Raw genomic sequence first — 71,514 nt, forward strand, 5'->3', positions numbered from 1 at the left:
AATACAGTGAAAACTAAGCAGTGTTTTATTTTTACATTTGATTATTCAGTTTCGGTAGTTAAATAAACCTAATGTAGGCCTTCCTGAATCCCTAAACCCCACTGATGTTAAAATAACACTTCTTGTGCTACAGTAAAACACAGCTGTTCACTTTCAGAAGGATGTTTTTTTAGTCACAAAAAGAATGTGAACAGGTAATGTTGGTTATATACTTTTAATTATACTTTAAAGATAATTTGAGTTTATTTTACACACTTTATGCATTATCGTATCGAATATCGAGTTATCGCATATCGCATTTTTCTTCAATATCGTGCAACCCTAATTTTCATAAATATTAGGGATGTGCACAACGGCTAATTTCAATACTGTTTAAGCGGACATTTTGCCACCGACTAGTTGACTGTTTTTCCTTTAAAGGCCCACTGAAGTACCTTGCAGGCTTGTATGGTGCGTTGACGTAATTTCCACTGAAACAGGAAGCTAAGGCGGGACATATTGAATGGCTCCTCCCCCTTTTCAAATAGCCAATAGCGTTTACCTCACAGACTGCAATTCGTACTTGACAGCACCATGGAAGCGAATCCGAGCACTAATGATACGTTGGATTCAATAGTAGAGATGTGAATACATTTTAGCCATGTCTTTCTTAACCAACGTACAGTTGGAAAATGGAATAAAACTTGAGCGTTAGGCAACCGGACACACATCTCCAACCCATAATGCTCTGTGACGTGTCAACGGTCGCTTTGGCCTGGTGGTATTTGAAGAACAGGGGGCGGGACGCTTTACATTCTAGAGAGCATTTGATTGGACGAGAAGCTGAAGAATTCTGAAATCCGTGATCCATTTTAGTGGAAGCGAGGGACTAAGTTTTGAATGTTTATATCTCCTAAATGCGAGTTTTGTCTTTTTTTTTTTTTTTTTTTTAGAGCGCACCAGCTTATTCATAATCTTAGGGCTAACATATTCATACTAAAAGCTAAAAACGTAAATTTTGATTTCAGGGGGCCTTTAATCTTATTAAAAATGTTATACCATATTGTCCCTCATAACCTGTAGTATAGAGAATGAGGAGTTACGTCACAATCTTTTCACTCCGCGTTGCAGATATACACTTTTCAAAATAATAAATAATAATAATATATTAATTTCAAGATGTAACAACATGATGCTAAGTTAAATGGAAATACTAGTTATTTCCAATTCTTTTTGCACATTTAATGTTATGCTTCATATTTCAAAGTTGACTAGCAGCAGCAGTATCTTTAATCGAATAATGTCGCACATCCCTAATAAATGTATATGTTAGCAGTTTGTTGGAACTAAAACTGTAAAAAGAAAAAGGTTGAGGGTCAGCTAGTTGGGATTATTCTATTATAGAAAGAAAATTGTATTATATGGTCTTTTGTCAGCATCATTATAAATATGATTGATATTCTATAAAAAAAGGAGCTAGTTCTGAATGAGAAGCGTTTCATTGGGGACATCGATTACGAGTGTCTAAGATCTCGGCTGCATGCACAAAGAACCAGGAGGCGAGTGCGAGCCGCCCCACCATCTTGCAGCCGTTTCACCGGATAGCAGCTTGACTAAGACAGCGTTTCTTGATCCCCCTCCCTCCTTCTGTTTTGCCCTCTCTTCCCCTCTCCGTTTCCTCCCACTAGAGCCGATCCATTGACTAGAGCAGTGTCTGACTGAGCGCTCTCTGATCACTATGACTCAGAACCCTGCCTGCTTTGATCTCCAACACAAACATGCGCCACCTGCTGGCTCATTCCACAGCTGCACATTCTGCCAGCTGCCATTTTTTTCCCTCCGTGGTCGACTCGTGTCGTGTGGTGATTTGAAAATGTGTGTGTGAAGTTTTGCAAATACAGATGCAGGAATATTGTGTTTGATTGCAAATTAACTTTTGGTTCAATATTGCAATAAAATATCTTGGGTTTATCACAGTTTTTAAAATGATTATTAGGGATGGATGGTATGACAAATAAATATAGTCACATGTGGTAATGCCTTTTAATGGATGCTTTCCCGAGGCAAGGTGCTTGTTCGGCAATGAATAAACACTTCTTCCTTGTCTTGACTTGTTTTGGAATAAATCCAGCACTCTGTTTACTCATTACTCTTAATACCAAATAACATATCAGTCATATCCTATTGATTATGAGGAAGTGTTGAATAAATATTAGACGGTTGTTAATGTTATATCTTTTTTCTTTTTAGTTTCCTGGACAGGATTGACACTGTGAAACAGAGCGACTATACTCCCACTGATCAGGTGCGTAAAGATCCTGTAAAAATCCACATGCCGGGATTCAAACATGCTTGATATTGAAGCTTGGCCTTTCTTGTTCTCATCTTATAAGACATTGTTCTTTTATTGCGTATGATTTTAAAGATGTTTTTTGTTGTAAATGTACTTTTTTTTTTTCCAACTCTTTGTTGCCTCCCTCTTTTAGGACTTGCTTCGATGCAGAGTTCTGACTTCTGGGATTTTTGAGACAAGATTTCAAGTGGACAAAGTTAATTTTCAGTAAGTTTGACCAGGAGCCCTTCATACATATATACATGTATATTATAAAAAAAAAAAAAAAAAATGATATACTATATATTTAGACAAAAATACATGCAAACATAAACACAGTCAACATCATAATCGGTGGGGAAAGGGGACACCGTTACACTACATAAATAAGTGCTTGTTGTAAACGGGTCCATGCCATCATGTCTGTGGGCTTTGGACTGATGCATTTTCTCTTTTTCTGCAGTATGTTTGATGTTGGAGGACAGAGAGACGAACGCAGGAAATGGATCCAGTGTTTTAATGGTAACTTGTGCTTTTATTGCTTTATAATTGAGAAGGGTTTTTGAATGGCCAATGCTGATATTAAAGGGAAGATGTACTTTTATTACAGTGTAAAATGTAAATTAATGATCATATTTATTCAAAATTCACACAAAACAATTATCTATTCACAGAGCTGACATAAAGCTTATTAGCCTGGCCAATATATTGGTTTATTCATTAGTATTAATTTGTTGTAATCAGGGCCTAAAACAAACTTTTTGCCACACCTATCAATGGTGGCCGGTATTATAAATATTTTTTACTTGCCATCAAGCTATTTTTGTGAAAACACAGTTATGACACCAAAATTTTAGATACTGGTTAAAATTCACTTTTCAGATACAGAAATGTAATAAAGAAATCAAATGTAAAAGAACCGTGTAGTCTTCACTGTATAAATTAAACAGAGATAAATTCTTATTAAAGTTACAAAAGTTCTTCTGTCAAGAGCAGTGAGTGATTTCCTCTTTGTCCTTTGTTTCTTGATTAACATTAAAACAGACGGCAGCAGGACTATTAGGATGCTGACACTTTAAGAGCTAATGCACAGATCTAATGTGATGATACACGTTTACTGTTTTCTTTCCCTTAAGACATAACCGACTATGCTTACCAGAAACGGGTTGACATAATTTTATGTGAATTTGCTTTGGATGTTTGCACACAGAAAACTTCCCACACAGTGCTCGAGTAACGCGCTTGAATATTTAAATTGGCAAGGCTCAATCTTTTGTGACAATGCTGCACTGGCCAGTTAACTGTTGCGAACGTCGTTCACATTTGTTTATTTTCTCACAACATTGCATTGTTAGAATTCATTAAAATATTACCGGCCAACTGGCGATTAACCCCCTGTCATATACTCACCAGTGCCAATTTTTGTAAATTTCAGGCCCTGGTTGTAATTAAGGCAAGTTTATGATGGATTGTTTGCATTTCTGGTTCAAAGGATATGCTAAAATCCTTTTCTTTTCTGTTACAGACGTGACGGCCATCATTTTCGTGGTAGCCAGCAGCAGTTATAACATGGTGCTCAGAGAGGACAATCAGACCAACAGACTCCAGGAGGCACTTAACCTGTTCAAGAACATCTGGAATAACAGGTACTTTTTGGATGCCTAAAACATGCTTGCACGTGTAGAGAAGAAGAGGGCTTAATGAGTGTACTTCTTCATTTTCTTTAAAAAATATAAAAGTGTAGTTGTATGATTACCTTTTTTCCCAAATCTCTTCATTGTTTTCTCTCTTGCCTTTTCAGGTGGCTTCGAACTATTTCTGTCATTCTGTTCCTAAACAAGCAGGACTTGCTGGCTGAGAAGGTTTTGGCGGGAAAATCAAAAATCGAGGATTATTTCCCAGAGTTTGCACGCTACACTACACCAGATGATGGTTAGTAAAGTCGAATAGTTTTTCATCCATGTAATTGAATTGAATACAAATTCTTGTATGAACCCAGAATTGAACCACACAGTGGTAACTTTGGATATCACAGCATCGGTGTTATTAATTAGATCTATCTGCTTTCTATCTAACAGCAACACCAGAGCAAGGGGAAGATCCACGAGTTACGAGAGCAAAATATTTCATCCGAGACGAGTTCTTGGTGAGTCTGATTCTTGTATGGGACCAAAATCATCATAGCAACACATCACTCTGTGTCCTGAAGTTCTGAACTATGGTAGTTGAGGAAAATTTACCATATACTGTACCGTGTGTGTGTACTGGCCAAGAAACTGTATTTTTCATTTTTAGGGGGGTTAGTCCTATTTATTTAATTAAGAAATCGAAACTTATTCAGCAAGGATGCGTTAAATTGATCAAAAGTGACAGTAAAGACATTTATAATGTATGGAAGCTTGTTTCCGCCACTGAATAATAAAGAAATAATAATAATTGCGACTTTTTATCTCACAATTCTGACTTTTTTTTCTCAGAATTGCGAGATATGAAGTCAGAATTGTGAGAAATAAAGTCGCAATTCTGAGAAATAAAGTCGCAATTGCGAGATATAAAGTCGCAATTCTGAGAAATAAAGTCGCAATTGCGAGATATAAAGTCAGAACTTATAAACTATTCTGAGGTAAAAAAATAAATAAAAAAAAGTCCGTCTTTTTTTCCCTTGTAAGATGTAAGAATTGCGAGATATAAAGTCGCAATTGTGTGATATAAAGTCGCAATTGCGAGAAAAAAAGTCAGAATTCTGACTTTATAACACGCAATTGCTACTTTATTTCACGCAATTCTGACTTTATATCTCCCAATTCTGAGAAATAAAGTCAGAATTGTGAGATGTAAACTCGCAATTGTGAGATAAAAAGTCGCAATTATCTTTTAAAATGTTTTATTCTGTGGCGGAAACAAGCTTCCATAATAATGTTACAAAATATACCCATTAAAAAAATCTATTCATCAAAGAATCCTGGAAAAAAAAAAAATTAATCATGGTTTCCACAAAAATATTAAGCAGCACAACTGTTTTCAACATTGATAATAAGACATTTTTTTAGAATGATTTCTGAAGGATCATGTGACACTGAAGACGAGTATAGGCCTGTTAACGTTGTTTATTCTAGGTGCGCACTGCATTTTTGTCGTCTGCCACTTTAAACGCTCAAGATATTTAAAGCAGGATGGATCCTATGCTTTCATCATTCATTGGCTGGAATATATATATATTTTTTGCAATAGTTATCTTTATAGTTGTGGTGTGGACTCTGCTGAAAATGCAGCTTTGCCATCACAGGAATATATTTAATTTTAAAATGGATTGACATAGAACACAGCCATTTTAATTTTACTGTATTTGTTTCTATCAAAAAAAAATGCAGCCTTGATGAGCATAAGAGACTTCAAAAATCTTACGACCCTAAATGTTAGTTTATACATATATAAACTCATATAGGATGTTTACTTCAGTGAATTGCAAGGGTCGGACTTCCTTGCATTGTGATTTAAACCATGTCATGTTGATGGTCCTAATAAAACTACTACGGTTTTTCTTGTTTTGTCTATTTAGAGGATCAGTACAGCGAGTGGAGACGGCCGGCACTACTGCTATCCCCACTTCACCTGCGCCGTGGACACGGAAAACATCCGCCGAGTGTTCAACGACTGCAGAGACATCATCCAGCGCATGCACCTACGACAGTACGAACTCTTGTGATCGCAGCAGGAATGACGGGACGCAAACTCACCACCTGAACTTTCTTTAGGCCCCCCTGCCCTACATCACGCCCCAATATCAAACCACAAACCTTCAAACTGATGAGTCCCCACCACATACACACACATGCATATTATATATTTTATATATATATATATGTATATGTGTGTATATAATATATATATATATATATATATATATATATATATATATATATATATATATATATATATATATATATATATATATATATATATATATATATATATATATATATATATATTATACATACACACACACACACATACACACATCTGTGTATGTATATATATTCATATATGTATACATACAGACACACACACATCATGGCCTTTCTCCATCCTGAGTGACTAGGGGCTGGGGCAAGGGGATGCACTGTGTTACTGATGAAAGCGTGGCTGTGATATTTGGCAAAAAGACTTGTTAACACAGCCAAGGACTACCAATGTTAATAAAAGAGAGAGAGGAAAACAAAACATGTGAGAGGGAGAGGGAGGGGGGGAGAAAAGAGGGAAGAAAAAAAAAAACTGTCCAGGACTGCTCAGGACAAGGAAGCCATTTCGTACACATACAGACATGCGTCCAGCTAAACTCCTGACCCGCAGTCCTATGTATGTTACACGTCAAACTTGTCTTTTTTCCGATCATATGCCTAAACACACGTTACGTATATTGATGCACACGCACAAGACATACACACGCTATTCTTATCCTCCACCGTTTTGGTCCTGTTGAACGTTTAGTGCCTGTGCAAGCCTGGCGTGTCCCTCTCAACTTTTCCCCATTTTCCCTTTCCCAACACCCCATCCCACCCCAAAGGTGGACAGATCCCCCTGGTTGAGAGCAAAACGACGGACCGTACGTTTAAAAAAAACAAACAAACAAAAAACAGAATGTAGAGCAAAATGTCTTCTTTTTTTTTCTCCAACAAAAATGGAGGGTTTGGAGCATTTACTGCCCCAGGTTGCTTTGCGTGTGGAGCGGAGAATGACTTGAACACAAGACCCATCACATGGCTTGCTTCTCTAGATACATCGCAGGAGAGGCGAGCGCATGCAATGCCAGATTCATGCAGAACAGTGAACTAAACGCAGTGCAAAAAAATCCAAACTCATATATATATAATTATATATATATATATATATATAATTTATATGTATGTAATAATACAACCTTTTTTCTGTTTGTTGGTTTACCCAGTTTGTGTGTGCTAATATGCACCATTTTAAACCTCCAGTTTTCTCGGTTGCTCTCTCCTGTTTTCAGAGTATCATTCCTCTCTCTCTTTCTCTCTCTCTCTCTCTTTTCCCTCCTCCCCTTATCTTTCTCTCTGTCTGTCTCCTCCCTGCTGCAAAAAATCTTGTACACTGACACGTGGGGACTTCATCAGACCGAGGGTAAGACAGAGTTATGACGCGAGACTCAAGAAGGATGTCTAACGGATGGACTAGTCTCTCTCTCTCTCTCTCTCTCTCTCTCTCTCTCTCTCTCTCTCTCTCTCTCTCTCTCTCTCTCTCTCTCTCTCTCTCTCTCTCTCTCTCTCTCTCTCTCTCTCTCTCTCTCTCTCTCTCTCTCTCTCTCTCTCTCTCTCTCTCTCTCTCTCTCCTCCAACTTCCTCTCCTCCCCTTTAGCCTGGCTTTTGGTCTGTCTTTTGATTTCTCTGCTGGATCATTATTCTTGTACAGACTGTAAAATGTATTATTTTGTACAACTTTATTGAAGAAAAAAAGTAACTTGTAGAAGCTCCCTGTGCCTTGATCACGACTGTACGTGTAAAATGAGCTAAGATGTAAGTAAGATATGTTTCATTGCGCTGTTTGGCTCTGCCCTGCCTCTGTCGATTCCCTTCAACTCTGCCCCCCCCTCAACCCCCCCTCCCCGATTGCCTGTTTGCTCATCAGACTCTGGGTGGATGTTGCCTCCCCGCCCCTCCTTGTGCCGATCTAGAACCGGCCTCCCCGTACAACTCTAGAACGAAAAAAAAAAAATGCAACGCCGGAGTCAGATCGACGACCGAGCGCAACTTTTACTAGCTCTGCTTATCAGTGGAGTTTGGGGCGAGCTGCTGTCTGTCACGTCCCCCTTCCCCCTCTGTTTTTTATATTCATTCGTTTAACCTGCCTCTGGTTTATATTTTAGGAATCAAGACGAAATGCCTGATGCTGTGTAGTATAAAGCAAGAAACATTATATACAGTATATATAAATATATATATTTATGTGTAAATATATTATTTATATATATTTGTTTGCTTTTTACAGGTTTTCTTTGCCTTTTCTTTGGGCGACAACAATAGTCAACATTTTAGAGGCAGGGTGTGGGGCTTTTTTCTTCTTCTTTTTTTTTTTTTTTAGCTTTAACTCTGAAGGAGAAAATAATCCAAATGCAAAAACATTGCTTGTCTCTTCGTCAAAAACCAAATTCCTTTGCTAAAAAGAGTGAAAAAGACAGCAAATCTGTCAATGTATTAAGTGTACAAATTGTTTTGATAGCTGCACAGTCAGATATTGGGTTCATATCCCCCTCCCATGGTATTCATGTTTATTTCTTTATAAAAAAAAAAAAAAAGAAAAGAAAAAAAGCTGCTCTACGAACTGACATACTAACAAAAAAAAAGAGGCCGCCCATCACCAGACAATGACCAATCGTAACCCTCTCTGTACCACACTTCCTGTCCTGCTATCCAATCACATGAAAGCAGGGGCCACCTTTTGGTGCTCTAATGGTCCACTTTGTTACACAAAGTATTTATTTTTGTTTTATTTATTTGTCATTTTATACTTTTTTCCCAAAACGCCATAATTTGAATCAAAAACTCTAATGTCGAACCGGTCTGATCCGGTTGTTTTTTCTGCAAAATGTGGTACAGGTGTTATCTATCTCATATAATGTTACGGGCGTGGGATGGGGTGGGGGGGGGGAGATATTAAGCTATGACATTTTAGTATGTTTACTTTTTTGTTTTTGTATTTTATTTTCTAATTCAGACTCGCTGCAGCAATAAGTGAGTGAGATTTGAGTACCAAACGCCCCCTTGCCTGACTCTATAAGAAGTGTTTTCAGTGTATATGTTGCTTTTTTCCATGTCTCACACTTACTGTACATTTTGTACAAAGATTCAAATTACAGCAGTAAAAGAAGAGTGTAACACTGTCTGAGTGACACACACATGCACACACTCTTTTCACAAGGCTAACTCTGTTTTTTGGCCCAAATCAAACTATAAAGGATAATGTAGTTGCTCTTACAGTGATGGTGGTTCTTAAAGGTCTAATATACCATTTGCTACATGTTTCTAAAGAGGCAAAATGAACTTATCATTTGCAAACTGATGGTTTCAGTGGCACTATGCATTGCATTTATGATTTTGGAAATCATCTAGTTCCTAACCTGCACTCACCATATGTCTCGCAGGCAGTCACATGGTTAATCATGACAGAAACTTCTACATATATATATTTTTTTTTAATACATTCACCAAGCAATTTTTTTCCATCACCTTCAGAGGAAATTAAGAAGCCTATGTTATTGTCTGTTCCTATAGTCTATAAAAGTGGTTCACTTCGAAAAACATCAGTAGACTGGAAGAACGTTAATTTCACTGTTTAAAATGGACAAAATAAGTTGTTTTAAAGTTCCCACCTTGCAGATGGTTTGTAGTAATGCATCATCAACCGCTGAGTTCACAGATTCTGCTTACTTTATATGTTATTAGACTCTTTATGAATTATATGTTATTAGATCTTTAAACCAGAGCAACAGAAGCTATTTTTAATGTATCAACTGATGTCAGCGACAAGCCACAGACATCAGAGAAGTGTTACACACCACACAATAGGCATATGCAACTCATGAATGTTATTTAGATTTTAAGCTCATCTCATTAAAATCCATGCAGAATTTAACTGATCATTTTACAAACATTATTACAAATCTGAACAATTATTCTTGACAGAAGATCTGGGGTTCTACAAGTCTTAGCCATTGTCATTATTGTTTTAAAATAATAATATTAGGTTTATCATTTAAAGTAATAAGGGCCTAATACATATCTTGAGTTCATGACACTAGACATTTCAATGCTGGTTATTTTAGATCTAAATCTGACATTTAATTTTTATTGAGGTTTGATTACTACAGTGTAGGTTATTTAGAGCCCATACCTTTTTTGTAGGGACTGGGAAGCTTTTATTCAGGATTTGCTGCTCTCAACTCGACATGGACTGCATGGACACCTTCTGGACTGAATGTGTTTCTCGACACTCAGATTCATTCGGAGCCATCTGCCGGAGAGAGATCGACTACATCTGATATGACTGAAGAACAGTACATATATGAGTAATATAATATAACGCAGTGGAACATCCTTCAAGTTATTCAACTTAGCCTCTTCTTCAAAAAAGTCAAAATAATTCGCATTAAGAAATTATTATATAAACCCATAAAAATCCCATTTAATTAATATTTTTGGTTGAGCAGACCACACTGTAAAACTTGGATGTTAATGGCCCGGTTTCACAGACAGGGCTTAGACTAAGCCAGGATTAGACCATAGATCAATTAGGACATTTAAGTAATTTTTATAAACATGCTTAGAAAAAAACATTAACGTTACCGATGTGCATCTTAAAACTAAAAAGGCACTGATATATTTTTAAGATCAGTCAGTGCAAGTTTATTTCAGTGGAAACAGCTCAGACTTACATTTTAGTCTAGGACTAGTCTTAAGCCCTGTCTGTGAAACCAGGGGAAAGTCTTTTCAACTTAAATTACATTAAACTGGCTTAAAAATTAGTTGTATATATTGTTTGAGTATTTTTAATAATTATCATTTAGAATACAGTTTATCCGAAGTAATCCCGCCGCAAGTTTCTCTATACCATAAACACAGAGTGTGTATAACATTTGGCTCTAAACTTGACTTTTGACTAAAGTTTCCATTGGTTTGTGTGAGCAGAATGATTACAAACAGCGCTCAAAATGGCTCTTCTGACAGTTTAGGAGTTTACAACTCCCCCACTGGGCGACACACGTTACAAGAAAATAACTTTTGACGCTTGGGTTGCATTCAAAACCTAAGGTGACATATAAACATGGATAAGTATTCTTATAAATAAAAGTTTAAATCTATCAGTTGCATAAATTCTAATCACCCTAAATCTGCCTCAGAAAACTCAAAAAGCGCTGAAAAAAGTAACAAATACCACGTGACAAGGCCGGTCTTGTGCCCCTTCAACAGCGGATCTGGCAATAATTACACCTTAATAATGACTGTTATTGTATTTCAAAAAACATATTTAGGAATAAAAGAATATTATTTATAAATATTTAGTACCTCCCATTTTAGATTGTTAATGGCTTGGCCATTCTAGTCGCCTATTCTATGAACTGTCCTTATCGCAGTTTGTAGTTTCCGCCAGCCCTGCAGGCGGCGCTCTACTCCGCTATCAAATTACGTATTATACACGCGCCGGTCGGTGTTCTCGTATGTATTTTGTAAACAGTCGCTTTTCTGTATAAAATAATTCCATTTATTTCTCTCCATGGACGAAGAATACTACGGCAACGTTGGAGAATGGGAGGGTCACGACGGCAACATGGTAGTTTAGACACACCAAGATATTAGAATTATAATCTGATATCCTAACTACTAACTTACTTTAAAATCAAGACTTGCTTTTCATACGCTTACTAAATACTGTGGTTGTACCATGTTTACCATTTTCTTAGGTCATTATTTATATCGAACTCTTAGTTCAAATAACGTGGTACGTTAAAATCCACGATTCTACCATGATGCCAAATAAAACAAAGTAACTTAACTTACATGGACAAAACGAGGTATTACTATGGTACCGCCCAACAACAACAAAAATGCTAGAGCTGTCGTAGATGTCCGTAAACACAATAGTAATCCAGATGATTAACTTAAATGTAGCCTAATATTTCAGTAACAATAGTTAATATGTTGGATTGTAATATGCACGTGTGATCTATGATAATTTGAACCATTAAAATCTCGTTAAATAGCTTAAATTAGTTTTTAGCCACTAAAATATGCTTAACAGTTTTCTATCGCTTCAGGAGGATGGATACGCGGATGCTGAGACTGATGGAAAAGTTCAAGAGGAGTGTCTGCAAAAATTCTCCAGCAGAGATTATATAATGGAGCCCACCGTGTTTAACACCCTGAAAACGTAAGTCAACTATGGCAAGCCGTTTAGCTTAAATTGTATCCAGCGTTACTCGTCGTACTTGCATTTTTACCAATAAGAATTAAATTTGAGAGCTCTACAATTCAATTCTTACTAGTAGCAATTACAATTAAAGAGCTCTCTAATTCAATTATTACTAGTAAGAATGCAATTGCAGAGCTCTTTAATTCAGTTACAGAGCTCTGCAATTATACCTATCTTTAATTCGTTTTTTTACTAGTAAAAATTCAATTAAAGAGCTCCATAATTAAAAATGAATGGAAGTCAATGGAGACATATGACTAGTAAAAATTCATTTGTAGAGCTCTCTAGTTGGAATTGTTACTAGTAAGAATTGAATTAGAGAGCTCTGTAAATGTAATTCTTACTAGTAATAATTGAATTACGACGAGTAACGCTGGGTACAATTTAAGCTAAAACGGCTTGCCGTAGTCAACCAAATGGAGAGAGGGGTGATTTCTATGGATAAAAGCTATGTCAGGCGTCCCGTCGGTGAGTGCAGCTGTGTTTGTGTCCCTGTCTGCGCAGGTATTTCCAGGCAGGAGGTTCACCTGAGCATGTGATCCAGCTGCTCTCAGAGAACTACTCTGCTGTTGCACAGACGGTCAATCTACTGGCGGAGTGGCTCATCCAGATGGGTCAGTCAATATGTTGCCCAATTATTCAATATAAATACGTTTATACTTGAATTTCTGCACACCTCTGTCGTCAGTCGGTCAATTAACGGATGAACTCGTGCCTTGATTGGACGCGTGACACTGTCACCCTGGTGATGTTCAACGCTAAGGCGGGATAAGAAAAGTAGCTGATTAAATTGAAACAAAAAGTTGGAGGACAAAAAGTTGTCAGCATCTCTAAACACTGTCTCCTTTGCAGGTGTGGAGCCCGCGCAGGTGCAGGAGCGTGTAGAGAATCATTTAAAGAGTCTATTGATCAAACACTTTGACCCTCAGAAAGCTGATTCTATCTTCACTGTAGAAGGAGAGGTGAGCGTTTTTTAATATTAGCAGAGCCCGTCTACGGAGAGCCTGCCCACTCCCTATTAAGCCCTATTGTACCGAATTTTGGTTGTAGTACCACCAGAGTTCCACTGGGGGGCGATCGCCATGAGTGCAAAATGAATGGGAGTCAATAGGGCTAGACGGCTAAATTTGTCTCTTTCACCCGATTGCCGTTGAGAAATCTCAGATCTGATTGTAGATTTTGCAAGTTCAACATGGGTTTTAGGTCGAAAGTTGAATGAACGAGTACTTATGTCGTTTTGATTTCTTACAGGTTGAGTTGTTGTTGCCCATAACACGCTAGCATTCTGCTAATGACGTCAGCATTCTGACGTCATTGACATTTTAAAAGACTTTTTAAAGCAAATAAGTGACTCTAAAAAATCTAACACCCAGCAATGTGTAATTTCTTTGCATCTCCTTTCGAATACAACATTCAAATTACTAGACAAACAATTATATCCTGAGAAAAGTGGATTTTGAGGGGTATACCGCCATTGACCTCCATTCATTCTGCACTCGTCCTGTGAGTGCCCTCATATGGAATCAGAGTGGAACTGCAACCAGTTCAGAAGCCGGAAGTGTAGTGAGAGTGAAACTTCTCGCCATATTAGACATTCTCTGATATTAGTTACTGTATTTCCAAAAACACTAGCCAGACATGATTTGTGTTCACGTTAAAGGTGACAGGAAATACAAATTCACCATATCTATTTTGTAAATGCATGTTATAGATCTTATTGTGAATGATTCAGTAACGGCCACATCTCAAAATCCAACCAACGACCAATGCATGAGTCCAAGTCCCTGCCCTACTTTTTTTATTATCCATTATTATACGCACTGAAGAAACGATTTGTGGCTATTTCCGTTTCATCGTTACGTTTAATTGAGTTGTTCAGGCTAATGAATGCAGTGTTCGTCTCTGTTAAGACACCAGCATGGCTGGAGCAGATGATAGCACACACAACATGGAGAGATCTATTCTACAAACTGGCTGAGGCTCATCCAGACTGTCTGATGCTCAACTTTACTGTCAAGGTAAAAGAGAAATGAGCTGAACTGAGTCAAAGATGTTCAGATTGCTGGAATCAGTTTATGTAGTGGTATTACATTTCTTGTTTGTGTATGTTGTGCGCAGTTGATTTCAGATGCAGGATACCAAGGAGAGATCACAAGCGTGTCCACAGCCTGCCAACAGTTGGAGGTTTTCTCCAGAGTCCTACGAACATCTCTCGCCACACTACTGGATGGAGGAGAACAGAACCTGGAGAAAAATCTGCCTGAATTCGCTGTGCGCATTGCAAACTCTTTTTATTTTATTTTAAGGCCACTGTATGTGTTTATGATTGCATTTTTATAATCAGATCTCATTTTGTGTGTGTGTTTTGAGCAGAAGATGGTGTGTCATGGTGAGCACACATACTTGTTTGCTCAGGCCATGATGTCCATCCTCTCTCAGGAGGAGCAGGGCGGCTCTGCAATGCGACGAATTGGACAGGAAGTACAGAAATTTGCCCATGAGAGGTGCATTTGTGTAGAAAAAGTTGTTTGATCTGCCTTATTGATCTTCTAGTTAGCAAACAAATCAATAACATTGTTATTATTATGTCTAGGGGGCATGATGCCAGTCAGATCACATTAGCGCTGGGCACAGCTGCTGCATACCCTCGTGCATGCCAGGCTCTTGGTGCCATGCTGTCCAAAGGGGCTCTGAACCCGGCCGACATCACAGTCCTATTCAAGATGTTCAGTAGCATGGATCCACCTCCTGTAGAGCTGGTCAGAATCTACGTTTACATTTATGCATTTAGCAGATGCTTTTATCCAAAGTGACTTACAACAGAGGAACATAAGCCAACAATATTTATAGTATACTATACAATGCCAGGTTTATCAGAAAGCTAGATTAGGAAACGAGCAAGAGCAAAGGAGAAATGCAGAGAAGAATAAAAGCCCTTTCACACCAAAAACGATAACTATAAAGATAACTATAGTGGTGTCCACACAAGCGGACGTTATCGTTCTGTTTATTCTAAGCTTGTGCTTGTCTGCCACTTTAAATGCTTGAGCTTGTTACAGCAGGATATATTCTGATTGTCTGACAATGTTTTTACCGTTCATCTGCTGGATAAAATCTGTCTAACTGATTCCAACGCTATAGTATAGTTTCTCTGTGCCGTTATCATCATAGCTGGGGTGTGAACTCTGCTATTCTTTAATATTGAGAACGATTTTTAGAACTATATCTTTATAGTTATCGTTCCTGGTGTGAACGTGGCCTTAATCCTTAATACTTCTTATTCTTACCCATTGTATGTTTAAAAGGATAGTTCACCCAAAAATGAAAACTCTGTCATTAATTACTCACCCTCATGTCGTTCTTCAAGACTTCTTTGAAATACAAATTAAACTTTTTGATGATTTCTGTCCCTCCATTTAAAGTCTATTCAAATGAACCCAAACCTCTGACGGTTCAAAGTGTTCATAAAGAGATCGTAAAAGCAGTTTAGTCAAAGTCTTCTGAAGAGACACGATCACTTTACATGATGAACAGACTTAATTTATTCTTATATTCACATATAAACATTGATCAGCGAACGTACATAGAGCACTCAAATACGGTAAACTGAAGCTCAACCGTCATGCAAGCATGCTTGAGCTTTCGCTTACCAAATGTGTTTATATGTGAATAAAAGCCTAAATTAAGTCTGTTTATCATATAAAGCAATTGTGTCTCTTCAGAAGACTTGGATTAAACCGCTCACTTTCAATGGAGGGACAGAAATAACTCGGATTCCATTGAAAACATCTTCATTTGTCTTCCAAACGTGGCATGAGGGTGAGTAAATGATGACAGAATTAAAATTTTTGGGTGAACTAACCCATGCACACAAATCTGATATATTTCTAACACTTTGTTCCTAGCTTAACAAAAACCTACAGAAAAGTGTATTGACTAAATCACTGTGAACTAAACTGCTCTTCTCAACATGTAGATCAGAGTTCCTGCCTTCTTGGATCTGTTCATGCTATCGCTATTTAAACCCGGAGCTAAAATCAACCAAGACCACAAGCACAAATACATCCACATCTTAGCGTACGCCGCTAGTGTTGTGGAAACATGGAAAAAGGTGTGTAATAAATACACACTTTTCACATATATTTAAAAACTTAATTGTCAGTCATTTTGTTTTCCAGAAATGTTGTGGTTAATTGCATAAACTGACTCTTATTTCTAGAACAAGCGTGTGAATATAAATAAGGATGAGTTGAAGTCCACCTCAAAGGCCATTGAGACGGTTCATAATCTTTGCTGCAATGAAAACAAGGGAGCTACTGAGCTAGTAGCAGAACTCAGCACATTATACCAGTGCATAAGGTATGTACAAACACATTTATCCTTTAAAGGGATAGTTCACCCAAAAATGAAAAGTCTGTCATCACTTATTCACCCTCACGTTGTTCCAAACCAGTATGAATTTCATTCTTCTGCTGAACACAAACTAAGATATTTTGAAGACCAACAGTTGATAGACCCCATTTACTTCCATAGTATGAAAAAAAAAATGCTATGGAAGTAATTGAGATCCATCAACTGTTTGGTTTCCAACCTTCTTCAAAATATCTTCTTCTGTGTTCAGCAGAAGAAAGAATGTGAGGGTGAGTAACAGAATTTTCATTTTTGGGAGAACTATCCCTTTAATGCTTGTGCACGTGAAACCCAAAGCAAGCTGTATAATCTCCCCAGATGCAGAATTTTTGCTCAGTGTAATTGCACCTATGATCTTCAGTGCTGTTAATTGTGAGCGCACTTGATATCGTCTGCATATGGGAAGTGTACATGTTCTATGGTGTGATATACTGTTTAAAAGTTTGGGGTCAATAATATTTTTGATATGTTTTTGAAAGTCTCTTTATATTGTAACAATATATGTGTCTTTACTGTCACTTTTGATTAAGTTAATGTGTCTTTGCTTTAAAAAAATCTTACTGGTCCCAAACTTTTGAATGGTAGTGTACTTATAACACATACCTCCGGTTTCACAGACAAGGCTTATGCCTAGTCCCAGACTAAAATGCATGATTGAGCTGGTTTAACTGAAAGCAACTTAAATGTCCTAATTGAACTAAGGGCTAATCCTGACTTAATCTAAGCCCTGTCTGTGAAACCAGGCCTAAACAGTTGATATTTCTGTATTTGTGTGTAGGTTTTCAGTGGTAGCTATGGGAGTGCTGAAGTGGGTCGACTGGACGGTGTCTGAGCCTCGTTACTTTCAGTTACAGACAGACCACACTCCTGTCCATCTAGCACTGCTGGATGAGGTAACCCTAACCTCAATGTCAAACTATTATATTTGGGGTCCAAACATACCAACAAGATAGCAACTGGTCACTACCCAAACCATTATTATGAAGATACTGATTCGCCATATTTTAAGAATAAATTTGTCTTTATTTCTCAGATCAGCACATGCCATCCGCTCCTCCATCCTCAGGTGTTGCAGTTGCTCATCAAACTGTTTGAGACAGAGCACTCGCAGCTTGATGTCATGGAGCAGGTTTGAACAAAATCAAAAGCATTTTTATTTCCACCTCCAGTGCTTAAATTCATAGCTAAATTCTGACTGTTATTTCAGATGGAGCTCAAGAAGACCTTACTGGACCGTATGGTTCACCTATTGAGTCGAGGTTATGTTCTTCCAGTGGTCAGCTACATCCGCAAATGTCTGGAGAAGCTCAACACAGATATTTCACTCATTAGATACTTTGTTACAGAGGTGAAGCTCAGGTCATTTCTTAATAGTATACATATTGTGTGCTTTGTTCTCTTAAGTCTTCCTGTCCCGCTTTCAATTTGGACAGGTTCTAGATGTGATAACACCTCCATACACCTCAGACTTTGTCCAGCTGTTTTTGCCCATCCTAGAAAACGACAGCATAGCGGGAACAATCCGCACGGAGGGAGAACATGACCCTGTAGCGGAGTTCATTGGTGAGTTGTCCAGTTTTATTTAAAAAACAAAACTATAATTCATGAGATTTGAATGAACCATGAATGTTGTTTTTTTGTTGTTGAGGAAGTACCTTTTAAAAAAGTTGCTAGCCAGTGCCAGCATTTTTGATTGTTTTCACAAAAATGTCATGGCCCCAGATTTTTTTTTTAATGAATATCTGAACATGCAATATATCAGAAGAAAGAACAGAGCCGCTGCTTTTAAACAAACAAAAAAAACCCCCGTTTTATTCTATCTTCATGCATTCTTTTTTTTATCAACACTTGAATGTGGGTAAGTTTAATTAAAAAAGCAACATTTTGAACAAAAAGAAAAAATCACGTTTTTGTCAAAGACTTTGTCCGGATTAGATTCAGAACGGTTGATGGAGTATGGAGTAAATCGCTTCCATCAACACCCCCAAAGCTTCAGTCCTGTATCTCTTTGTGGATTCAGTAACATTATTGATTTATATGCTGGTGAATGTTTGATTTACTTGTGCATAAGTCTATCGTTTGTTTCTGTTTCTCCGCCTGTGTTTTGATCTGGAGATTAATAGCGACCCCTACCATATGAACATGGAAAACATGGATTGCCGGTTGTGTAATAAATGACGGAAAATTCCGTCAATGGCAGGGAAAGGGTTAAGGGGGCATAAATTCATCAAGAGCACATGTGTCAAACTCTGCTCCTGTCCTGCAGAGTGTAGCTCCAACCAGATCCAAAACTGGAGTTTCTAGTAACCCTGAAGACCTTGATTAGCTGGTTCAGGTGTGTTTAACTAGGGTTGGAGCTCAACTCTGCTGGACTGTGGCCCTCCAGGAACTGATCGAGATGAACCATGACTTGCATGCAATTCACAATTATGCAGATTTACACCTACAGTACTTCCTTATTAATCTATAATTTTGTGTTGTAGCTCACTGCAAATCCAACTTTATCATGATGAACTAAAACCACATTAGAAATTGGTGGGACGTTTGAAAAAGGAAAGGATCCACTCAGACCGGAGCACTCTTCATGGACGGACAGCCGATTTCAGTGTACATAACTTTTGTCTTGACCAAAATATTTTGTTCTCAAAATATTGACATGAATGCTGAACTTTGAATGTGTGTATTGAGGTCATAACTCTTAGAGCCTCTTGTGATGTTGGTTTTCCTTTTTGTATATTGAATTTTTTTATTTTTATTAAAGTCACCATGAAATCAAAATTGACCTTTTTTTTTGGAACATTCTAGTATTTATTATAAATTATTTATCTGTGCACATAATTATTATTTTTTAATTCATGTGCCTTCATAATCTTTTATCAAAATAAGTTTTCCATGGACAAAATCAAGTTCCGTCCTACATTTGTTCTTGTTCAAGAAGCCGTTTCACTCGGATGTCAACATATAAGACTATGTAACTTCTGTTTCATGCCACCTTAATACAATCATGTTTAAAGTCTATAAGTGTCATCATTTCAAATGCAAACAGCTCCTCAAGCTTCTCTTGCACTTTACTTCACTATGTACAGTGGCTTGTATATACAGTTCACATATTCCTATAGTAAAGGTAGATACTATATTTATTTTATGTAAATGACTGTTACTTTTACTGTTGTGTTTCTTCAAAACATTCCCAAACTAACTCGATTTAACAGAATAAAGGGCTATTGCAATTTAAAGTTCTCATCAGATTCAGATTCTAATCTTGAATCAAAGGTCCAAAGCATTTGTTAAAACTAAAGGTGTGGCCCTTGAGTGCTGTACTAACTGGCAATGAAAACACAGTTTAGATGTTGGTTAGTTGACCTGAGGCCTGTTTCATAAAAGACGCTAAGAAAGGCGGGGATTAATCTCCAACATCTGACGTGAATGAACCCAAAAAATAAGGTGGGGTTTATTTTTTGATCCAGGTTTATCTGCTGTTTAAATGTGTTTGCAAGAATCCCCAGTTTTAAATGATTGGTTAGATTTAGTTTCTAAAGTACACTATGGAAAGGATAACATGAAATAAATAGCAAATGTACACATTTGGAGTAAAACCTGATAAGACTTTTATTGAGTGTGATTGAAAGCAAAATTCTCATCAAAAAAAGAAGCAAACCCCAAAACTTAGGCACGTATCGGCACACAACAAGTCATTAAATGATCATTTGGCCATTAAAAACATCCTAAAATGCAAAATGTCCCAATATAAAAAAACAACAATGGATTGCTTTTCCCTTTGTGTTCATTAAGTGGTGTAGAAAACCATTTTTAAAAAAAGGAGGCCAACAAATGCAGAATTACAAGAACAAATCTGTACAATTTCTGATAAATCATTCCTGAGATCTCCATTAAAAACTATTAAAACCTCTGCAACTGATCTTGGGCAGCATCAGAAAATCATTCTTGCCCTGGATACAAATGCCCTTTAAAATGTGGCAAGTTTGGACTGATAGAAGACTGCACTGTCTCTATGAAAAACACGTCACGGGCATCTACAGGTAGTTCTTGGGTAGGATGGGGTCTCCGTACATGCAGTCCTCTTCGATGGCGAGATTGTACTGGCTCCCACTGCCGCCCTTGTATGCACTGGTGACAATTCTGAGCCAGCCTTTCTCTCCCTAAATAACAAAAGAACAGGACATACATTCAACATCTAAACTTGTGTGAGGGATTCACCAGCATAACTTCTCAGGTTTTGCTTACCCATGGCTCTCCCCAAGAATTACGGACGACCCAATACTCCACTCCACTCTCATCAACGCCCCAACCAGCAACAGATACGATGTGGTTTATACCGGGATCCTGTACGTACTCAGAATACAAGCCTCCAGTGTACGCATCAAGCTTTTCTGTAGCCATGATCCCACAACTACAAAGGCAAAGTGTCAACGTGAAAAAAAATCCCCTAATGTTGGTTCAAATATAAAACCTAATCGTACAGATCCAGTCTGTATACCTGATGGGTCCTCCAGAATAGATCTCAGCTTTCATCTTATCCAGCCCACTGACTGAGCCATAGTCTCCAACCTTCCAGAGAGTGAAGTTCTTTACAACATTGCACACGCCAAAGGTTGTGCAGGTTCCACACTGATTAAAGACGTTACAATCTGAAAAAACAGAAATGCACATTAAAATTATAACTGCAAGCACTGACTGCATATCCAATTAAGCAAGATGCTCAACCAGACAACTTTTTTACCCTGATCCTTGGCCTGGTAGTTGTTGCAGGTTTCATCAGGAATGCCTTTAGTGTTTGCATATTCCCAGACGCCAGAATGATCTCCACCATGGCAGGAGCCCGCGTCGCCACAGTCAATCACGTTCTGGACAGAGAGATAGGCAGATGGCCATGCCGCTTTCCGCTTGATGTTGATACGGTCTAAAATAAAAATAAAAATAAAGTCACATAAGCTGACAAAAAAAAACAGAAAAAAAACAACTGTATTTTCACCTTTAGAAAATATGTATACATGTTTTTAAATATATGACTATTTTATTAATTGCATTTTTTTTTTCCATTTACAGCCAATTTACCATAGGAAATATATGGTTTTAAAGCTTTTTAACAGTTATAGCGCCACCTTTGGTCCGATCTCCAGAATATTTTCCATGCTTCTTTAGCATGTTATGACACATATGCTCATCAATTTTGTGAAGTTCTGAGTTTTCCTTTAGGATTGAAGGATTACAAATTTAAGAAATCTATTTCAGATATGCTTCCTTACATAAACATCACGGTGAAGAATACTGATTTTAGCATGTGAGGCATAGATGATGATATTTCAAAGAAGATTAAATCAAGCAACCCAAGTGTCGGACATTAACCTTTGTATCCGGAACAGTGTCATGGTCCCAAGTTAAGCTATGATCATGTGAAGGTATGGGTGATACTGTCAGGCTGATTGGATCATTTGAATGATAGTGTTATGCTGATTCTTGATTGAATCAAATCATCCCTCTGGTTTGTTTTGAGTTGTCTCCACCTCCAAACGTCCCTCCTCCTTGTAAATGTATAAAAACTATACTGTATAGAACTCAGTTAGATTTGTTGGACTGCAGCCACGCTCAATAAAGAAGAACTTCTGTTTGAACGTGATCCCAACATCTCATGGTCTTCGATTCTCAGTTTCCAACAGGATTTATAGGCTTTTGAGTGTATTTTGTCACGCACCTTTTCTAAACGACCCTGTTACAGCCACCCAAATGCAAAAGTTCAACTTTTTTTAGATAATTATTGATCTAGAGAGTCCAGAGAATTGTCCTAGACTGGTTTGGTTCCGATCGGGCGAAAAACCAGGGACTAGTTTGCAAAAGTAGTTTTTGGACAAAATTCGACATAGCAGAGAATTTTCCCAGCCTAAATCGAAATTGGAGATGGTCATTATGCCCGCCTCGAGCCAGGGATCACAGTGGTGTAAGACACTTGAGCGATTTTGTACTTTTGGTTGCTGTAGCACCACCTATGGGCCAATCGGGGTCATACTCTCTGATAGGTTCTCCCCAAATTGAGGCCTACCATCTGGCCAGGTTTCAAGTCTTTACGGTTTGGCCTGCACGATCAGTTTTACAAATCCTTACAATTACAATAGGGTTTCAGCATTTCATGCTTGAACCCCTAAATATTGTGGCCACGGATTAAGAATTCATTCACTCGTTTTAGTATTTCATGGCCATGATTTACTAATTTGTTCCCTCAATTTAGTCAAATCGTAGCCACAAATAAAAAATTCATTCCCACAACTTATTAATTCCCTCATTTTAGTAAATCATGGCCACGTTGTTCTAATTCATTATTTTATTTTGATTATTATTTACAAATTAACAAATTATTATATGGCCAGGATTTAGTAAGACGAGGAAACAAATTGTTAATTTGTGGCCACAGTTTAATAAAACAAGGGATCGAATTAATAAAACAAGGGAATGAATTCTTAATTCGATATATTTTTTCCCAGCTTGACGTGTGCAGAGCTCCGTACAAAATAGATGATGCCATCCTACCTAATATTGATGGTTGGTTAATATGTAATAGTTCATCTAACATGTACTTCACACTACTTGTGGAAAGTGTCAGTAAAGCTTTAAAGTAATGATTAAGAGGATGTATCATGTTCACAATATGCTGAATTGGTTCATCTCAAACATGCAGAAACTTGTAGGTCAGGAAAACACCTTTATGTCATAACGGCAGATCACATGAGAGTCAGGTGCTAGACAGAAAAAATAAAATGCCATAAATGCCATAACTGCACATGACATATCCAGGCCATTGCACTTTTAATGATTAAACAACCTCTTAATTTCTTTACTATCACCCTATGTCATTCTGTGCTTTTCCTGAATGTGGCTAAAATAGGGTTGTTTGAATTATGAGGCTATAATAGGGCTGGTGATGTTCTGTGGATTTTCATTTTTCGTGGGGAAAAAAACAGCCAAGACATATTGCTAAATATTTCCATTTGTGATTCACAGGAACTTTTTTTGTTAAAAACAGGTAAAACAGGTTAAAGACAGGTAACGGCCATTCTCAAGGCCTGAATGTCTGATGACGTCAAAATGTAAACCTTTTTTAAAGGGGTAGGGTAGGCAATTTTCGGAGAAGCTAGCAATAGCAAACTAGCTTTGAAAACATAAGATCCCACCCTTCCATCAGAGGGTCTCCAAAGCCACACCTACTTCAAAAATCAAGCGTAGCGTCAGTTCTGGCAGGTCACGTTAGTCAAGCTCGCATCAGCTGACACTCAGCTGATCCACATACACATGACGCCTATCACTGTATTCATATATAAGCTCCTTCAGTATTATCAGCAGCTATCGTGTTTCTCAGGAGTTATTTACCCTCCTCCCTCCCCAGCTCCTCCTCTCGTCAGTCAGGATTTGGCATTCTGATTCCCCTCTGAATCTGACTAAATTCTCAAAATTTGTTGTACATTAAAATATTAAATTAATGATATCTGCAATGTTGGTTCTGTTCTGTTTACCTTAAGGGGGGTTATCGCTGCTCTCCCGGCTGTTATCCATGCTAGGCTGGATAGATGCGCAGGGAGTTCTTGCCTAGAACAGACCATACCACCAAACCAAACTATATGCTAATTGTATTTAGCGATAGTGGTCCTGACAGAACACATGAACACGCACAACAGGGAGCAAACAAAAGCGTCACGAGAGATGGTGTTAAACTACCTCATGTCTCAAAGCACATAACATTACAATAATAATGAACATAACTTAAAGAGCTCTGACCTGTACCACCTGACTGCTGCAGGTTCATTTCGCCGTTGATAGTGTTGCCATTGAAAGGCATAAACGTCACGAGTATAACGTCACGTGTTTCCATCTCTTCCAAATTATGGCGTGAACGCAGCATAAGCTAATTGTTTTGGTTCAGGAGGAACTATGGCTGCTGTTTCGGTTGCGGTGCTCAGTGACTGACGGCTGTCTAACTCTGCATAGCATGAAACGCGCTGATGACTCGTGATGTCTGCGCGAGCTGGTGTGCAGAGGTATGGAAATGCATACGTTGACAGGCAGGTAGGGCCGAATGCAATGATTGGACGTTTTATGGTCCTACACCTTCCACAGACGATATATAAGCATAGAAATACATTAAGACCACTTATCTTAGTGATAGCAATCAGGATTGAAGAGACTTTCAACCTGAATAACAAAAACTGGAACAAATCACCTACCCTGCCTTTAACTAATAAAGTTCTAGTTTATTCCTCTAGTGAGTGCTGCACCTTTTCTCCAATCAATTTTTAGTTTTACCTCCTTTTTAGTTGGTTGAGCACCCCTTCTTGAACATCTTTTGACACACACACACACACACAAACCTGGTTGAACTGCCTCTTAACAACATTTCCCCTCACCTGCAAAAGCACTAGTACTTCCGTGTGCCCAGCACGAGCCGCAGTACTGGGGTATGTGTTGGTTGCGTGTGGTGCTGACGAAGTTGACTCCGTTTATGTTTCTCCAGTCCCATGCTTTGGGGATGTCTTTTAAATTCATATATTCATAAGGGCGTGGTCCAGTCCTGGAGAATACAAGAAAAACCATTGTTCAACCATCTACGTATACGGTGTATTCTTCACTGACCACAAAAACACTGAAAGGGCATTCACAGCAAGCAGCAACGGGCCATGTAGGAAAATCCAGCAAAAAACCCTCATGCAACAGGCCATCTGTTCTTCAGTTAACAACCAAAAATGGGAAATGAACCTTGAGGTCATGATTATAATTATAATAGAAACAGGTGTCAAACGGTCTCATGATGGCTACCTTTTCACCACTCTGCTGTGTTTTTCTCTTAATAATTTCATGTGCCGAATTGCCATGACGTGAGCCGCCTGTAGTACACTGGGCGAAAATTGAGCCAAAAAATTAAAATGAGATGACCAAACAATGGAAAAAACTGATTCATGGCATGCATTACGCTGGAAATCCAAAGTCAATTTGAGTGCATTGCATTGTGGGATAAAGTACTCTGTTGTCAATAACTGAACAGTTTAACAAATCAGTTCAAAGCAGAGAATTCACAATTTTATATTTGACAAAAATAGTAAAAGTGGCAGTTATTCCGAACATAACCCATATGAGCCAGGATCAAAATATATATATATAACATCAACTGTAAGTCAAGCACAACAGGAAATACATTAGCATAAAGACAGTTACAGGAAATAACTTCAATTATTTAGCATATTTATCAACATGAGATAACGTAGAACATGTATTTTACCTCTTTTATAACAGGTTTCAAAAGAAGGTACAACATTTATTTTACCTCTTTTATAACAGGTTTCAAAAGAAGTAACTTAACCTATTAAAACCTACACGTATGGATTGTTCAAAGTATATTTAGCATAGGCTACAGTGTGGATTACTCGCAAGTCGCCTGACTGAACAAGGCAGCTCACTAGATTTTGAGACACAGCCCTAGTGTCGGATTTCTTGCACTACTCAGGAGTATATAAATCATATCCAACGTAAGTTTGATAAATTTTAGAAAAATACTGGTCTGTCATACTTCACTCCTTGTAGGTTTCTCCTCGGCTGGGGTCTGTAGCAGGGCTCGTTCTCATTAAAATATCGTCCGGCGAAAACACCCGACAGAGTAACCAGATAAAAGAGCAGCACGCGAGCCATGTTGAATCTCAGGCGGTCATATGATCCTCACATGAGTCTGCACTGCGGTTTTATTCTTCGTGTCTGCCAGGAGGCGTGGAGAAAGTATCGAAACTAGCTCTCTTATTGGGCATCTCCTAACGAAAAAGAAGTTTATGTTTGTCAGACGCTTTCTTGCTTCTAAATACCATATTCTCTCTCTCTCTCTCTCTCTCCCTCATTTTTTGTCAAACAAACTGGGATAATGAGGCAAACAACATGATTTTTTTTAAATGTATTGTGTAAACGGTGTTAGTATTATTTATTTACTAATATATTATTTATTAATATTTTGTTTTAACAGTTATTTTTCGATTTATCTATTTAGATTCAATTTATTTATTTTATTTCACTTTTAGTAATTTTAATACTTAAACTTATTTTATTTCGGTTAATTGTTAATTTTTCATCTTTATTTGAATTTTATTTTAGCTTTATTTCAATGAATGAAAACAATTTTCTAACAGTTTTAGTTTTAGTTAACAATAACAACAATCATCCAAAAATATTAAAAAAAATACAATAAATAATCATTATTTGGGCGGTGTACTAATACTTCTAATAGCCTATCATTATATAAAGCATGTTTGCATTTCATCAGATGAGCAAAGTCCAAACTTCATTTTTACAAAGTAAGAGACAAGTGAGAACAGGTAAGCATATTCTTCATTATTCTTTTACATAAATATCTTAGTCAGTAGTAGCCTATAGTGTATTAAGATCTCTTTCACCAGTTGTTTTCAGTTAAACAAATGCATTGATCTGAGAAGTGGTTTACCATCCGAGTATGTTTGCTGTGATCTGAATGATCATGGGCTGCATATGCAGCACAACACAAACAAAAGATATAACATATTATATATGAATATGGTAATTATCAGTATGTTTTTTATTATTATTGATTTTTCTATCCTTCTAAAGAAGAGGTGTTTTTGAGTCAGTTGTTATCAGTGTGTTTGCATGCGTGTCTGTGGTTCCGGTTACAGTGATAACGAGTCTGATGTAAACATTTAAAGGGAACAATTTATAATCGTTGGTAAGGACTAGAAACTTGGAAAGAAAAATAATAATAAAAACGAAAAGAAATGTAGTTTCCAGTAGTTTTTGCTGTTTGCAGGGCCATAGCTAGAGGATTCGGGGGCCCCCCTGAAAAAATATTGATGTGGGCCCCCACCAGCGGGCACCTTGATATCAATTTGACGTCAAAAGTTAAATCAAGACTTGATCAAGATACTGCATATCATTTTAAAGTCAGTTTGAAAGGCAATGTCTTCCAGTGGTAATTAGATGAAAAGAGAAAGTTAATACCCACACTGAAATTGGTTTATGTATATGCAGGTTATGTTTGACATTCAGTTTACATCAATGTCATGGATTGGTTTTGACGTCAATTTGATTTGCATATTTGACCATTTTTTTTATGTTGAGTTTGACATCAATTTGATGTCTTTTCAACATCAATTGCCCAATATCAAATACTGTAAAATAAATAGATGAGCATGGCTGCCCACATATAACAGAAGATGGTGATGTTGTTGTAAAACCTTTACAACAATGTTAAATGTTTATATAAAAATTACAATAAAAACGAATAAAAAGCAAGAAATTGTTAAATAATAAAACCAATTTTAAAAAACGTAACAGCAAAATAATGTTGTTTTTTCCCCCCGTCAGTCTGTTATAATTCATAAATCAAAAAGTAAACATTTAGAAATTGACAAGAATGCAGTCGAATTTAAAAAATAAAATAATTTATTGTCTTATTTTTTAATAAAGATAATATGGAACTGGTAATAGGCTATTATTAAATAAATCTAATAAATGTGTGTGTTGTATTCGTGTTTTCTTGATGTCAGGTGACCTAGCTGACCTGCCGGCTGACTCTGAGGATGTATAGCCTACATCAAGAAAACACGAAGGTGCATAATGCAATGCGTCGTGACTCGTGTCAATTTTTTAACTCTATTTACTGTAAAAAGACAGGAATTTTGACCTGCATGTAATCACTCGGGCGACTGTGGTGCGCACCGATAATGAAGAAGAGTGACAGTAGGCCTACCCGGCAGGCTTGTAGACGCTTTTCTTATTCCCAGCGAAATAACAATGCAACCTGTCTTTAAGAACGCCTTGATCGACTAGGATACAACAACTCTCCAGGCCTCCCTCTCCTTCTTTTCATGGCATTTCTGGTACCCTGATTTATGTTTTTTTTCCCCCGACATTTTGTCAGTCAGTCACTCTCCAGCTCTTCCACCAAGTTCATCGTAAACTTCAGGCACTGCCGCCTCAACTCTGATTTGTTCTGGTCACGAGACGAGCTGGGGTGGGACTTACAATTTTATTGGGTCCATCTGATGTTTGTCACTGACTGAATAATTAATAACTTACATACTTTAGATCGGACTAAACCATTTTAGGGAGGTAAGAGAAGCAGATATTTGGAAAAATATTTAACCAAATTGCATGTTTTTGTGGTTTTCATTTAAATCTCAGGCATACAACTAATATAAATATTAGAATTATTCATACAACAGGGGCCTATAGTATATCTGCTGGATTTTGTGGGGCCCCCTTGGTAGCGGGGGCCCCTATAATTGTCCCCACCATTCATCCCACTACCGACGATCCTTGATGTTTGTTATGTCAACTGTTCGATTTAACTTTGAAAAGTGACTACTATAACAGCTGTTATCCATGTGATCAGACATGGCAGATCAAAGTTCATCCAAAAAATTAAGGAATCAGGTCAAGGGTTTCCTTTGTGACGTGAGCCCTATAAAAGACAGCAAGAAGCCATATTTTGATGCTATTCTTCAACATGAAGGTGAATATAGCAAAGTTGTGGCCTTCAGACCAGAAGATCACATCCACTTCCACAATGCTGAAACCACCCGGTAAGTGTTCGCTCACAAAAATAAAGGCATCTAAAATGGCAAATCACCATGCACTGAGGTGTTTTGTTAAGCAACATTTTAAACTACATATACATTTGACCTCTGTAGTCAGATTGATTGTAAATGTCTGTCTAAAACATCAAAACCTTTGTACAGGAGTCTCGTTACTCTAGATGATGTCGTAGTGCAGCCATCTGTGGAGTCGACGAGAAAAAAACGAGAAAAAACGAGCGTGTTTTACACACACAGCTCCAAAATATCCTGCGTTTGGGAACGAGGGAAAACATCTAACAGCTTGTCTGCTAGACCACAATGTGTACAACTGTCTGAACTCCTAAACCTGGATACAAAATCAAAGAAGGTAGGTAGTTTATGATTATTAATATTTTACAATTTAAACATATTCTTGGATATGTATTATATCCATTCACAGGGCTCCTCTCTCTTGATATAATTTCTTGTTTTATCACAGCAAAATAGCTTCCTGCAAGTCTGTTAAGATTATAAAAGAAGTATAAAAGATTGTTTCCTGTATTTTTTATCATCGTCTCTTGGGACAGTTACTCCATGCACCTAGATTTACATTTTCATACCTAGATTATTAATTATATATAAAACAAAAATTCACCCATGAAAAAAGAGGTGTGTTTAAGTATTTATTTTTATAAATGGACATTTTAATGTATTTTTTTAATAACTCCAGACCATGAAAAAAAGTGTCATGTCACTTTCCCATATGCATCTGCATATTGCACAGGTCAACATCAATGCAAAGATTATCCAGGAGGTGCGCAAGGGAAACAGTGTTGTACGGGATGGACGGTATCTTCCAAGAACTGAGTATACTGTTGCAGATACCACAGGCTACATTAGTCTAACGGTCTGGTGTGAGCACAACATTACTGTGGGAGAATGGTACAACATCACAAACGTCTCTGTGGTAAAGTTCATGGGCAAAACAACCCTTTCAACTACCAAAAAAACACAGATTGTCAACATCCCATCTCAAGGTACAGCAGTTGCTGTTCAAGTCGTGCCAACAGAAACTATTAAATGTGACATCATTGGGGTAAACATTAAGAATATCTTCATTTGTCCTTGTTCACATACACTCAAGGACGTGACATCGTCAAGCCCCACTGTATATTGTTTCTCATGCAAAACGCATTATAACCCCCCTGCCATCATAATGAGGATCAGCGGTCACCTGGTTCTTAAACCAGAAACGGGAGATGTTGTGGAGGCAAGCATTGAAGACGAGGTCATCAGATCAGTGCTCGCAGTGAAGCCCGGTGCATCACGAGAAGACATCATTCAGAGCTTCCTTGCTCTGTCACCCATGCAAATCACAATTCGCGAGAACATCGTTGTAAAGATGGAAGATGTTCCTCAGAAGGCTGAAATCAAAACTGAAGCAGAGCTGCCCGTTAAAGTGGAACCTGAGGAAGAATCTATTGACTTTTATTCTCCCCCAGACCATGGCATTCTGTTCAGTTCACAAGGCAGAAAAAGAAAATCTGACTGAGCCTGATCATAGAAGAAACGTAAAATTCCTGATTATTCTCATTACTGCTCTATACAATCAGCATAAAGACAGTCTGATAATGACTATCAGGAGTGGTCCTGTGTAGTTTAAAGTATAAATTATTTAACACTTAAAAATCACTTTTTTTTTCAAAACATTCTTTAAAATGTCAATACATAAATCATGTATCAATTTGAAATATAAAAGCTTAAGTAACTTTACATTTAGTTTGTTTTGAAGAGATTAAACCTTATTTATCAGAAAAAAAATACATCAAATATATCAGTAACAAATTTCTAATTAATGATTCTAAATCAATGTTTCAGTGTGTAATAGAATTTAATTGGTGGTTATAAATTGATTGTGATGTTATTCCCCTTTGCACAACCTGTAGATCTAATGTTACCTTTGAATAATTGCATTAACAAACATGAACAAACTTTTTTTTAACCATTTACTGTAAAAAGATTTTATCATTCACATTCCATATTCTTCATTTGCCACACTTACAAGATTGTAATCAAAAGCGTATATGGCCGTCAGCACACATTTGGTGTAAAAAGCAAAAGCATCACTTACACTGACATTGTGTCATCATTTATGTTTGAAATTAAAATCGAATCATTGCATTTTAAACGGTTTCTGACTGAAAAGAAGACGACATTGAAGACCTTGGTACAGTGTTTGCAGTATCAGCTGCTCCTTGCAACATTCCCTATGGCAACTAAAGAGATTCACATGTACTACATTACGAAACATTGAGACAACGTTGCACTTTTATTTAAATTCATAACTATGTAGTCAATTTACTGAGGGAGGTTATCTGTGGTGGTCAGTACAGGATGGTATAGGGCAAGGAGTGTGTGTGTGTGTGTGTGTGTGTGTGTGTGTGTGTGTGTGTGTGTGTGTGTGTGTGTGTGTGTGTGTGTCTAATAGATGTAATATTTGTGAAATAACATGTACAAGGCATAACTGATGTTTTGTTTTGAAGATTAAGAACCGTTGAATTCATCTTAGATGAGTCTCCTCCTCTTGCAATCCCTCCCCATCTGGTCTTCAGAGGCAGATTTGACTGTGCCGGCCCCCAACGGGGACACAGAGTTGAGCAAGGGGTCCTCAGACGCTTGGCCGAACAGAGACAAGAGCATGGCCACACCGAAACCAGTGGCTCGCTCCCCCTGTTGACAATCCACATTGATGACTTATTAATAATTCTTGAAGAAATTTGCTTAATTTCAAATTATGCTCAGTATATACTCACAGCATGAACAGGTGAAGCGATGTCCACATGTACCCAAATGCCAGGCCAATCAAAACCCAGATGAGAGCCAATGAAGAGGCCAGCACAGGAGCTCTGCGCATTCTCACGGTCCTGTGGACACAGAATACTTAAATTACTACTTAATTTTATTTTGTCCAAGGTTGTGGAAAACTGACTATTACAGTTCAGACAGCAATAAGATACAAACATAAAATTAAATAAATAAAAAAAATACAAAAAACTAAAATAACAGATAAATAGTCAAATAAGGTAAATCAAAAATAAAATATTTAAAAATTTAATTTTGTCCTAGGTTGTGGAGAACTGACAATTAATAGTTCAGACAGCAATACAATAATATAAATATAGAAAAATAAATAAAAGTACACAAAATAAAACAAAACACTAAATTTTTCACTCCACACCCATCTCATCCTTTTTTCCTCACCGCCACAGAGTTCTTCATGTCGGCCACAGCTGAGGTGAACTCACTGAAGTGAAGCTCGGGACAGTAGACCAGAGGATGTGCCAGGTCTCCGCTGCTGCGGCCCGCTCTCACACAAGCCGCCTCCCACTGCTCACTGTTGGTCATCACAGCAGCGTGATACTTCCCTGTGGAGATTCCCTACAGGAGGAAAAGGCAAACAATAAAGGCAACGTAAAACAGGATGTTTGAGTAGAGTGGGACTGGACTTTTTTTTTGACTGGGAATTAAACAGATAAAGAAAAGTGGCAATTCCATATAAGAATGAAATTGCATGTTGATATAAAATGCAATATACGCACTACAGATCAAAGCTTTGGGTCTGCAAGATTTTTTTTTTTAAAGAATCTCTTAAGCTCACCAAGGCTGCATTTAATTGTTCAAACATAGTAGAGATAATGTAAAATATTTTTACAATTTAAAATGTTTTCTATTTTCATATAATGTTTTAAAATGTAATTTATTTCTGTAATGCAAAGCTGAGTTTTCAGCATCATTACCCCAGTGTACAGTGTCACATGATCCTTCAGAAATCATTCTAATATGCTGATTTGCTGCTCAAAAAACATTTCTTAATATTGTCAATGTTGAAAAGAGTTGTGCTGCTTCATATTTTAGTGGACACTGACATTTTTTTCAGGATTCTTTGATGAATAGAAAGTTCTAAAGAATAGCATGTTTGAAATATAAATATTTTCTAACATTATACATGCCTTTACTGTCCCTTTTGATCAATTTAATGCATCATTTCTGAATAGAAGTACATCAGCAACACTGATCATCATCATAATATTCAAAGGGATTTTTGTCAGCACCAGTGAGGATCTCAGTGACTAAACCGCATGACAAAGTGATTCAGAGTGAACTCTTTAAAAAAACCAACAGAAGACAAAATTTTCCATCACATGATTATGAACACACAAGACTAAGTTAAGATATAACCAGTTTCTGCTGAGATCCAAAGTGCACCAGCCATAAGCAGTTTAAAACAGCAATGCGTTATCTGATATTCTTGTCTCAAACACTTTATATCAATATACAAGATCTTGTTCTTAGTCAAAACCTGTACTCACACATCTCGTTGAAATTTAATATGGAGTTAATATCTTTTCAGGCTTAAGAAAGAAGATCTTCACAGACTAATATGTCAGCACGAACACACCTGAGCGCCGGTCAGCGTTGCCATGTCCAGTATGATATCGGCAGAGAGATCTTTGCTTGCATATACAACACCATCTGAGAGCACCAGCCTCCCTTCAGCATCGGTGTTGTTTATCTCCACTGTCCTGAGAAGCAATGGAAACACACATTAGTCAAAGGGATAGGACACAACCAGTTATACATCAGTAGTTGACATGCCAACACTTACTTTCCAGAGTACAGAGTGTGTATATCATCTGGTCGAGTGGCTGTAGGTCCCACTGAGTTCTCAGCCAGGCAGAAGACCGCATGAAGGTTGTCCTTAAAACCCTGAGACAAAACAGAAGTCAACATCAGTTTAAAACATGGGCTAAGGTTACACCTGGTATTAACATCCGCTTTGTGGGATGCGATTTCAATGATGTAAATGGGTTACAAAATGTTTTGTGCTCAATCAAACCACATTCAGATGTGGTCAGGGATGAATATGGTGCATTTGTAATGTAAACACTAATGAAACTAGTATTCACTATGCCAAATCAACTAAATCTTTTTGCAGTACCTGTTTAACAGTAGCTTTAAAAGCTCCTAAAATGGCCGCGGCTCCTCCACAGTCTCTCTTCATTCCTGGCATTGTGGTCTAGGGAAAAAATAAAAAAAAGTAAAAACCAATCATCTTAAATGGTGTAATTGCAGATATAGCGTGGAGTTTAAAGGTGAAGTGTCATTTCTGTGCCTCTAGCGACACAAAACAGCATTGCAAAATATCTGTCGTCTCTGGTCTGACGTACTCTCACTTTGATGCCATTTTTTTGTGAAATTTGTTTACTTCACATTACACTGGAATGGGTTTAATATGAATACCTCCCCAAAAAATGTCACACTACGTCACCTTTACTAGGCTGACGGTGAGGTGTGGTATTTACTTTGCCCTTGATGCTGAGACCCCCGGTGTCGTAGACAATGCCCTTGCCCACCCAGGCAATGGTCTGTGTGGCACCTGAGGGGGTGTGGCTGAGAACAGCCAATGCAGGAGGATGCTGGGCAGCTTTACCAACTCCATAGATGCCTAAAGAGAAAGGGATTTCGCACACATGAACATATGCACAGCGTAATGCTCGCTTGCATTTTCAAGCTTAAAATGACATGCACAATTTTCCTTTAAGTGCCAGAAAAACCTCATCTGGAGGAATAAGCCCGAAGTCAGCAGTTGTAAAGTAACATATCCTTTGACTCATCTTGTGCAAGCTCATCTTTTTCATCATAGGTCCGAAAAATCAGCTGACTTTTTAAAGAACAATCTCGTGATTACCTCCAAAGCCCTTTTGTTTCAGTTCTTCTCCTCTAATTATAGTTGGAGTGATGCCTAAGCCGTTCCCCACTGCCTTGATTTCCTGCAGAAGATTGCGTAAACTATCATGAGTGGAAAAGTCCATTTCAACAATTTCAGTGTTGTTACTGTTAACGACAAATGAGAAAATTAAATAAAAATAAACTAAAACTACAACTAACTAAAAATAAAAAACGTAACGCTTTACAATAAGGTAACCGACATTAGTTCACTCCACCAAAGAAAAAGTCATCAAAGAAGCGAGATAAAATCAATGCTTTACTATAGAAAAGGCAAACGTTCCGGTCACATGTGACCTTTATCAATGCCAAGCAAGATTGTAAGCTTGGCATTGATTAAGGTCACATGTGACAAACATTGATTTTATCTCGCTTCTTTGATGACTTTTTCTTTGGTGGAGTGAGCAGACTCTCTTGAGTTCCTAACTATTCTTCACAACATTAGTTAACATGAACTATCAATAAAAATATATTTCCAAACCATTTATTAATCTTAGTTAATTTCAGCATTTACTAATACATCAATAAGATCAAAAGCTGTATCTGTTCATATTATTTAATGGACTGAGCTAACATGAACAATGAACAGTTGTATTTTTTATTAACTAACATTAAAAAGATTAATAATTATTGTAACAAATGTATTGTTAAAGTCGACATGAAATCAAAATTGACCCTATTTACTTTGTTAGCGCATATTTCTGATCTTGTGGTGAACAATTAATCCGTGCAAGTTAATACACAGAAAAAAAATTGTTTGCCGTCGTAATCTTTAATCAAAATCTGAAAAGTTACTTCCGGTCTGGAATGGCGTTCCTTCTCTGATGACGTCAGTTTGACAGCTTGGGTTGGGAAACGCTTAACCACTCCCCTCAAACCGTCAGTCTGATATGAGTGAGAGATGGAGAGGAGGAGCACTAGAGTAAAACCCTGCCCTCTGTTCAATATTCCTTTTCACTGGGAAATACGTCACAACACTGAAGAAAAGTCGTTTGCAACTTCCGGTTCACGGGGACTTTAATGTTAGTAAATGCATTAACTAATGGAAGCTTATTGTAAAGCGTTACCAAAAAAACGAATTAAAAATGACGAAGTCCTTCTACAACAAACTAAAATTAAAATGAAACCTGAAAATATAAAAATAAACACCAATTCAAAATATTAATAAAATCCCTAACAGTATTTAAATAATACTAAAAGCAGTGTTTCACAGAGATATCCAGACATGGAGGAGAAACGCTTGCCTCCAGGAAGTCATCAGTATTCATCTCGCTGCACGGAGTGTCCACGATTCGAGCAGCCAGACGAACTCCATCCGCTGCATTGGCAAGGCACTGGAAACAAACACTTGCACATTCATACAGATGTAATGCATAAACATAGATGAACTAGTAACAGTGGCTTGAGCTGATTGTAAGTTAGCCAACTTGAGGAACACTTTACCTCCAGAGTGGAGACCTCCAGGGGGCCGTTGTCCTGACCCACAGACACGAACTCCACAGCGACGTGCTTCTTCTCTGTCCTGCGGGAAGACGCTGAGCGGCGGGTGAACAGCGGGAAAGCTCTGGAAATGGCACACGCTGATGCGAACACTTCAGAGCGCTCGCACACCATCTGAGAAGCCAATAATAAACGTACCATTTTAACTAACGTGAAATTTGAAGAAATGTTTCAAGCCGCATCAACAGTATTTGTGGCATAATACTGATTGCAAAAGAAAGTAACAACAAATTGCATCTTGACTCTAACATTTAACGTGCTGTGACTATACTTTTGAAACGCTATGATTTTAATGTTTACCATTTATTATTTTTTTACTTTTTAAAATGTAATTTCATATGAGTTACTGTTACAGATCTGTCTAAACAGAGATTGTTCACATCACATGGAAATCATGAGCAAAAGAAAAGGGAAATGAAGACTAAGCATTAAGCAACAAGCTATTAAAACCAATGCAGTCTGAAACAGTTGAAATATTTCCCTAGTTTTTTTGAACAATAAGAGTTGTAAGCATACGAATAATGTTGTGACATGAGACTGACCACAATGCAGCGGTTGTTGCCAGCAGGCAGACAGGTTCGGACCAGACGGGTGAGGAAATGGGCAGATGATGGGCTGTTGTGACGGCTGACTCGTGAAGGAAGGGCTGCCACAGCTGCGTGACTCAAATACAGCGGGCAACTATCCGTAGGGTTGGGGTTCAGAGAAGACAAAGCTGCCTGCCATATCTGAATGCAAATACAGATACAGCACACATAAGCAAAAATGTGTGGCGACAAAATGGTAGTACAATGCAATATTATTTGCTTGTGAACCTAAAACCTAATCTACAGTGTGAAGAACAATAACATTATAATATAGATCACATGCACAGGCAGCAATAGCAGCAAACTGAAACAATCCAGAGTGTCAGGTCTATCAGGAAATCTTAATGATGATAAATGTGCACTTTACAGATTTGACCAAACATTACAAAACAACATGATGTGCTTAAAATTGTAAGAAAGTACTGGCTGTATGACAATAATAATATCAGATGTGCTGATTCTTGTGAGGATTATCTAGTGATCCATGATATAACGGCCATTTTACGTTCATTTTTATGTTATCATTATCGGCCCGATATATTAAAGCCGATAATTAATGGATTATTTCCTTCAGCTGATACACTTCAGATGCTCACTGTTCGCCATGATGGTTTTGAATTGCTTGAAATATGATTTGAATCACTTCAAAAAAAGGAAAATACAGTTAAGAGCAACATATGCAGTGGATGTCTGTGATATTAGGCTACAAAAAATTATAATGAGAACATTATAACTGTGTGCTTCGGACATGGCTTTTTATGGTGAGACTTTTGGTTTTGTAATTAAGCCCTCAATTACTAAATAAAAATCTGTATTTTCATTTACTGGCCAATATATCGGTTATCGGCTTTCAAATATAAAGAACTATCGGTTATTGGTATAAGCGCATCCTTATGATTATCATTTTCTTAATCATTGGTACATGTGTTCCAAAGTATGTTAATGATTATCACAGCTGGACATGCACAGTAAAGTAAAAAGATATTGCCATGGTACCATGTCAAAAATACCACAGTATTACTATTACCATGGTGTAAGTGGTATTAAATAGTACTGGAAGTACTTGAATACCATAGTACGCCCAAAATACCATGATATTGCAGTGGTCTTTATATTTTAAAGAATACCATGTCATATTGTATATCTCCAGAAAACCATGTCTTGTCATGTGCAACATCAATAGACAGGGTAATACCATGGTACCTTTTGTTAGTGGAAAGAAATCAGAACTGTAAAATAAGCGTCATTATTTCATTAAATTAAGAGCCAGTCAAGAATAGTAATTTAATTTGTTAAAATTATCTGAATAATCTTTTTTATATTTATTATCTATAACCGATGTTTTCATTACTAAATGCAGATTAGCGGTCTGTTACACAACACTAGTCAGTCCAGGCAGAACTTTAGCCTGTTAGCTAACGACATTCTATTTACAAGCGGAGTTACTTTTTATTAAACATTACGTACCTCCTTTGTGACCACTGGCTGCAGTTTCCCTTTCACCTGGGTCCAGTTAATCTGTTGCAGATTGGCGAGCTGGCCGACGATGAGGACCGGGCGGTTCTGCGGCTCTGAGTCCCCGGCAGAAGCCTTGAACTCGAGCAGAACGTTCGCCATCTTCCAGCCGAATGACAATCTCTCTTCAGAAGGAAGATGCACTTTAACCTCTCGCTCGTCTCGCGAGCCCTTGTGCTAAGAGCGCTATCTATCTAACTTATCTATTTATTTATTTATTTATTTAAATCAACATATTTATTCAGTGGTTTTCGAATAATTAAAAAAGCGCTAATAAAATGCAAAACGTAATACTGTAGTAACATTAGTTTTGCTTAGTATTGCTGGTCTATCACCTCCACCTCGGACTGTCCGACGATGTCGCACAAATTCTGCGTTGTAAACTCGTCTCACTGGCACCGTTGGATCCTGCCTCACTTGAGCCACACCACGTTGTCGGAAATGAGCTCTGCTGACCATGGTTTCATCCTGGGGGTGGGTATGGTCCTCTTCATTGAACCCAATGACTCTGATACCTTGATCGTCATCCTCTTCATTCAGTAGGTTTGTGTACACTTTTGCTCTGCAGTTCTGGCGCCAGCAACGCCAGTGAATCTTTTCACCTCTTCTTTCATGTCGGTGGAAACGGAAGTTCTGCACAACTAACACCTTTCCTCCACGGTTTCCAGGGATCAAGCTTCCAATACAATCAGCCATTTGAGCAAATACCGTGGACCAGGGGGGTCGGTCCTGTCTGCTATAGCTCCCCACCCACCAAGGGTCAGCCCTATGTTCCCACAGCCCTATGTTCTCACGGCCCTATGTTCCCACATTTCTAAGAATGTTTTTTTTACTGAAAATTTTGAAAATTAGGCCCTACGTTCCCACAACCATATGTTCCCACAGCCCTATGTTCCCACAGTCCTATGTTCTCTCATTTAACCCCCCTGTCCCCGAACTTAGTTAAGCAGGAAGCGCCAAGTCACCAAAAGGTTAGGGTTAGGGATAGTGTAAGTGACTACCAAATTGGGAGAAATGGGGATAAAATCTGACGCAAATTGATGATAAAGGAAATGTGGGAACGGCCTAATTTTGGAAAGAAAAAAAAAACCCTTGGAAATGATGAAACATAGGGCTGTGGGAACATAAGGCTGTGGGAATATAGGGCTGTGGGAACATAGGCACGCTCCCCTTCACCAAATATTGTGGGGACAAATTACACTATAAAGTGCTTCCAAGAGATACAAGATACAAGATGGGGTTTGTCACATACAAGATGAGCACAATGTGCTATCCACAGTGAAATGCAAGTCTGTACAACTCCCCAACTGCGCCACAGTAAGAAACGAAAGGAGAAAATAATAATAATAATACATTTTATTTGTTACATGGCGCCTTTCAGGGCACCCAAGGTCACCTTACAAAAAAAACAAAAACTAAAATATAAATAAATATATAAGACTAGCTGTAGTAGTGTAGACTAGCTGCTGAAATTATAGGGAAATGTATGAACACAATTCTCAATTTTGAAAATGTCCTAGAAATGTGGGATCATAGAGTTCCTGATAGATTTCTCCCGACCTTTTGGTGACTTGGCACTTCCTGCCTAACTAAGTTCGGGGGACGGGGGGGTTGAATGCGGTATAAAAATGACTTGCCTTAGAGTTTCATTTTGAGAAAAATCTTTGAAATTAGAAAAATCTTGAGAGAACATAGAACTGTGGAAACATAGGGCTGTGGGAACATATGGTTGTGGGAACATAGGGTTGTGGGAACATAGGGCTGTGGGAACATAGGGACTAAATTTTTCAAAATTTTCAGTAAAAAATTAAATTCTTAGAAGTGTGGGAACATAGGGATGACCCCAGTTGGGGACAGTATCTCATGGTGTACAAATATGTTAATCATTCAATACCTGTATCAAAGAACCACGTCATGTTTTATCATTTGGTAACACTACAATAACCCTTGTTAACATTATTAATGTATTGGCTAAAATGAACTAACAGTGTGCTATGTAACGTTAAGCTTATTCCTTACAACATTCATTAACCTTTGTTAGAGTTAGTTAATAAAAACAGTTGTTATTCACAATGCATTAATGCCTAATGGTAACATACAACTTCTGATTTTAAAAATGTATTAATAAATGTTGAAATGAACATCAAATAAGATTAGTAAATGCAAGTAGGCCTACAGTTCATGTTAACTATGTAGTTAGGCTAACTATAACTAAAGTGCAACAATGAAACCTTATTTTAAAGTGTTACTTATAATTTAAAGACAAAGCAAGAGGCTTAAATATTTTAAACTACGACCAACTAAAGCAAAAAAAAATTACATTTGGTGCAGTTGCTGGTATTTACAGCTAACGCGTAAGATAAAATTCAGCATGTAAAACTGAGATATTTATAACAGAACAGCAACTTCTTACAGAAACTGCATATAAACTGATAAAGATATCAGTTGTACTGTGAGATGTAGAGTGACAACTGATAATCAATATGTCTGAGGTGATAAAAAAAAAATCTTATGTATTGTGCATTTATAAAATAACAGACATTTGTCTTTTTATATATATTTGTTTTAATTTCATTGAAAACATGTTTACATAAGGTTCAAATAGCATACAGTAGTACCGTAATGGCAGAAAAATATTATAATATTCACACTGGGTTTCACACCAAAACCATGGAGAAAACCACATGAAATGGATTTAAGCCTTGAATGTGCAGTTATATTTTCTCTTTACCTTCTAAAATAACATAAGAATAACCTGTCTCTGGATCTTGGTCAACGTAATCATTTCACCCCATCATACAGTAGTGGTGCAACTACCCTTTACAAAAGCCAACAAGAATTGATTTTTGAAAGGACAGAAAAAAGTAAATCATCATTACAATATAACAAAAACAGCCCAGGTTCCAGACATTGCTACCAACAGACAACAATAGAACTCCATAAACTCTGTACACGTATTTGCATCTAAAATAAATAATTTCATCTTGTACAGGGGACAGTAGTTGTAGTCAGTCAGCAGACCCGACCGAGCTTCAGTCTGGGACTGAAGGTCAAAGTTCAGTTTAAGATCAAAGGTCAGACTGAAAGATACGGTTGTGACAACACCAATGAAACGTGGACAAGCAAAGCTTTTAAAAAACATCCAAGTGTAGCGCGCACACACACAGATGTCCACACTTTAAGGCAAGGAACAGAGAGTGAAGCAAAAATTGATGAATCACTCCCGCTTTCACTGAATAAATCACTGAAATGATACTGATATCATGACAACAACACTGCCATTAAAACAGACAAACACATGATGGTACATTATACACCTCCGCCGACATTAGCAGAGAAAATAACGCTTTGTCATAAAGCTCACAAAGGACAATGTAACATTCAGTTCATTCATTACCGGTCATAATCCCAATGCATTTTACCAAATAGAAAGAAAAAAAAAAGCATAATTAAAAGTTTTGTAGAAAGAACATGCTTCGACTATGTGTTTCTTCAACTTCCTCCATGGCTGATTGAGTGTCAGTGCATCTCCTCTCACACACGCACAAACATACACAAAAGTAGACATTCCAAAAGATTGAGTTACGGAAAAACACAGACTTTGTGGCGTCACATTAAACACACACATCCTAACCTACAAGCAAGATCTGATTCAAAGGCATCTTTCACTGTAAGATGGTTTCTGAGGTTTCACTGTAGATGCTCACTACCGAAACCAAGAAAGTGTCACTCGGGTGAAATTTAACCCCCTAAAAAATATACATTACGAGTTTGTATTGAGAATTTATTTTGATGTCCATTAAGGCCATTCCTGCTTATTCCACTTTCCTTTACATTTTTGTTAATGGTGATTCCGATTAGATTTTTATAATAGTTATACAGTAAAAATACTGTAATACTGCAACTTTACTTTTTAATTTTTGCTTTAAAATTAAATGATGCATTACAGTAATGATAACTGAGAGGGGAAATGTGATTCACAATGCAAAAATAATAAAAAAAATAATAATGGGAAAATATGAAGAATTCACACAAATTTTAGGAAATGCTGTATATGATTTCATATTTCTTTCTAGTGTGGTGAATTATGACCTGGACATTCTTTTGAAGAGATTCACCCAAGCACATATGATCATGTTCATATCTTTTCCCATCGTCTTCCTGTTTACTCTTCAAATTAGATGACAAGGGCGGTTGAGACAAACATGCTGCCATCTTGCATCCATGCTCATAAGTGCTGTGCTTTTGCGAGACAAATGAAGAAAACCGGCCCTCTGATGGTTCCAACTGAAAGGATCCTGGGTACGAACACTGCCTCTTCACTGGAGAATTAAACCCATGAACTGTCTCCAGACACTGCACTCGGTGGCCAGCAGTGGGCGTCCTTATCTGCTTCATTTTGTTGTGTAGTACTTTAAAACTTAAGCTCCATCCGTTCAACAATTAATCCACCCTCAAACAACAGTCTTGAAAGTCAGCATGCATACCTTCTCACTCACACTCACACACACACTCACAGAAATACGTGTTTTTTCTCATACATACAGGTAGATCCCTCCTAGAGGCCATGGAATGATTCAACTAAACTTTGTCCCGAACAGAACAAGTATTAGAATAACAATTATGACAAAGAGAATTAAAATGACCAACATCTTGCGGTTTTTCTTCTGGTACTGTTCAGCCTAACAAAGAAAAGAGAAACATTTAGTGTGCTTTTTATCTCTACTATGCGATATTACTTTTAAACTGTCATGTGGATATTGCAAAGTCCATTAATATTACTCAACAAGTCACTGAAAAAGTAAATGTAAGCAATTAACCCATGACACATCATCAAGCTTGATAAGGGCCTCACCTTTTGCAATTGCTGCAACCCCTCGTCTGTTTTGACACAAGCTTGCTCGACATTGAAGTCGATTCTGTCGAGGACTGTGCCCTGAATTGAATATATACATTGACATTAATGCAGAGGTCTTCAACCCTGCTCTCCTGGGGACCCAGGGTGCGTCTCAATCAGCTCCATGTGTGTGTGTGTGTGTGTGTGTGTGTATATATATAAAGAATCTAAAAATGCACAAGTTAAGGATGGAACCTGCTCTGTTTAATATTTTATTCCATCAAGAAGAGCACTGACCTGTTCAACAACCATCCCAGCAAGATCTCTAAATATCTCATTAAGGTCAGAGATGGACTGAACGATCTGTCGAATTTCTCTCTCCCGCTCTTCTACTATCACTGTGTTCTGCTGAACCAGAACTAGCTGGTCATCTGTAAATCCCTAAGAGAGTGAGAAAGACACTTAGTCACACACAGACAGATGTCAACAGTGTACTGACAATAATGATATATATATCATTTTTATTTTCATATTATGGACAATATCAAATATAAATCTATACAGCATTTACTCAAATAGTCTGGAATTTAGAATTTACAAGTTAAGGACATTAGGCATCCAAACTTTATAATATATGTGTTTAATAGTTTTCCATATTAAAATGGATATTATCTGCTTCCAACAATAGTGCAAAAAAATAAAAACACTTATTGGCTTATTATCAATATGGTCCCCAATAAGTAAACATGCATGTAGCATAAATACTTAAACATTTGGAATTAGAGATGAAAGAATTAATATGTAGAGTATTAGTACAACATTCTCACTCTGTCATATAACGCAATATCTTCATCTTCATCCACAAGAGGACCAGAGTCAAAAAAGTGCTTGGATCTTTCTTCACGGTTTTTCATGCCTGAAAATAAAAGCAAATCAAAGAACTGAGCATACAGTGAAAATGACAGCATTTTGTATTTCAAAGAGCCTCCATTGAAGGATGAATGGAAGCTAAGGAACACAAGGGTGAGGGTACACAACAAAGATTATCCTTTGCTTTTTTTTCGCGTACAGATGACAATCCCCGTTCACACGGATCCATGAAAATGACTAAGAACATTGTATCATGCTGCCAGGCCAGTAGTTGGCAATGTCAATTTGTAAAGAAACACTATGCCATGATGTCACTATTTTCACAAATTCGCGTTTTTGTAGTTTACATGGAGACGATAACAATATCGCTTTCAAAAACCCGTTTTCAAATGTTTGCCTTTTCAGACTCCCAAAACGGCGTTGTCGGGTAAATGACCGGCCAAAACGCATAAAAAAACGTTCCATTTTTAGGTGAAAATGATGTAGTGTAAACGGCCCTTTATTTAAAACTTTGCAATTTCATAATCGCACTAAGCCAAATGGCGATTTTGGTTTCATTTCAGTTAATTGTGCAGCCCTAGATCAACCTCACACACAAACAAGCACACAACAAACTCTCAATTCACACAAAAAAGCTGCTCCGTCTCACACACATGCAAAACTGTATGCTTCCAAAAAAAAAAAAAAGTGTGCTTCGAGGTACATTTTTTCAGTCGCACTGACTGATTTTTTCGTCGCACTGTACAGCCCTGTCAACATATATTTCGTGTTTCTGTGTGCATACACCTACGTTTTAGGTAGCTTGACTGAGTGTGTCTGAAGTTGATTGACAGTTCTTGAAGGCTCTGGGCCAGTGAAGACACCACATTGGTCAACAGCCTGTTTTCTTGCTCTGTACAGTGATGACTCTGAGTCTGCAGCCCCGTCACGGCCCGCTGGCACCTGTGAAACATCTACACACACATATGCAGATGCTGAAAATGGTTTCGTTTTATGATGTGTGCAGTGATCAATTGCTGTAGTTTTCCTGTGTCCACTTGAACCTCTTTAGTTATTAACAGATGTCACAGTAATAATAAAACATGAGTTGTGTGTGTGCTATTATACCTGTGTAACTTCCTGTGTAGTGATCTCGATGGCATGCTCCTCCTCACTGCTGTCATCCAGCGTGGGACGGTTCATGTGTTTGTCGTGCAGACTAGCCAGTTCCTTCATCTTCTGACGAATACGTGTGATTTCATACTGAATCTGTGGGAACAAGGAATTCACTGTTCACTGTCTGTCTCTAAACAGAGGACATCAATATTCCGGCTGAACTATGACTATGTATGTGAAAGTCAGATATTCATCCTGTAGGTTCAGGATAAATACAGGAATGATTTTAACTGATATCTCCATTTGTAAATACAAGCAAAAACTGTGTTTACAGTAATATATACAATGCATCATCCACCTAGAACAGTAGACCTACCAGTAAATTAGTTCATTATTTATTTATAAAAAATAAAATAAAATCCGTTTGGGGTCGGTGAGATTTTTTTAAGTTTTTAAAAGAAATCTCTTATCAAGGCTGCATTGACAGGATCAAAAAACATGAAATATTATTACAACTTAAAATAACTTCTCTATTTAAATATATATTTAAAATGTCACGTCACATGATCCTTCAGAAATCATTCTAATATGATGATTTGCTGCTCAAGATATTATCAATTTTTAAACCAGTTGTGCTGCTTCATATTTTTTAATCTTAAGATATTTTTGATCGTTTGTACAAACTAAGGGATGAGTCTAAATGATTTCTTCTAGTATTGTATAGCAGTCCACAGATGCTGTCGGTAGAGCTTAACTTGTTTTGAAACTGGAACATTCCTTTAATGTCAATGATCAACAGTGCATTCCATTCTTTCTTTTTAAGAACGCTTAAAACAATCATCTGATTACCTCATCCACTCCCTCCACCCATTTAGGCGGGAGTCTCTTCGTGACACCGATAGCAGCCTCTGGATCCAAACTGATGCCTGACACCAGGGCCATCCGATCATCAGCCAACTAACAGACAGAAGGAGACACATGAAAGCAAACATTACATTTCTTTGTTGAGAATACCTGTGCAGTACATTTAAATATGGTAAACCTGTAAAATGTAGCTGCATTATTTATTACTTAGGGCTGGGGCAAATATTTAGTTTGATTAATAGTTTTTTAAAATGTGGTTGAATCGATGTCAATTCTCATTAGCCACAAAGCGATCTTTTTTCCGTATTTATTTTTCGCAAAACTTTGAACATAATATCTGCTTGATGTTAGTCTTTTCCGCTAGATTTACCTTGTGTGACAGTGGGGACCCTGTCGTTCATTCAGTGCCTAACATGCCGGATTCATGTCCACCTTCAAGTGTAAGAAGACCCGAAAGAGAACTAGCGTTCCCTGTGAAAACTACTGTTAGATCTACCTGAAAAACCTGAAAAGCACTGCTTATTTCATTCATATCTTTGTTATATTGTATTTATTTATTGGTGATATTGCTTGTTTGATTATTTGTTCTTTTTTTTATTTATTAATGACTGTTTACTTGTCTTTAATAATATTTGAAATTGATGTTAGATTTGAATTGAGAATCGGAATCGAATCGGGACATCTGTATCGATACCCAGCCCAAGTATTATTAGTAGTAGCTGAAAGCATCATCAAATTAGGCAAAATATTTAATAAACAGAAAATTCCAGTTCAATTTCTGCACAAAAACTGACCCTTTACTAAGCCCCGCCTTAAAAATGGAACTGAACAATTCTGCTTTATCCTACTATTGTTCCATTATTATCAAGCTCTTGCTCTTTTTTAATGCAAGTCTATGTAAGTTGTGTGTGTTTGGATAGTTTTGAATGCATTCTCTCATTCCTAAATGAGCATGTAAATCGACATTTTTATCGTGATAAATTAACATTAAATAATTCTTTCCAACAGGAAGTTCTGTAAAGCTAGTCTAAACTAGCATCCGTAACCAAGGGGGCGGAGATTAGCAATGGGACGTCGATTCAGATCTACCCATAACCTTAGGTTAAAACATCAAGGTTACCTCATCAAACTCCTAATGTGATTGGAAGAGCCCGGCGAAGTCCCATCCAATAAGAGGAGAGATAGAAGAGAAGGGGAGGGACAAGAGGAGTGAGAGCAGAGGAGCCCAAGACAAAAAGCAGTGATCAGCATAAAAAAGACTGACAGCAGGACTTGGACAGAACTGGACAAATCAAGAACAAAAAAAAAAAAAAACAGTAAATGCAAATTGTTACTTATATGTTAATATAGAAGATGAAAATACATATGTAGCCTATGTGCATTATGTATATCAAATGCATAACGTTGCTATAAAGTTCAAGGCATGAAAGATTTGTCCATTCCAGCCCAATAACTTCAACATCTCAATCCTCAATCCTAAACACACTAGATAAGATGTTAGGTTTGGAAAAATCAACCCATTTTCTGATGTTACTGAATTTGTAAAATAATCAAGCTGGAAGATAAATCCTTTTTTTAACCCAAAACAACAAAGTGACACGATTACTGTAGATCTGAACATTGAGTGCACAGCAGAAGATTCAGTAAGGATTTTTGCAAGATAGTGCAAGAAGTGCTCAGTTAGATCACAAGAAGTGCAAACAGGGAAAAATCCACATGCAAGCAGATGGTAAGGAATGGAGCCACTACACCAGACAAAACACAAGCAGGCATGCTATATGATTGAAATGACGTCCGTGCTAGTAACTTTGTCACTCTTCACAGGTACAAATATCGCACTGACAGATCTGTCTGTCAAGACCCAATCGATACCCTATAACAGGGATTGTCAAATCCGGTCCTGGAGGGCCACTGCTTAAATCCTGATCAAACTCCCCTACCTGTGATTTTCTAGCGATCCTGAAGACCTGGATTAGCTTGCTCAGGTGCGTTTGATCAGGGTTGGAGCTAAACTCACTCCAGGGCAAGATTTGAGGAACCCTGCCCTATAAAGATACAGGACTATCTAAAATCATGCTGGATACCAGTCCGCCCACCAGCATCAAAGAGAAGGAAAAATGTGATGCATAGCTAATCTGTAGGAAATATCTATAGAAGATTGGAAGACAAAACATACTGCCTTCCTCTGTCTGGAGTCTCATTTTTAGAACGGTAAAAACATAATTAGACAAAAGTATATCCTGTAGACAAAGTTGTCTCACAAAAAACTTTTATAAATGTAGCAATAAAGCTCACCATTAGTTATTATGTATTTAAATGCATAAACAGCAGGTATTATAACAGCTTCGAGTCATTTAAGGGGAGGTGATATAAAGAGGCATAAATTATGATTTTATAAAAATGTTAAAATCTTTTAACTTTGTTTTATATAAACTCCCAGATAACCAGAATTTCTATACGTTTAGCCTAATTAAAATGATGTTATATCATCATTACAAATTTCAGGAAAAACTACCATTCAAATGTTTGGAGTCAGTACGACTTGTGTAAAAGAAATGAATACTTTTATTCAGCAAGGATGCATTAAATTGATCAAAAGAAATACATTTAAATATAAAACATATTGAGAGAAAAAGGCTTTTTTACAAATAAATGAAGCCATGGTGAGCAGAAGAGATTTCTTTCAAAAACATTTAAAAACGAATCAAACTTTTGAACGGTAGTGTATACTGAATTTGACATTATAATTTCATAATTTCAAGTGACACTTTATCACGCAGCTAATATTTTCATCACTTATTTTTGCTACATCGACAATATAAAAGCCAATGAACATCTCCTTATAATATAATGATTAATATTGTTCCATATACAATAAAAATGGATCGGAAAATATACATCTGCTTTATATTTAAGGGGGTGGTTTAAGTTAACGTTATGTGGGGTCACTGACATCATGATGTTCCCTGCAGATACACTGATGACCTAAACGTCCGCAAACTAGCACGACCATCACCTTTTTAGTCATTTCATTGCCATTCCCGTGTGAGTTAACTGAAAATGCGACTGTATGAAAAGTGTTTCATGATCAGCTAGCTGTTTAGCACAGACCTGCCAGCTCCGCACACAGCAAACAAAACAGTGGAGGTTTGTTGGACAACTGACATCAACAAACATCACTAGCTAGGGATGTTGTCTAGCTAGCTGAGAATCCAACACACACACACACGCACGCGAAAACATTCAATTCAGACAATGAACGTTAGACTCACCGCAGCATTGCTACGTGTATTCAGAGTACGACGGGGGTCGTATGTACTCACTTGCTCAGCCAAAATCTGCCGGTTTTGGATTGCATTGTTCCGCATTAATAAGAAGGCATCGGTTAGTCGCCGAGTTGCCATGGCTACGCAATACAAGAGGACGGTAAAATGAAATAACTACAGGCTGCCTCGATGGCTGTCTTGAGATTAGTTACTCAGCTCGTCGTCAAGGCTGCTGGCTACTTAACTAGCGAGCTAGCCTGCAAAACGGCAGGCGGGCTCGCCCAGCAACTCAGCGCCTCCGATTTCGAGAGTTTTCGGCTCTCTTTTAGACCAATGCAGTCCTGAGTCTATATCCTGTGAAGTACTACAACATTACAAGACCGACAACCCAAGTTATCCGCTTGGTTTGGGTTGCAAACGGACCATGTCTGTGAATTCCGTGACGTGGAATACGTACACGTGACATCACAATGAAACTTCCGCTTTGGGCAATGAATATGCAAAAATCAGAGACGTTTTTATTTATTTATTTATAGTTGTAGTTAAATGTTGAGTAAATATCACATTATAAAAGCAATATTGTAATATTTCAGTATTTGTACATCTGATTTTGCTTTGTTTATTGAGTTATATAATTCGATATTATATATTCGACGAGTAAGTGATGTCATTTATTTACTTTTTTCTCTTTTATTCCCAGTTTATATCTAGAATTTTTTTTTTTTAAGTATCTAAGCTACTCTTGATGGTTATGGTTTGTATTTATTTATTTTTTTAAATATGGAAAAAAAAGTAGTTTTGCAAATATAAAACTAACACATTTATTAGTTGCAAGCCATATAAATAAATGTATATTCGTAAATTTAGTTTCTTCCCCAAATATGAGCATTAAAACAATTTTGTTTAAAAACAATGATATAACATTTCCTGAGTTGAGAATAATACGGCGCCTCAGAAGCGCCATTTGGCATTTCCACAATCAGCACTTGCGAAACGGTTTCATTTGAAGTTTCCCCACACGGCGGCAGTGTTTCCTACCTGAAAAATCATACGCACAATCTGACATCAGTGTCGAAGATAGGGAAACCTCTGTGTGAACGCTTTTAGAAAACGTTTTACTCCAAATGTTGAAAACGTATGGATGTCTATACGCTGGGGATCTATTAAAGGGATTACTATGATAAAATACCTTTCTCCAGTGTCTGGTGGGAAGTAGACTTTGAGGATCTGCACTGCTGTTGCTTTTCCCATGTGCAGAACAGAGGAACTAGTCATTTATCTCACTTAACCAGACAGTGTCTAAACTCCATCTGTGAAAACGGTAAACATGTCGAGATGTTATTATATCTATCTATTATTTGTTATTTCATAGTTTTGATGACATAACTGTTATTCAGTGTGGAAAATAGTAGTAAAGAACGCATATAGGTGTGTCCAAAGATTTGACTGGTATTTGCTTTCTTTTTTTTTTTTTTTTAATAAGAAGAAAAGAAAGAGAGAGTTTGCTTTATTTTCCATGTGCTAACCAGTGTGACATGCCAAATCTGGGGTTACGTAAGAGCCCACCCCTGTTGACCTGTTGTCTATATAACTTAGAATCGTGCACCTTAGAGCGACCCTTCAAAGATGTTCTGCAGGACTGGTGAAATTAATATTGCATACACTGCCAATTTATAACAACCTTAAAAGGGCCCTCCTGCCATGCTACATAAAGAACTGTGACTTACTGCCAAAGACCAGCAGCCAACCCCACAGGAACATCATTTAAAGATATGTGTGAGTGAACGGTTGGACGTTAAACTACAATAATAGATCCAAGATTACAGAATATTCTGGAATAGAGTATACATAATAAAATATTAAATAAACTATAAAGGCCTAATAAAACAAAGTTGAGGTTGCACAATGAGAAAAGACAGATGTAACTGGAGGGTTTATATAACAAGAATATGAACAGACGACTACAGAATGTATATTGCATATAAAAGTTCATAAGTAGAGAGCGTAGTATGTTAGGGAGGTTAACTGGGGCCATGAAGCAGACAAAACCCAGCAGTCTTTCTGGACAGTAACAGAAAAGAGAAGCTGTGACCAAGGATTTCACAAAAAGACCAGCTCTGTAACCCAAATCCATTTCCTAAACTGTTCAATACACTCAATCTGGATTTTTGCCATATTACACGCCACGTACTACTATACATTACAGATCAAAAGTTTGGGGTCTGTATATTTATTAAAGTTTTTGAGAGACGTCTCTTATAATCACCAAGGCTGCATTTATTTAATCAAAAATAAATTAAAAACAGTAATGATGTGAGATTTGGTTACAATTTAAAATAACTGTTTTCTATTTTAATATATTTTAAAATATATAATTTATTCCTGTAATGGCAAAGCTTTGAAGATTTGGTGCTAAAGAAACTTTTCTTATTATTATCAATGTTGAAAACATTCATATTTTAATCGTGATGCATGTGTGTGTGTGTGTGTGTGTGTGTGTGTGGGGGGGGGTATGTATACACACAGCAAAATCTCTCTCTATAATACATCAACACATTAATATACACATTATTTTTTTGAAAGAAAATAAGATTTGGCACATATGATGTAGAATTTTTACATGAATTTTGCTATTCATTTTACTTTCATAATACAACAAATTTCAAAGAAAAAAGGACGGGACTTGAATTTATCCATCAGAAATTGATTGGATTGTGAAAAATGGATGTCCAACAGCAGAACAGACTTAATGGAGTCATTTTAGTGTTTACACAGACCTGTAATCTTCATCTATTTTGACTTTTTGTTTATTCATATTACTCATCTCGTTTATGATTATTGAATAAATCATTATAAACTGTATAAAGTTATATATTATATAACTTTAAATGATAAATTACAAGCTTTTTCCCATCTCCCCACTTCTTTGTCCTTTTTTGTCTTCTCACACACTTGTCTCTCCTCTCTTTTCCCCCTCACAGTTCAGTGTGAGATTCTCCTCTTTGCTTTATCTTAACCCTCCATGCGTACACAAACCCGATGGCCGTCCTCACACACACTTTTACACTGACCCCGACAGCCACATTCATCATGCTCCTTCGGCCCATTCATCACATCCCCCCTGAGCCCCCACAGTTCTCTCAGACACAGGCATGGGGTTAGCAAACATCTCATGGAATTTAGGGCTGTGGTTGGGTTTTTAATGTTTTACAGCGAGCCTCTCACACTTCACAATTCCCCACAGCGCGGAGGAACTCACGGGGAATGGAAGGAGATGCATGTGTACGTAATATGAATGGTGTGTGCTCAAGTGCAAATGCAGACTGTTTACAGTGCTTTCATACCTTGTGGCCCTGAGTGATGACATCTATCTGCCCTTGACGGAAGAGGAATCTCTTTGATTTTGTTCGACCTGAGAGCGGATATGAGTGACAGCAGCCTAGTGTTGCTCTATTTGCCCTGTCACTGAAAAGATAGCAGGGCTATTAGCAAAATCTTTTTGACATCACAATTTAAAGGAAGCCAGAAGGGATACAATCCACATAGTGTGTACAAAATAAATAATACAGGGGTCTTGCATCTCATCTTTTGCATGTCATTAAAAAAACTGCTCATTGTGACATTCAACCTACCAAATGAATAAATGGTAACAATTTTCATAAAGTTTTCAATTAGTTAGATTTCTGAGAAACGCTGTTGAAGGTTGATAAGACCGAGCAGCACAACACACTTGTAGCCAATCGGCTGTAGGGGGCGTGTCACTCATCATGAGGGAGGAGAGAGAGTGAGCAAGAGGGAGATTTGAAGAACGACTGTAGAAAGAGAGATGGCTGAGAGACATTACAAAAGAGAAAAGCTCTGAGGAATTTCACTGGAAAAAGAAGGTTATGATCAGGCAAGAGCATTAAAGCTACACTGTGTAATTTTTTAAGTTGATTCTTAGCAAAAAACACTTTGTTCTTTCAAAATGATATGTGCTCATTAATGTGTAATTACTTCTACCAACTAATCAAGTATTCTCGTAAGCGTAGAATCTGCCATTTAGAATACATACGAGTGAGTCGCTCGAATGGCGGCAGCCATGTTGAGCCTCCATCTTGAAAATACATGTGCCAAAGAGGGACATACCTGGAAATTCAAGCTTCGCCTTTCGCGTTTTAACACTCAGTGGCACCGTGACGAATGCGAGGGGGAGATTACTCGCGACTGCCGGCACAATTGAAATAATACAGCCAACGTAGGAGTTAAAACGCCCTTGGAATGGGATGAGAAAGTAATATTCAGTTGGTAGTCATAAACAATTTCACCGTTAGATGGGATAAAATCCTACACAGTGTAGCTTTATTATTAGAAAAGCTTTCCAGCGCTGGAGAGGCCAAAGCAGCGCTGTGCTTCCTTGTCGTTCGTTCGTCGTCTTCGCTTTATTTTGCGCAAAGCATTATTTTTCTCCGCTTCTGCCATGATAAAGAGACACTCTTGCATTGTGTGTTTGTGTATTTTGGGGGGAGAGCAATGAAGGGAGGAGTGTGTTTATTTAGGTTGATTTCAAATATCAACACTGTTCAACAACGATTTTGAAAAATCACACACTGCACTTTTAACATTCATTTTTAAATATAGCCTACTGTAAATATGCAATATTAATTCATATAGGCTCTCTCAAATTGTCTGTTCATAATGTTAATTTATACAGCTTTAAATGTTAAAGATGAATTAGTAGGCTACATAACATTAGGCTATATATTGCCAAGATTTATAAATGCTATAAAAGTATTATTCATTGTTATTTCATGTCATTTTAATTATTAATTTGAATGTATAGAACCTTATCATTTTTAATTCAATTTTAAAATATGCACATAAATATTGTTACATGTAACAGCAACATGCAAGTTTACACAGACTATATAGCCTACAATGGCTAATAGAACTGCTAGCGCTAGGCTTGATTGCGCCACCCGCCGAGGCCTCTCGCAGCACCTGTCACACAGCGGCCGTAGACACATGTGCTCCTCAAACATTCCTTCCACATCTCTCATAAATCACCATTACCCGGCCACTCAGCTCCGCCAGCTGGATCTCCACACAGGGTGGGCGATGCTTTTTAACTGCATTTTTACAGGAGAAACTTTATACGAAAGTTATTTTTGATGGCTGTTTGTGTTATCTTTAGAGCATTTAGTGCATTTGAGAAACGTTTCTGTTTTGTAAACTTTCAGACGTTGGCTATTTAGACACTTTGACATGAGAAGGGTTAAAGGTGATTGATGATATGAGGACCAAAACGAATCATGTTTCCATAGCCAGCCGAAACTGAACACACCTGCCACAATCCATGAATCACCTTTAAACGGTCATCATCATTGGGTAGGCTTATTTTTTCCTCAGTCGCTGTGTAATGATAATATTATAATATTACAGAATATAATACAAAAGTTTGGGGTCAGTAAGAGTTTTGAATACAAATATTTTTAGTCAGCAAGGATGAATAAAATTGATCCAAAGTAACATTGCACATTTATAATGTTACAAAGGATTTCAATTGAACATAAATGCTGTTCTTTTGAACTTTCTTTTCATCAAAGAATCTTAAAAAAATGGACCATGTTTTCAAGAAATATTTGAAGCTGTCTATCTATATCTATCTATCTATCTATCTATCTATCTATCTATCTATCTATCTATCTATCTATCTATCTATCTATCTATCTATCTATCTATCTAAGCTTATGAGTTAAGAAGTTCATTTGAGTAACTTTATATCAAATAAATGAATGTCTGACACAACGACACCTTTTCCATAATATTTAGTTTATTTCAATGGCCTTAATCAGGACGTTAAACACCAGTCCACCAATTTTTGGGGGTCTCCTATTTTTCCAGCTCTGCGCCCTCAATTCTTCAAACACCTCAGCAATAACATTCTCAGTGTCTTTTGTTTTCTTTGCTTGTCATAGGCTATTAGCTTTGATAAAACATCCATTACTCTTTTATGAGCTACTCTAGATGCTTCAGAAGGAGCTGAGGAAACCTCAAACTCTGACATGCACTGTGTCCCATAAGCTCTCACCACACACGGGCCGGTGGGATCAAATATCAATGTGAAATTCCTCATCGCTGAGCTACCTGGCCTGTCTATTATTGGCCCACATGCAACAGAGGGGGCGCAATGGTGGCATGATTATATAGGTGTTACAGACTGGATAGAATCTGAAGGGCAAAGGTTCAGACTAGAAAGAATGTGAGGTTTTGTGTGTGTGTGTGTGAGAGAGAGAGAGAGAGAGAGAGAGAGAGAGAGAGAGAGAGAGAGAGAGAGAGAGAGAGAGAGAGAGAGAGAGAGAGAGAGAGAGAGAGAGAGAGAGAGAGAGAGAGAGAGAGAGAGAGAGAGAGAGAGAGAGAGAGAGAGAGAGAGAGAGAGAGAGAGAGAGAGAACATATAGAGTTTGAGAAATAGTTGGACAGAAAGTGGCGACCAAACCAAAATTGCTTAAGTTAAAACTCCCTTAAATTAAAACACTGAAATGTATTCATATTCATTCTCAGAAAAAACAAAAACAAAAAAAAAAAACATGCAAAACTTATACTTTTACAGGTATAACAGGGGGTAACTTAAAGGGATAACTTTGTACCTTATTTACCTCTAAAAGTACATACCTTAAGGGTATTACTAATCTAAGGTATAAAATGCACATTTTACAGGTATAAAGTTACTTTTTGTACCCCTAAAAGTAAAATGTTTGCCAATTTCTTTTTCTGACAGTGATGCCATGAACTAGAGGCTAAACAATTTACAGAATCATTAAAACTGAATAGAAAATTCTATGGAATTCTATGGATTATATGCAAGGTATTTTCCATGGTAAGGAAAAGTACATTCAACTTTGCTTCTATCTTATCATCATCCATCAACACTGAAGATCAAAGGAACGAAAGCTGCATATGAACACACACTTCATTAACCACAGACATACCACTCTTATCACAGGCAAGTCAATCTGCAACTGAAACAGTGTGATCATCCAGATAAACCTTCCTCTCTTCTTACTGTATATGGTACATACGCACTCTATACAGTGACGTGTGCTCACTGCTCTCACACACACACACACACGTTTGAATTCCACTGTAAGAAGAGGAGTCTCAGAATAAGATATTCAGTTCTCTTGCCAAACACAACAGATGTTTTGCTTGGTATGTGTGAAACATCTGGGATTACCATAATTTACAGTGCTGCTTGTTTTTCCTACGTCTCTCATCACTAGATTAATATACTCATCAAACTTCAGTGTAAAGTAGCATGAATTAGCACGAATGTAAACCTGTAAAAATAGACTTTATTCAAACTCAGTGCTACATGTTTTGAAGCAGCCAGAGACACAAAGTTATCAAGATCAAGATGTGTTTGCTGCTTTTAATACACTATACCATTCAAATGTTTGGGGTAAGAAAGATAAATATATATAAATATTTCTTACTTACCCCTATATATATATATATTGTACATATGTATTTTTGTTAGAAAAATGATTTCAAATAAATGCTGTTCTTTTCAGCTTTCTATTCATCAAAGAATCCTGAAAAAGTATTACAGTTTCCACAAAAATATAAAGTTTTCAACATCAATAATATTAAGAAATGTTTATTGAGCAGCAAATCAGCATATTAGAATGATTTCTGAAGGATCATGTGACACTGAAGAATGGAGTAAAGTTTCAAAATATATTTAAAAATTAATTGCAATAATATTTCACAAATGGTATGGTATGGTATTGTATGATAGGATAATCCCATCAAAGGTACTTTAATAAAGAACACCATGGTAATGCTCAAAGAGAATTATTATTCATATCCCAAAAACATATATTATCACGGTACTTTTTGTAAGTCAGATCAGAACAGACCATGCAGATATTAATGCATGTAAGTAATTTATTTATTGTCATTGTTCTGGCATGATACTTGAATTGGCGCAGAAAGAACTCGGATGAAACGCTGCTTATAAACGTTTGTACACAGAAACAGAACAAGATGTTAAAAAATGTGGTGTTTTCACATGCATTTAAATCTAAATAACTGAATTACTAGAGAAACCGCAATTTTTTCTTTGCCCGGTTTTTTATGTCACTTTGATTGAATTGTTTGATGTTTTTCATCACCAGCACTTCTCTATTATTATTAAAGGGTCTCTGAAGGAAAGTGAGTGCAAACATCTGCTGAAGAGCTGCACTTTTTTTGTCTCTGTAATTAAAACCGATTTCTGGGTGTTTTGTGAAGGGGAAAATGCCAGACACATGTGCATTTATTTATAGATATAAATCTAGTAAATCATAATCATCCGTCCTTAACCATTTTGCCTTGCTAATTTTACAATTGCTTTATAATAATAAACAAGCCTTTAAAAAATTAATTCTTCATTGTGTGGCAGCCATCACTATAGAGGTCCTCCATATCTCTTCTACACTATTGGATTCTAAGGATTACCCGAGAGGTCGTGAGGAGGAACAGACCATTAGCTGTTCTCTGCTACACTGAGTCTGGAATCTTGGGAATTCTATTGCTCTTGAGTTCATATCAACCAGAGAATTCTCCATTCTGGAACTGAACTTGGCTTCAGGGTTACGGTTCTGGAGTTTTCTCTTCTCTTTTTAATCACAGGCTCAAGACCGCTCTTTAAACATAGTACAGTATGTGGACAAACATTAGAGAATCCTGGGATATAGTGGATCTTAAGCTGGCGGATCAGGCACCTGTGGGTTGTCCACGGGAGACGCTTCATACCAGTGCCTCCGAAATGTTCCTCCCCCCACGTCTGACCTGGACACGGCCCGTTTGATCCGTCTCCAGTTCTCACAGTCAAGATGAGCTCTGCTTCTATACAGAAGATTATTAACAATGATGAACGGTGTGTTTTTCCTCAGGTCTTAAGGCTGCATTTGTTCAAAATAACAGTAAAAGCCGTAATTTCGTGAAATATATTTTAAAATGTAATTTATTCCAGTGATGCAAAGCTGAATTTTGTCTTCTGTCACACATGATCCTTCAGAAATCATTCTAATATGCTGATTTGGAAGAAACGTATTGTTATCAATGTTGAAAACAGTTTCAGTTTCAGGATTCTTAGCTGAATATAGAGTTCAAAAGAACAGCATTTACTTGTATAGAAATCTTTAGTCGTGTCATAAATGTCTTTGCTGTCACTTTTGAACAAATTTAATGCATCCTTGCTGGATAAAAATATTCTTCTTTAAAAAAAATAAAAAGTACTGACCCCAACCTGTAATCTACGTGTATTCTGTATTAATATAATTTTTTTTAAAGTGTGCCATTCACACTCAGATCCAACAGGTTCATAGATAGTTTAGTATATACCTCCTCCTTTCCATCTTTTTTGTGGCTACACGCATGACCTGACATTAGCAACTCTCATTTGACTTGTTTTTGCAATGCTGTTTTTATGATTATTCCTCCAACCATTTCCAGAAGGGGAACTCCACATATAAGGCGAGGTAAACCAATCCAACAAGGGAAGCCTTTCTTTTAAAGGATCCCTAAATCTTGAACGTAATTCTATTCCCACAAACTCTCTGTCCCGTATCATTGCCGGGCGTCCCTGCGGTAAGGACATGATTGTAAATAATTATGTGCATTACATGCCGTTACACTCGGTTGTTATTTCATATACAGCACAGAGAATTGTAAACCGGCTGTTTGTCGTAAATTCACTAAGAAGCGAGATAAAAAGTTACAGATGGAACTTCATGATCTCGAAGGGGGGTTGCTCCAAAAATCAAACATCACAAAGTGATTGAAATAGAATGTGTATTGTTGTAAATGGTAGCAGAGAGACTCTTTAAAGAGGAAGGGATGGAGATGATCGCTTGCACTGGTGAGATCATGTTGGATCGATTACTGTGAAGATAGAATGACACCATAACCAACATGCAGTAGATGCCTCTGTTTGTCAGCATCATTAAATCAGGCCAAGGTAGGCAACATAAAGATCAATGGTCAGTCTATGGGTGACTCTCAGTAAACCTGTCGAGAACATATCTGGGTCATATTTCATCCCAAAACCAAAAGAAAAATCAAAGATAAATGAACTGGGGTTGGATTGTGACATTTTCATGGCAATGACTGATGAAGTAAATGTAAAGCTCATAATAAGCCGACAAAGAATTCAGTGGCTTTAGAGTTTGTATTTGGAGATTTCATCACATAAAAGAAAAAATGTGCATACATCAAAATGTCTTTTGATATAGACTCATTGTTGGTGCATGATAACATCCTTCCTCGAAGAGAGGATGTTTGTAGCATGAGGGCGGAAGCGTTTGGCAATCGCTGTCCTTGATCCTCTCTCTGAGTAACCCTCCATTTTCATACTTTGCCAAGCACCTGTCGGCAGGTATGAACGAGAGAGGCGTTTTACCTGTTGCTGCAAGACCAGTGTTGAGGGTAACTCATTACAAGTAACTTGAATTATGTAATCAGATTACTTTTTCAAGTAACTAAAGTAACGCATTACTTTTAAAATTTACAACAAAATATCTGAGTTACTTTTTCAAATAAGTAACACAAGTTACTTTGTTTTTCCATTTATTGACTGACAGTTCTCTTGTCCCCGTGTTGAGACAAATCGAAGTGCAGAGATGTTGTGTGTAAACATGATGGTTATTGTAGTTTTAGACTAAATGTGAGCGTGCATTTACTCATCTCACTTGCACAACAAAAAGATTCAATATTGCTCAAAATGAATAAAATCAGTGAAATGCAAAATCAGAATACTATGCAAACCTCCAATAACTAAATATGTTAAATAAAACATAATTTGTTATGCATTTAATCTCTGAATTTGCATTTCCTTCAGCCTGAGGCTTATTATTTCACTTTTGGTGTGAAAGGGTCTTTACATTTGTCCAAAAATAGAACTTTTTTGTTATAAAAAAAACAAGCCCAGCCCAGGTGAAAAAAAGTTAAGTAGCTAACATAACGCATTACTTTTCTAAAATAGTAACTAAGTAACGCAATTAGTTACTTTTTATGGGAGTAACGCAATATTGTAATGCATTACTTTTCAAAATAACTTTCCCCAACACTGTGCAAGACTCCCAAACAGGCCGTTTACCTCCCGTGACCAGCCTCATCCTGTGCTCTTCCTCTCAAGCATGCATTAAATATGATATGTTGCTTATAATTATACAAGCAACATATAATTATATTATAATTATAATAAATAAATGATCAGAATACACAGCTACTTTTGAATGGTTGTCAATGGAGAAATATCTATTTCTGCTGAAGCTAACCACCCCCTGGAAGCCACACAGCAATTAGCCACAGCTAATTATGGTCTTCTCGGTGACCTCTTCCACCTTCCAGCTAACAGACTTCAAGAGGAATACCACAGTCATGGGACATTTCTGTTTCAACAGATACATTTCTGTGAGTAATCAAAAAAAACATTCTCAACATAGGCAGCTTGATCACAATCACCAACACCACTTACCCATGTAAATACCCCATATACCCATTTAGTTTACCATGGGAGGGTAAACAAATGATACACTTATAATACACACTCTCTGGACGTGTGCTTTAGAAGGAGATTCAGACATATTAAATTCTATTTCTGAATTATATACTGTGTATACTGTACACACTCTCACACACACACATACACACACACACGTTTTTTTTTTTTTTTGGTCCTGTAAATCTTTTTGTATCCACCACCACACACATGTACAGTAATATCTACAGTGTCAGAATCTGTAGGGCTCATGTTACAGGCCATATAATTCCTGCTTCATTCTGGCTCTTAAGACAAGTGGGAATTTAGTTCTGTCAAGAGACTTTGTCTTTAACTGACATCTGACAACACATGGCACAAAAATGGTCTTTTGGGAATACCGGATAAGGAAACAACTTGCTAAAATCAAGGAGCTCTATAACACCTGGAAAAAGCTTTCTGTTAGCAGCATTCTCATTCATCTCGAAGGCAATGAAGTACACTACCATTTAAAAGTTTGGAATCTTTAATTTATATTTATTTTTTTATGTTTTTGAAAAGTCTCTTTTGCTCACCAAGCTGTATTTATTTGATCAAAAACATTAAAACAGTAATATTGCGAAAAAAGAAGAATTTAAAATGAGCTTTTATGCTATTTATTCCTGTGATCAAAGCTGAATTCAGCATCATTACTCCAGTCTTCAGTGTCACATGATCCTTCAGAAATCATTCTAATATTCTGATTAGTTGCTCAAGAAACATTTATTATTATTATTATCAATGCTGAAAACAGTCGTGCTGCTTAATATCTTTGTGGAAACTGATACTTTTATAGGATTCTCTGAGTTCTCTAAGTGGTAGTTCTTATGTACAAGGCTAACTAGCCTGGCTAACGTCAGACCTCTTCTCATTGAGACGTGGTCTGGGAACCACATGTTCATTTTCTCGTATTTGAGGCGTGGTTTACGAATGCCCAGAGCCGTTTATTGGGCGATATGAATGTCTATCAAATGCACCTGTACGTAGCTCATAGCCAGTCGTTTCAATTATACCAGATGACGTAGGTAGAGCGACAGAAATTCGACGAGGAAGACTTACTACTTAGTTTAGACTATCTAAGGCTGCATCGAAAGGTAACTTCGCGTCTGATTCCATGTTGGATCCATAGATATAAACAAACTGCTTCGGTGTGTCGCATAGACGTCGTCATCGTCTTGCTGCTCCCTCCCCGTTCTGTGATTGGTTCCCTTTTTGAGGGGAAATTCTGGTCCATGGTGTCCAGGCTGCCTAGCAGCGTGAATAAAATCGCGCTGCGCGCAAGGCAGCATGGGGAAACCCAGGCTAATGGCTAACACTAATTAAGAACAAATGCTTTGAAACAAATGCTTTGACAGCAGAAATATTTGGCCTATTTGTTTACTAGGATATTTGCCGAGATGGGCATTTTTTTTTTACATAATTTAATGTGAATTTGTCCATTAAAGCAAAAGACGACATGAAAGAGAGCTCAACTGAGTATTTGCGCACTATCTGAAACGTTAACTGTCCCAAGCGTCGTGGCCAAACACCATTTCATATGCTTGCCAACTCCGATTATTACTCACTTTTGCAGCTTGGGGAGTGTTAATTTTAGGCCCTGTTGGAACGTGTTCAGATAATGATGTCTTAACTGGAGGCTGTTAATTAGTCAGCCAGTGGTATGTTAATCTTTCTATCTGCAGAAAGCAAGTTGATATCTCAAGCTTTGCGGATGCAGCGAGAGGTGATATGCTGGAGATACATTCCTTTGCTGATATGAGACGTGTTTTGAGGTTTCTTTAACACAACAATCAAGGTTTGGTTGGGTAGCTGGTCTCAGATCAGTGCACGATGAAGTGTTGAGAGTGAGATGCTTAGCATATCAAGCCACACTCATGTCACGAAGCGTTAGCAGACGAGAGAGTTGCTGACTTCAGAACAGGCTAATCTTCTCATCCAACAAGTCTTATCACTAACACTAGACAGCAAACGGTAGATGGAGAGAGTGAAAGAATGAAAGAAACAAAGAAGAGTCAGAGCTAGCAAACATGCCACAGGGGGTTGTATTTTCCAGGCATTTGCTCACAAGATCTACAGAGATTAATGATAAAGTCAAGGATCTCGGGTTTTACTTTTCGTGTGTTCTCACTTGGGGAATATGTCTTTGAGCCAAAGTGAGGAAACTCCAACATGAGAAGAAATGTGTTGTGAGTAGACCTTTCAAAAACATTTTTCATTTTTCCATTCTGCTAATCCCATGTTATTACAGAAATCCTTTGTTCTTACAGAAATCATGTCCATCGCCTCTAATGCTTCTAAATAATCTCCTTAATGGTAACTTGCAACTTGTTATAATACCTTATAACAATAGTGAAAACATAAGTTATGAAAACTTTTAGGCTTTTTTGCATGCTTTATTGAAGATGTAGCCGTCAGTGAATTCATTGCAATTAGGGATGCAACAATACTGAAGTTCTGTCTGACACCAATACGACAATAATTCTTTTCATGTTATGGCCATTGACTGATTAAAAAGCCAATAATAAAAATGATTGGTAGTAAATTCTATACTATTTCGTTAAAATATAAAATAAAATGAATATTTATCAAATAAAAAATAAAACGCTACAAAGTAAAATCAATTGTTTTAAATGAAAAGCAAATTTAATATTTTAATGTCTAGTATTAAAAATCTATAAAATATATATTGCATATATAATGAATCTAAGATATGCATTTGCTAAAATTACATTTAACAGTGCTACAGAATTATCATAGTTTTTAAAGATAAACTCTGTGTGTGCTGTTAGTTGGTGGCAAAGGCAATCTAAAATTCAAATAGAGGAAATGAACAATTAAATATACAATAGCTGCTTGAGAATATTTCTAATACATCGGAAAATATCAGGCAATAACTGATATGGTACTGATATATGGTGCATCCTTAAATTAATACATTTTACATATTTACATGTTAAGGACTACACAACTACATTTAAGCAAAGAAACTACTTAGCAAACACTTAACTTAACTTAACTTAACTTAACTTAACTTAACTTAACTTAACTTAACTTAACTTAACTTAACTTAACTTAACTTAACTTAACTTAACCTGGCAAAAACTCGCTGCAGCAATACAAGCACTACTCTAGTCTTTACTTGTTTTTTTAGGTTGGATGTGGATTAATCTGGGTCAGAGTTAGAGGCCAAAAGTAATGTGGGGAATTTGTGAAATCTCTCAGCTTCGTTATTTGTTATTTATTTCAGTTTCTGGCTCCTTTGAAAGCTGCAGCTGTTGTCAGACTAACCTCTGGAAGAATAACCGGAGCCCTGCTGGCAGCACTGCACTAATGGCCCACTGTGTGCGTGTCTAAATGCCTGTTGCTCCGCATGTTTGTGCATACAAATGTTTATTTTTGTGCCTCACACACACACACACACAGAGTCAAAGAAACACACAAGGGGTCAGAGGTCAGATGGCTAATGTATCTTCCATGTGGCATCAGAACGAGAATTGAAATATTCCAGGCTATGTCTGTGTGGAATTCTGGACGAAAGAGGGGCAACATTGCCGGGATGCTTCCCATGTTGCTCTGCTCTGACTTGTTTGGGCATCTGTTGTTGTGCTCTGATTATGGAAAAAAAGACATGCAGATAAACATCAGTGCAGATAGAGAAAGGCTAAAAGTGGCGTATCAGACGAGCAAAGGCAAAATCTCCTCTGTCTTAGACCACCACTGAGGGAACCCACAGCAGGAGGTCCACATCCACCCACAGAGCAACTTTTCTGTGTAGAAATAGACACTATTAAATGTAAATAGACAGAGCAGCCAACTGCTGACACAAGTATTTCAATTAACAACCAAAGAGCAAACATGCTAAAGCTAACCGTTTCAACCACAGTCACAGCTTGTTTGAACATTTAAAAAGTCAACCACGGGTGTAATGCAAGGATATTTACAAGTCATTAGGCAGACTATATATAGTCTAAATGTCCTGTACGTGTTTTAGGGTGAGTTCTTGTGTAGAGTTGGCAACTTCAGTTTCTTTTTTAGGAAAATAAGGGACATGTACATTTGAGATTGATGCCTGCAGCTATAAAAACTGCCTGACTGGATTAAGTGCTGAAAGGCATTTCAGATTCAATCACCAATCACTCTTTGGCTCAATTACATTGCATTTGTTTTAAAAAAACAACGTACTTTAGTGTTAATTTAGCTTCTACCTCTCTACACTAGAGAATTGTAAATCAATATATATAAATAGTTCAAGATGAACAAAGCAGTCTTAATATTGTTAACTAAAACTAGTAAAATTGTTATATATATATAAATACAAATTTTAAAAATGCTGAAATACTAAAATTACTAAAACTGTAACCGAAATAAAAAAGGACATAGAAATATATATATATATATATATATATATATATATATATATATATATATATATATATATATATATATATATATATATATATATAAAACTAATTAAAATGCTAATATATATGAAAATATAACAATTAAAGCTAATCCAAAATATTAATAAATACTAGAATACTATATCAATTATAATAAAATACCACTGGAACAGAGTTTAAGTTCATCTTTTAAGTGCTTATTATTTTAGACATTTTAATTGGTTAATATTAGCACCCTCAAACAAAGGTGAAACATGTCTATCGTGCCTTGTTTTCCACTCTAATCTGTCATTTTTAACATTTAAACTCTAACAGACAAAACAGATTCTAGCTGTTTAGGTGCAAGATGCTAAAATACAACACACTTCTGATTTAATACGGAACAAATTTCTTTTCCCGCACTCAATATATATATATTTTTTGTTTGATTATGTAGTGCTGACTACTTTGCATTGTAGATGCAGCATAAAGCAAATATTTTCTTTGTAATTTGCCATTGCAGTGATGCACATAGTTAACTTATTCCACATGCAAAAGTCAACCCGGTGTAAAATAAAACAGCTTTTTATCAGACTACTGATATGACTCTTCATCTCATTAGAGCATTTATGATTTTAAACAACTGACTATTTCTTTCTTTATTATAATAAGGGGAAAATGAAACTTTATAAATGGGACGATTCTGCACTATAACAAATGCCAGGGAACTCAATCAGTGTGCATATGCATTTAAAGTAAGTGTTTGTGTGTGTGCATTTGCAGTCACCCAGCTGCCCGATAGCATATCGGGATGCGAATGTGTGATGATTAGAGCGTGGATCTTATCTTATACACAAGGGCACGATTCTGCTTTTGTTCCGCGCCAGACCCCCTTCTCGCCCACCTGGGCTAGGCTGGACCTCCTGCTGCTTGGACGACCGCCACGTGTTAGCCTTCACTGGTTTGGAACCGCTGCGGCATCTCTGGTTTAAACTGAGGAAGCGAGGGTGGGGATATACTTTCTTTCATATCTCAAAGCACTAAGACAGAATTACGCACCAAGCCAGCACACACACTAAAGCCACATCTCCACATGATCAAACAGATGACTGATTGCAGGCCTCAGGGGAAAGAGAGAAAGGGGGGATGAAGAATGAAATGGGTGGTGGTTTTCCAAAGAGGCTCTGCACCTCAATGACATCAAATCTGTGTGTAGAGTAGAGTGTGTGACAAAGAAGGCAGCGAGACAAAAAAATGGTTTTGATTAGAGAGCTGTTTGTGGTTTTGGGTGCATGGGTGTGTTGGATTGGAACCTGCCGCCATTATAGACAGCAATGTGAAGGGAAAATCCAGAAAGTCAGCAGAAAAAGGAGAGAGAGAGAGAGAGAGATTATGTCCATAAATGTGTGTGGAAACCAAACGGATCCTGTGGGGGGCGACGTAACCACGTCTTGGGAATATAATGTAACACTTCTCTTCTTCTTTAATGAATGGTTAAAGGTAAAGGTGTAATTTGGCACCATTAGTGATACCAAACAAAATTCCTAAAATGATGATTGTTTTGAAACAGGTTTCCCAAACAGTCCGTCTCCCATTGGTTGGACAAACAGATGGCCCTGCCGCAAAATTCGTGCTATTGGTTGAGTCAATGTTGCATTTTTAGGCTGGTCTGTGTGTTTTAACTAAAAGAACAATGTTTTGAAAGCACCAGAGACGCTTCTCAGGGGTTTTAATTTGGTTTGGCATAGTATTGGGATAGAAGAACGTATCTTAATGTATTTTATTACCTGTAACTATTAAGATTTGTTTTGCCTAAGCAGTGAAATAACAATAAACTGTGTATTCATGCCATCTCTCATTACTAGCAAAACCAGTGGTGATCCTCATGAAAGATGAACTGTACTGACCGTTACCTTTAATTCTGAAATTCAGCTATTATTTCCTCAAATAAACTTGAAATGTGAAGAACTGAGTTTGTGCAGCTTGCCTGGCAATTAGACACTGAATTTTATCATCACAGCAAACCACAAGTGGTGAAACGCAGCAACACGGTCTGGCGCTCCTCAGGGTTATGTCCGCAGTCCAACTCTGTTCTCACTCATCACTTCTTAACTGCAACAAACACATTACTAAATGAATGATTGAATGACACAACAGTCACAAACAGTTATGAGGCTGCAGCCAAAAATGACATCACAGATGGCTTAACAAAAATGCAAATTCAGAATATGGATTTAATTCTTAGTTCTTGCGGCAGTTCATAAGTGAAAATATTTCAGGTTTTGTAGGTTACAGATTTAAATGACCTAACCTAGTCCACTAAAACACTCTAATCCACCCCATGCACTTCCAAATCCGAACATATAAGTGAACTCTTGAACTTGTTCTCAGGAACATAACACAGAATCCAAATCACGCAGGTCATAAACACTTCAGCATGCATTGGCTGACGCATTGAAACCCAAAGTGCCAGTTTCAAGGGGTTCTCATCAGCATGTTACACACCATAAGATTCATACACATATTTTACTACTTATAAACCTCACATGCATTAAATAAATGTAATATCTTATAATAGTAGATATATTATTTAGAGCTGATATTTTATCTAGGGTCATATAGCATGTCATATATTAACAGATTTATTTTGTTGGATTATACTTCCACTGTTATCTCTACTGTATTGCATTTCAAAACTATAGCGGCTGGCAGAGTCAAGATAGAATTGCAACATACTGTACACAAAACGGCATATATAAAAAACGTTTCTTCTTGGATGGCACAGTGCCATTGCTTTTTAACATCTACTATATATTATATGTGTGTATGAGGTAAACTGAGAAAAGATTTAAAATGACAGAGTTTATGCAGGAAACCATTGCATCTGTCAAAATTAAATATATAAACATGTGTGTGGGTTTGATTAACACATTTATGTTTTATTTAATGTTGTGGGCATGTTTCTCAACTTGCTGGCTTTGACTGTGCCCTTTTGCACCTTACCCTGCTCCCCAGAGGGTTAATGCTGGGAGGTTACAAGTTCCCTCCTCTTTTCTCTCTCTCTCTCCCTCTCAGATTCTCGCTCCGCTCTCTCAACAGAGTAACCCAAAGACAGACTCTTACAAGCACCACACAGGTTTAACATCACCAAAGAGAGCACAGAATCAACAGGGGACGTATTTTCAAGCACCATCAAGAAAGGAGATCTTGCAAACTCAGTCAAGGAGTCCTACCATGAATGGAAAACTTCATGTTTGAAGATGAAACGTATCAAAAGTGGATTAAATTAATCTGCATATCTGGTAATATCTTATCTGAAACGCTCTCATTGACGTGTGACTATACAGGAGAGGAGCATTTCCAGAATTTTGTCCTTTATTTTTAAGTGATTTGGAGAGTATAAGTACCTGATCATGGCTGGAGTGAGACTTATTCACCTGCTGAAGACGGTTTGGATGGTATTTCTCATGCAAGGTTAGTTAATTTGTTGTCTTATACTCTCTTTTTCTCTGTCCTTTGATTTGAAGCAAATGGTTTTACCTATTTCAGGACACTATTCAAAATGCTAAAAGGTGCATGATGACACTTCTGATATATGAACTTTTGAATTGTATGCACTCAATATTTTCATCCATCTCTTTTGGTTCCCATAGAACCAAAATAGTTTTTTACATTGTCATGCCACTAAAAAACTTTTTCAAGTAATACAAAGAGCTTTTTATTCTCTAGTTCTTTAGAAAACAATCTGTTGCTTTAAAGCAGTGGTTCTCAGTCCTGGTCATTTTGAATGTCTCCCTTATCTGACACACCCAATTCAGGTATTGGAGCCTTTACTAATGAGCTGATGATATAAATCAGTTAAATAAGTGAGACATCCAAAATGCGCAGTGCTGCAGGACTTCAGAACCAGGACTGACTGTTGTAAAGAAACCAAATATGATTATCTCAGCCTACAACGCGACGGCATTAATCTAATTAATATAAAAAACACCACAGAGCAATTTAAGAACACTAAATAGCCAAAAGGATTCTGTAACAAAAGTGTTCTTTGCTGAACCTGAAGAACCTTCTTTTTTTTTTTTTTTTGTTATCATAGTACAGCCTATATTTATCATTTATCACAGATCCAAGCAGGCAAAACAGTCATTATAAATCAAAAACTATGATTAAATGATATGGCACATCTAAATTAATGAATGTTATTATGGTATTAAGTTAATGCAAATAAATAATAATGCAAATTATGAGAATCTTAAGTATAAGCTTAAAGCTTAAGAATGACTTCTTGTTAATGTGTGAAAGTATGAGAGCTGCCAAGCAAAACACCTTCATTATCGAGACCAACAAGTCTGAGCATTTTCTTACTGTATCAAGAAAGTTTTTTTCCCCCTCTGGATTTCACAAGTGTAATTAGGATCTAAAGGATGACAAAGAGCTCTCAAGATAAGGTTCGGTTAATGTTTTGGGGTTTAATTAACCTTAATAAAACCCATGACGAAACTAAACTTGAATTGGCAAACTTAATATACTCAAGGAAGAAAAACAAAAGAAGGTTTTTTGGCTTTTTTAAAAACTCTCTGGTGGTTTAACTTGCCAAGTCTGCTGTAAAGCTTGCTGTGTTTCTAAAATGCAACTCATGCTTACCGAACTAATACTGCATTGGTCATTCTTTGCTGTTGATATCATTTGTGCATGTGTACAAAAGTCTAGAAAATGCTTCTATTTTGCATGCAAAAGTGTTCATTACAAATGATTTAATCAGAATAAGAGTTTCAGCAAAAGGTTAAACTGTAAAATGTTGAATATCAGACTTTTAAAGGCCTCATTCTTAAAAAAGTTCTTTGCGGCACCTTCCATTCATCGTTGTGGTCTAGAAGGTTCTTTGGAGATGGAAAAAGTTATTGATGTTACATTTATAGGTTCTTCAGATCATTCTGGTTTCTGGCTTCTGTGATGGTTTTTGAATAAAAGTTGTTTCAGTAAATTTAAAAGGTTCTCCAATGGCATAAGGTTATAATTTTCATTTTTAAGAGTGCACAAAACAGAAATTTGGCTTGTTCTCCGGGAAAATGAGTCAGTCAGGTGGAGTTTAAAGAGGTCTTAATATAAATGGCAAAGAGTTTGGCACGGCTCTTTTCACCTGTCAGTCTGCTCCACGGGCCACGGGCCCCGGACCCCCGTTTTTGATCCAGACTCTTTTAAAGTTAGCAGGGGTGTAGAGGAGGCCATTGTTTCCCGTGAAAGCAGATCACAGCGATGGAACTAATGCCACCATTAAAATAATGATTAGAGTAACAGGCCAACGCCATTACCGACCCCTTCTGTTCGTATGCCATTTAGGAGCTGTTTTTCTTCTACGCTTTCGTTCCTTTCAGTCAGGGATGGTTAGGGTGATGAAGAAAGCAATAGGCTTCTGTTCTCACTATCAGGCCGCCTATACAGAACAACAGAGAGAGAGAGAGAGAGTGAAAGACTGGCGCAATTACACCCGCCCCTCAGTAACTCATGGCAGTTACCCATGACCTCGGAGCTCAGCATGTGTTCATTTATGTGCCTGTACTTACTTGGCCTTTTTTCATCAAACAGCTGAATTAGATCTGCGGAAATGATTAATATCATGCCCATATGCTTGAATATTCTTCTAAAACAGACACTAAATGCAATTCGGTATATTGTAGTTGGCTGTGACACTGTCTGCTTTGATTTAAAGGGGGACATTATGTAACACAAGGTGATTTTACAAAAACGTATGCCTCAATATTGATAAAGCACGAAGGTTTTCCAGTGTTACACAGAATCAACACCATAAATCTTCCAGCTGCTCTGCATCCATTCCACCTTTTTTTAAAAATATGTCTGCTTTGAAATGCATGAGTAATATTCATAAGCAGAAGACATGAGAGAAAGCCTGTCAGCCATTTAAAAGGAGGCCCAGTACTTGTCAGAGAGAGAAAACCATCAATCAGCTGTAGGAGTGAAAGATCAGACCAGTT

The 71,514-nt window shown here is 37.2% G+C and overlaps 7 protein-coding genes across 15 annotated transcripts in view; 4 read left to right on the forward strand and 3 right to left on the reverse strand.

Moving 5' to 3' along the window:
• gnas (GNAS complex locus) overlaps window positions 1-6,166 on the forward strand; it is a 33,302-nt gene extending 27,136 nt beyond the window's left edge. For both annotated transcript variants that reach the window (XM_079884355.1, XM_079884356.1), the window contains exons 6-12: window positions 2,230-2,284; window positions 2,466-2,539; window positions 2,775-2,833; window positions 3,837-3,957; window positions 4,113-4,243; window positions 4,390-4,457; window positions 5,871-6,166. In XM_079884355.1, the coding sequence (XP_079740481.1) occupies window positions 2,230-2,284; window positions 2,466-2,539; window positions 2,775-2,833; window positions 3,837-3,957; window positions 4,113-4,243; window positions 4,390-4,457; window positions 5,871-6,017 (655 nt within the window). In that variant the 3' untranslated portion in view covers window positions 6,018-6,166. The remainder of the gene's footprint in view (window positions 1-2,229; window positions 2,285-2,465; window positions 2,540-2,774; window positions 2,834-3,836; window positions 3,958-4,112; window positions 4,244-4,389; window positions 4,458-5,870) is intronic.
• A 5,328-nt stretch (window positions 6,167-11,494) lies between these two features.
• Window positions 11,495-19,721, forward strand: nelfcd (negative elongation factor complex member C/D). The gene is made up of 15 exons (XM_079882792.1): window positions 11,495-11,656; window positions 12,141-12,253; window positions 12,800-12,909; window positions 13,148-13,257; window positions 14,206-14,313; window positions 14,414-14,566; window positions 14,669-14,799; window positions 14,889-15,054; window positions 16,272-16,406; window positions 16,515-16,654; window positions 17,484-17,598; window positions 17,739-17,834; window positions 17,913-18,053; window positions 18,139-18,268; window positions 19,189-19,721. The coding sequence occupies exons 1-15, from the start codon at window positions 11,600-11,602 to the stop codon at window positions 19,221-19,223; spliced, it is 1,740 nt and encodes a 579-aa protein (XP_079738918.1). The 5' UTR covers window positions 11,495-11,599; the 3' UTR covers window positions 19,224-19,721.
• A 227-nt stretch (window positions 19,722-19,948) lies between these two features.
• On the reverse strand, window positions 19,949-26,590 carry ctsz (cathepsin Z). The gene is made up of 6 exons (XM_079882798.1): window positions 26,274-26,590; window positions 25,117-25,280; window positions 21,447-21,626; window positions 21,204-21,354; window positions 20,951-21,116; window positions 19,949-20,865 (listed from the first exon to the last, which is right to left on the reverse strand). The coding sequence occupies exons 1-6, from the start codon at window positions 26,390-26,392 to the stop codon at window positions 20,740-20,742; spliced, it is 906 nt and encodes a 301-aa protein (XP_079738924.1). The 5' UTR covers window positions 26,393-26,590; the 3' UTR covers window positions 19,949-20,739.
• Window positions 26,591-26,949: 359 nt separating this feature from the next.
• Window positions 26,950-31,258, forward strand: LOC307165303 (uncharacterized protein). The gene is made up of 4 exons (XM_079882793.1): window positions 26,950-27,063; window positions 29,115-29,304; window positions 29,461-29,665; window positions 30,062-31,258. The coding sequence occupies exons 1-4, from the start codon at window positions 26,994-26,996 to the stop codon at window positions 30,827-30,829; spliced, it is 1,233 nt and encodes a 410-aa protein (XP_079738919.1). The 5' UTR covers window positions 26,950-26,993; the 3' UTR covers window positions 30,830-31,258.
• Window positions 31,259-31,587: 329 nt separating this feature from the next.
• npepl1 (aminopeptidase like 1) lies at window positions 31,588-39,362 on the reverse strand (the record flags this gene model as incomplete). Its single annotated transcript, XM_079882791.1, has 13 exons — window positions 31,588-32,007; window positions 32,091-32,201; window positions 32,539-32,715; window positions 33,737-33,860; window positions 33,944-34,044; window positions 34,277-34,354; window positions 34,641-34,783; window positions 35,027-35,108; window positions 36,309-36,398; window positions 36,508-36,678; window positions 37,107-37,292; window positions 38,619-38,791; window positions 39,002-39,362. The coding sequence occupies 13 exons, from the start codon at window positions 39,360-39,362 to the stop codon at window positions 31,843-31,845; spliced, it is 1,962 nt and encodes a 653-aa protein (XP_079738917.1). The 3' UTR covers window positions 31,588-31,842.
• A 2,348-nt stretch (window positions 39,363-41,710) lies between these two features.
• Window positions 41,711-50,070, reverse strand: stx16 (syntaxin 16). 5 transcript variants are annotated; one of them, XM_079883128.1, is made up of 8 exons: window positions 49,605-50,070; window positions 46,318-46,425; window positions 45,481-45,621; window positions 45,164-45,326; window positions 44,331-44,419; window positions 43,801-43,944; window positions 43,522-43,602; window positions 41,711-43,348 (listed from the first exon to the last, which is right to left on the reverse strand). In XM_079883128.1, exons 1-8 carry the CDS (start codon window positions 49,734-49,736, stop codon window positions 43,244-43,246), a joined length of 963 nt encoding a protein of 320 aa, XP_079739254.1. In that variant the 5' UTR covers window positions 49,737-50,070; the 3' UTR covers window positions 41,711-43,243. The 5 variants fall into 5 exon arrangements, with proteins under 5 accessions (XP_079739254.1, XP_079739256.1, XP_079739257.1 ...); XM_079883130.1 differs by having other exon boundaries at window positions 49,594-50,070; XM_079883131.1 differs by having other exon boundaries at window positions 49,652-50,067.
• Window positions 50,071-63,101: 13,031 nt separating this feature from the next.
• The window catches only part of apcdd1l (adenomatosis polyposis coli down-regulated 1-like), an 18,668-nt gene continuing 10,255 nt past the window's right edge, over window positions 63,102-71,514 (forward strand). The window contains exons 1-3 of one of the 4 annotated variants that reach the window (XM_079883847.1): window positions 63,102-63,328; window positions 68,597-68,823; window positions 68,908-68,995. In XM_079883847.1, coding sequence (XP_079739973.1) covers window positions 68,935-68,995 — 61 coding nt within the window. In that variant the 5' untranslated portion in view covers window positions 63,102-63,328; window positions 68,597-68,823; window positions 68,908-68,934. Of the gene's footprint in view, window positions 63,329-68,596; window positions 68,996-71,514 lie in introns of all 4 variants that reach the window. The other 3 variants (XM_079883848.1, XM_079883845.1, XM_079883846.1) reach the window with 3 other exon arrangements.

This window comes from Squalius cephalus, assembly GCF_949319135.1.
Source record: "Squalius cephalus genome assembly, chromosome: 10".
Taxonomy (NCBI): domain Eukaryota; kingdom Metazoa; phylum Chordata; class Actinopteri; order Cypriniformes; family Leuciscidae; genus Squalius; species Squalius cephalus.

Bases quoted from the DNA above. Each gene is read 5' to 3' on its own strand.
- nelfcd (XM_079882792.1), top strand. From the start codon at position 11,600: ATGGACGAAGAATACTACGGCAACGTTGGAGAATGGGAGGGTCACGAC. The intron at 17,599-17,738 runs GTAACCCTAACC...TTTATTTCTCAG, and splicing joins ATCTAGCACTGCTGGATGAG to ATCAGCACATGCCATCCGCT. The intron at 18,269-19,188 runs GTGAGTTGTCCA...TTTGTGTTGTAG, and splicing joins CCCTGTAGCGGAGTTCATTG to CTCACTGCAAATCCAACTTT.
- ctsz (XM_079882798.1), bottom strand. From the start codon at position 26,392: ATGGCTCGCGTGCTGCTCTTTTATCTGGTTACTCTGTCGGGTGTTTTC. The intron at 21,627-25,116 runs GTGAGGGGAAAT...TTTTTATTTTAG, and splicing joins AAGTACTAGTGCTTTTGCAG to ACCGTATCAACATCAAGCGG. The intron at 21,117-21,203 runs GTATACAGACTG...TTGCCTTTGTAG, and splicing joins TATTCTGGAGGACCCATCAG to TTGTGGGATCATGGCTACAG.
- LOC307165303 (XM_079882793.1), top strand. From the start codon at position 26,994: ATGTTTGCATTTCATCAGATGAGCAAAGTCCAAACTTCATTTTTACAA. The intron at 27,064-29,114 runs GTAAGCATATTC...CCATGTGATCAG, and splicing joins TAAGAGACAAGTGAGAACAG to ACATGGCAGATCAAAGTTCA. The intron at 29,666-30,061 runs GTAGGTAGTTTA...CATATTGCACAG, and splicing joins TGGATACAAAATCAAAGAAG to GTCAACATCAATGCAAAGAT.
- stx16 (XM_079883128.1), bottom strand. From the start codon at position 49,736: ATGGCAACTCGGCGACTAACCGATGCCTTCTTATTAATGCGGAACAAT. The intron at 44,420-45,163 runs GTAGGTGTATGC...TTTTATTTTCAG, and splicing joins TCAGTCAAGCTACCTAAAAC to GCATGAAAAACCGTGAAGAA. The intron at 43,945-44,330 runs GTGAGAATGTTG...TCACTCTCTTAG, and splicing joins ATATTGCGTTATATGACAGA to GGATTTACAGATGACCAGCT.